Source organism: Pleurodeles waltl, chromosome 12 (genome assembly GCF_031143425.1).
Source record: "Pleurodeles waltl isolate 20211129_DDA chromosome 12, aPleWal1.hap1.20221129, whole genome shotgun sequence".
In the NCBI taxonomy this organism is placed as follows: domain Eukaryota; kingdom Metazoa; phylum Chordata; class Amphibia; order Caudata; family Salamandridae; genus Pleurodeles; species Pleurodeles waltl.
This window is the reverse complement of record NC_090451.1, coordinates 119,019,610-119,091,698: the sequence shown is the minus strand read 5'-3', so window position 1 is coordinate 119,091,698 and position 72,089 is coordinate 119,019,610. Positions and strand designations below refer to the sequence as shown.

The 72,089-nt window shown below is 44.7% G+C and overlaps 4 non-coding genes across 4 annotated transcripts; 1 reads left to right on the top strand and 3 right to left on the bottom strand.

Annotated features, from left to right (window-relative positions):
* Positions 1-7,478: 7,478 nt before the first annotated feature.
* On the bottom strand, positions 7,479-7,550 carry TRNAG-UCC (transfer RNA glycine (anticodon UCC)). The gene has a single exon. It is a non-coding gene; the product is annotated as a tRNA-Gly (tRNA).
* A 556-nt stretch (positions 7,551-8,106) lies between these two features.
* Positions 8,107-8,178, bottom strand: TRNAW-CCA (transfer RNA tryptophan (anticodon CCA)). Its single transcript has one exon. It is a non-coding gene; the product is annotated as a tRNA-Trp (tRNA).
* Positions 8,179-52,109: 43,931 nt separating this feature from the next.
* On the bottom strand, positions 52,110-52,181 carry TRNAH-GUG (transfer RNA histidin (anticodon GUG)). Its single transcript has one exon. It is a non-coding gene; the product is annotated as a tRNA-His (tRNA).
* Positions 52,182-65,533: 13,352 nt separating this feature from the next.
* On the top strand, positions 65,534-65,615 carry TRNAS-GCU (transfer RNA serine (anticodon GCU)). The gene has a single exon. It is a non-coding gene; the product is annotated as a tRNA-Ser (tRNA).
* The last annotated feature ends 6,474 nt before the right edge of the window (positions 65,616-72,089 follow it).

Genomic DNA, 72,089 nt, shown 5'->3' with positions numbered 1-72,089 from the left:
AACTCAGTCTATTCTCTCCAGGAGAGATTTATTTTGCTCATGTGGTATTATAATAACTCCCTTTAAGGAGCCTGGCTACCCTGTGTTACTATCAGAATCTCAATGTTTGATGGCTCCCACAGTTCTGAAACCATTCTCAATCTTGAAAAGTGCCCTGGGTGGCTCCTCCTCTTTTAATGGTATTTCCCACACTGGCTCTGGTTCTTCTGTTTTTTTTAAGCGGGATCAGCTGCCATCCACCGTTTTGTACGGTCATCCCCATTGACCATCACGGGTGGGCGGTTCTGCTCAACCACCTCAATATCTGTCCCTATGCTCATGGAACATCAATGGGGTTGTGCATAAGTTTGCTTCGGCTGACCTTTTAACATTCTTTAACACTCACAATGCAATTGCCCTCCAGGAAACCTGGGCAGAGCACAGCTGTCCACTGCCAGGGTACCTAGAAATATGGAAATCTGCCCATAGAATGAGCAAGAATGGCCGTGCCAAGGGTGGTTTGGCCATTTATGTGACCATCAAATTAGATGGGAGTATACTACCTCTGGTCAGGGAGCATAACTGGATCCAGGGGATTGTTATAAGGAATGGGACTGTGCAGGAGACCCTCATAATAATCAATATTTACATTGCCCCCGAAACTAAGGAAAGAAGGGGCTGGCTGTCTCGACTGATCCAGATTGTAGCCAATTTTAGTTGGGGATTACCCATGTGCTAGCTATTTTATAACTGGTGATTTCAACACGAACCAGTTTCAGGATACAATGGAGGCTCTTGAGGGTCCAGATTGTGGCAACCACCAGCTAATTCCTGAACAATTAAGGCCCCAGGGTTGTCTGCACTGCCCGCTGGTAGAATACTTAGTAATGCATTTTAACAGTATGGGTTTCAAAGTTTTGAATGGTCGCTTCCGTGATGATGCCCTCCCACGGTGGACAAGATCCGATGGTCGATCTCACCCTATTTAGATTACACCATCTGTAATATTGAATTGTTTCCCCTCATTGAAAGGTTTCTGATTTCCCCCCAGAGAGCGACCATTGTCCTCAAATTGTATCTATTAAATCAAGATTTTCTGCTCATGATGTCATGCGGACAGTGGGTGGTGGCGCTTGTTTCAAATCACTAAAGCGCATAAAATGGAATGCTTCTATTAGCGGTGCTGTACTGATTGAATGTATTAACTTTTTTAATTCTGAGGGATTGGGTTGTGTGTCCCCAGTTAAGTCGTGAGTCAAACTTTCTTGCCTTTTATGGTCAAAATTCCATCAATAATCGCGCAATTGTGCCCCATCCCGGTCTTTTGTTGTCTCCAGGGGAACCAAGAACTTAAAGAAAGCACGGAATAGGCTATCAAGGGCAATCAGGAAAAGCCCCGATTCTCAGTGTCTATTCATTGAATATAAACAACTGAGGAAAGATTATAGGAAGGCTGTTAATGATGACTATCAGACCTATCTCAGCCAGTTTTGGGTCAAATTTTTAAGTGCAAGTAGAGATTCAAACTCCACTAAATTTTGGTCTCTTGTCAATAATCTAAACAGTAACCAAAGGGGCTCAGGCATTGTTGACATTTCAGAAGGAGCGTGGGCGGCCTACTTGACCACCCATTTTTCAGATAGCGAACAGGCTGGGGAACCGTTGGATGAGGGGGCCCATAGATCTTTCGTAGTCTCATTTAAAATGTGTCCCCCATTTACAGGGTCTCCAATCTCCCCACAGGGAGTAAGGAAGTCTTTCCAATTATGCCTCCCCCACATCATCTCGAGGGCTAAGCAATTTGGTGCCCCCGGTCACAATGGTCTTCCACAGGCATTATTTAAGCAGGATCCCCTCCTCTGGGCCAACCATTTTGCACATTTGCTTGAACATTGCCTTTTAACTTCAACCATACCTGAGTCCTGGTGTGGTGCCATCCTTCATCCTCTATATAAAAATGGCTCAAGATCAGATCATGCCAATTTCAGTATGATAGCCCTGCTGGACAATGAGGCTAAGTTCTATGCCAGCCTTTTGTTGCAGGATCTTCGTGCTTGGGCTGAATCGAAGATACTAATTCCTATAATCCAAACGGCGTTCTCTGCTGGTTCAGGCACTTCAACTAGTTTATTAGCACTCTCTATCTTGATTGATAGGGCGATCTCGTCAGGCCTGATGCTGAATTGCTGCTTTGTGGACTTCAAGGCAGCATTCGATCAGATCCCCCGGAGTGCCCTATGGGCCAAACTACAAAGCTGGGGCATTCCCCCAGTTCTTTTGGGTGCCATTATAGAACTCCATACTAACACCTGGGTCCGTATTAAGCTTGGTGACGGGCGCTCCTTATCTAGGAAAATTCCCACCACTCGTGGTGTGAAACAGGGTTGTGTACTGGCTCCCCTTCTTTTTAATCTGTTCATTGCAGATATGTCAACACCTCTTGAAGCCATCAACTCTCATCCTCTGAAGATTGGTGGCTTCAGGCTTAGTCACCTGCTTTATGCCGACGACCTTGTTTTGTTTAGTTGCACTAAGATCGGCCTTCAACGGTTGCTCAACCAACTTGCGACGTAGACTGCCGCCAATCAGTTAAAAGTTAACTTGTCTAAAACAAAAGTGGTCCCCTTTGGGAGGAAAAAACATTCAGACTTTAGCTGGTACTATAAAAAACATAAACTTGTTTCCGACCAGTCCTACAAATATCTAGAGGTACATTTTGACTCCAGGGGCAGTTTTGTTAAACATAAGAAGGAAATGGAACGTAAAGCTGTGGCCTTGCAGATGGCCTTTTCCAAATTAGCTAAGGTTTTAAAGGGGCCAACCCTTCTTCCTTTAATGGATGTTATAAGAGCAAAAATTACTCCCTCGTTGGCCTATGGTCAAGAAATTCTGTTGGGCAAAGGCTCTTGCCTATTAAATAGGTTGGTTAATGAAATCTACAAGAGAGTCTTTCATGTTCCACACCTGGCCTCACTCGTGCAGGTACGGCTGGAATTTGGGCTTCCGGATTTTGTGGCAGTTGATGCAGGTGCTTTTTTAAAGTTGTGTTATAAAATGCGTCAGGCCTCGGACATCCACTTGGAGGCAGTCCTGTGGCAAGTAATTAGCTAGCCAAAATCGAAGTGCACCTATTCCCAATTTTTGGTTGAATTCAAACGGCGATTGGTTGCTGGCGATCTTTGGGAAAATATTCCCCCCTATTCCTTGTTTAAATCAGAGATTAAAAGGCTTATCCAACTGTATTCTTTTCATTCAGACTGCTCTCTTTTTGTCCATCTGAAGCATGCCTGGGCAGTTATTGGTTCCTTTAAGCCAGGTATGCCCTCCAGTTTTTTCTCTTGTACATACGGGTTTTGGTTGAAAAAGGCCTTTCTTGCCCTAAGGGTGGGTGACTGGGGTTTTTTAAAACACCGGCCCAAATGGCAGCTACCCCTCGGGGACAGCTTGACATGTAGAGGCTGTAGTGATGCGGACTAAACCATTAACCATGTGGTTTGTCTGTGCCCAACTCTACTAAAGGAGGGTAGACTCTTGCTCCTGAGCAAATGGATCGAATTAGGAGTCCGCTCCTGTCGACAAGCTATTATCCAGTCTCTGGACCCTGACAATCCAATGCTAAATGTGTTACTGACCAAATTTATTAAAATTGCACGATCTAAATTTAATGGCACTGCGAGCAACGAACACGTCTAGTTGGAATCTTTCCACGCTCTTGTCATTTTGCTCACTATTGGTTAGGATGAGGAGCTCCAACGGTATAAGCTGATGCTTAGCACAATTACTAATTCATGCACCATGCACCTTAAGGCTGTGCCTATGTATATTGCCTTGAGTTTTATGTGGGGTTTTCGGTTGGGTGATTTTATTTTATTTATTATTGGGAGAAACGTCTTTTAACATGTTGCATGGGCAACTTATGATGCTTTTAGTTTGAATTCAGTCCAGTATTTATTTTGATTGTCATTGATTGTTTTTTTTTTTTACTCTCCTTGTTCATTTGTATTGGATTGTATTATCTGTACAATAAATTATTACTTACTTTTTCTACTTACTAGCTTTATTTGTTTTAGGCTGTCCAGGTTGATGTTGTCCCTCCACACCAACTACCCTTGTTTTCATCCACAACTGTGCTCCTTTCTGTAAATAGGCCTGTAAATATTGTTCTTATTTTGTCACATTTGTTGTGCATTCAAAGACTGAGGTCAAATGTCAGGCTCTGTTTTCCAAGGGAGCTCAGTGTTTACTTTTCTTTCTCTGACTACAAAGTGAGAGGATTAATGTGACAATCTTGCTGGGTAGTGGGGGTGGAAAAGGGTTTTTACCACATGACAACATTTAAATGAACTGTGCAATTATTTCAGAATATATCAGAATTAGGAACACAAATGAAGTACATTTTTTGTTAATTTTGAAGTGTGTTGGAAACAAATACTTTAATATTATTACAAAAAAACATTACACCGGGTGATGCCATTTCCCCACATTTTAGTTTGTGCACTGTATAGTATTATTCGTAAAACTGTATGTCTGTGCAAATGTATTGCTCATTTCAATTAAGAATTTGTGTTGTCTGTACTGGCAGTGTGCTTCCAGACCATGAATACTCCACTCTACGCTACTCCACTCTACTCTGCACCACACCATGCCACGGAACTCTACTCTGCACCACTCCACTTTACACCACTATATGCCAGTGCATCTGCACCACTGCACTCTACTCCACTCCTCACTAGTCTGCTGTATAGCACTGCACTTCATGCCACTTTACTCTATGCCTCTCTACCCTACTCTGTACCACTCTACTCTATGCCAACGCACTCTAAGTCAATCTACTATACACTGCTGCACTCTTTGCCACTGCACTCTACACCACTCCACTATAGACCACTCCAATGTAGTCTGCACAGCTCCTCTCTACACCTCTCTAATCGACACCACTCAGAAATACTGCACTCTATGCCACTGCATTCCATGACAATACACTCTATGCCAATGGGCTTTCCTCTGTAACACTCAACTCTATGCCCCTGCACTCCACGCCAATCCACTGTACACCACTCTAATCTACTCTACACCACTGCACTCTATGCTACTGCACTCTACTCTACTTTACTCTATGCCAGTGGTTCCCAACCTGTGGTCCGGGGACCCCTGGGGGTCCGCGAAGCCTTCTCAGGGGGTCCGTGAGAGCCTAGAAAATTGAAAAATATTAACAAATATTGACAAATTAGGTCCCCAGCTTCCAGGAATGACTCAGACGGGGGTCCCCGGATTCCCATGATGATTCAGTGGGGGTCCCTGGTTTCCATTAATGTTAAAGTGGGGGTCCACAGAAATCAAAAGGTTAGGAACCACTGCTCTATGCCATTACACTCTATGCTACAGCACTCTACCCTGCACCATTCCACTCTACACCACTTCGCTCTTCCTTGAAACAATCTACACTATGCCACTGCATGTCACTGCACTCTATGCCACTCTACACCACTCCACTCTATGCCACTGCATTCTGCGCCACTCTACTCGAAACCACTGCAATCTATGCCTATGCACTCTACACAACTGCATGCTATGCCACTGCATTTTATGCCACTGCATTCTACCCTGCACCACTGTATTCTATGCTACTGCTCTCTATGCCACTCTATTTCCACCCCTGCACTCTGCAGTGCTCTCTCTGCAACACTGCACTCGTCATCACTGAACTCTATGCAACTCTTCTCTGCACTACTGCACTCTATGCCACTCTATTGTGCATCACTGCACTTTGTGCCACTACACTCTCCATCACTTCACTCTACACCACTGCACTCTACGCCACTACGCTCTGATCCACTGTACATCATTTCATTCACCAGTCTAACATATGCCACTGTATATACTACAACACTGCATTGTATGGCACTGAATTCTATGCCACTGCACTCTACACCAGCCCACTCTACTCTAGCCCACTCTACAACACTGCACTCTACTCTACCCTGCATCACTGCACTCTATGCCATTGCACTCTATACCTCTGCACTCTACTCTACACCACTGTACTCAATGCCATTGCACTATGCGCCACTCTACTCAACACCACTCTTTTCTACTGCACTCTACACCACACTATACCACTGCACTCTACAATACCTTACTCTGCAACACGGTACTATACGCCACTGAACTCTATTCCACTAAACTCTACCCTTCTGCATTCTATGTCAATGCACTGCAGACCACTTCACTCTGTGCCACTCTACTCTGCATCATTCCCCTCTAGCCATTTCACTCTGGAACAGTCCTCTCTACGCCACTGCACTCTATGCCACTGCACTCTACGGCACTGTATTATACTCTGCACCACTTTATGCCGCTCTTCTCTGCACCACTCTATTCCACTGCATTTTGTGCCAGTCTACTCTACTCTGCACCACTGATCTCTGTGGCGCTATACTCTACTCAATTCTACTCTACACCACTCCATTCTCCACCACTGCACCCTATGCCACTGCACTCTACTATGCAACACTCTAATCTACACCACAGCATTCTGTGACGCTGCATTGTACGCCTCTGAATTATTTGATGCTGCACTCTACACCACTGTACTCTGCAACACTCAATGCCAATTAATTCTACACCGGCCCACTCTACACTGCCACTCCACTGTACATGCCTCTACATGATCTACTCTACGCCACTCCAATATATATGACACTCCCAGCCACTCCACTCTTTGCCCTTCCACTCTACAACACTCTCCTCTACGCCCCTAAGTTTTAGCCATGCTGAACGACAGCTAGGCTCGTGAACAACTTGGCTTAAATACATTGGCAAAGCCAATAGCTCTTGCATAGGCAAGACCTATTGGCTTTGTCGATGTTTGTTTAATCTTCTTGCTGCAAAGTGTTGTTATAACACAAAGTATGTTTTTCTTACCTATTGCTCTAAACCCTAGCCTATGCTACTAAATATTATTAGCGCATGGGTGACTGCAGAACAACGCTCCCTTACTCCCCCAAATGAGTACTGTCCCCTAACCTACCTACTATACTTCAGGCGAATAACATTAATACCCGCAGGTCTCGCGCTGGGCGGGGGGTGGAGAGAAGCGAGCCCCTGGAGGCCCCCACCAGCCAGCAGACCGGCATGAGCTCTCCTGACGAGTCCGGGAGGGGCCTCTCTATTTACTTACTTTGCAGCGAAGGCCCCGCCCCCTTCCCCCCCCCCACCTCCCTACCTCCCGATCTCATGTTATATTACGCCACTGCTTTACCCTCTTGGAAACTAAAAACCTCATAATTTTTACTCCACTCAGTCTATTCTGTAACAGGAGAGCTATAGAGGCAGGAGCATTCCTGCATGTTTAACAGACGCTGCTACAGTCTTTCAATCGAGGTTCATGTTAAATACTTGTTTAGAAATTGATTTTATAACGAATAAACAAAGTTATGTAATTGTCAATGACAAGAACAGTCATTATAACTGCAGAATGGAAGAAAAAAATATGGAACTGCGTTGGCCGGGAATCGAACCCGGGTCAACTGCTTGGAAGGCAGCTATGCTCACCACTATACCACCAACGCTTGCCATAGAAACAGAGTATGTTCACAGCTACACATAGGCAGAAAACAGTCCGGCGATCTGTAGTGTATGGAGAGGAAGGAGTTACAGCTGCTTTGACCATTGTAAATCATGCAACGTTTTAATGGCTTTGGGAGTCACTCTCTGCATAAGAAATCTGCAAGTCCTTCTTTGCTTTCCTAAATTCTCTATCAGTTCAAGTTTATACTTGCATTTCCTGCATTCTCTACTGTTGGGTTTCAGTGTTATGGGCTTACAAGCTGACCTTCCAGCAACAGAATACGATATGCCATCGAGCCTCATTCTAATGTTTAATGCATATGCGACTTTATAAAGGCGATCCACAGTGCTTGCTCCCACCGCAAATAAAACTTCTCAGTTAATTCACTATGACATTTACCCGACTCATCCCTCGGTCCTGAACATAAACCATAACTCCTGAATTAACAGAGTTAAAATTACGTAGTATCGTTATGTTTGCTTTTTTCTTCCATATGTAAGTCACATTTTATAACAAGAAATAAATTACAAAAACTGTGCTGATAAAGAAAAATATATTGACCCCGACGTGATTTGAACACGCAACCTTCTGATCTGGAGTCAGACGCGCTACCGTTGCGCCACGAGGTCTCCTACCGGAACATGGCGCAGAAAGACTTACGGCATACATTTTAAAGTGCTGCAATGTGTTATTTGCCTGTAATTATTTTATTGTGCTGAACAGTACAAGACACACATTTTAGGTTCATTGCAACACAGCGTATGGGTGAATTCTGTTCCTGCTTTCCCAACGGGCTGCCTCTCAGTGGTCGTTCAGTTACAGTTCTGCGTCGCTTCTCCCACAATGAATACACCATGAGAGGCTTGCTGTCCCTGGGCTGTGCTTGTTCCTACAATAGCAAGGCTATCATTGGTGGATAAGTTGCATCCATTTGTCAGTGATGATCCCTCACAGCAGCACTCAGTGACCCAGTGGGAGCTGCAGGTTACCATATCCACAACTGTATAGCGCCTTCTACCATTGGTATACCACCGTAGCGCATTTTTGTTCTGGGTTTCTCTTGTACAGTTTTGTGTTGCTTTTTAGTAGGATGTAGTTAGTAATGCATTCTTGCTCATAACTTTCATTTACTATGGGTTTGCATTGGTGAACGTGAAAAGCGAGAAAGAGGCGAAGCATCTCAGCACATCACTGTACTCGCTCTAATTATGCATAAAATAATATAGGGGTCGAAATATGAACTCCCTGCTTGCCCTCAGCATATGCGTAATATTATTGGGAGCTGTTTCTTGGTCTTTTTTTGATCTCGCCGTTTAATATTCAGCACTGCATTAGCAAAGGTCTAGTGCCTGTTATATGTGAGCTCTGTGGCCAGGGGCAACGTCAATCCCCCACGTTAGCAACTACAGCGGGGGTGGGGTTCTTGATAGGCCTGCAAAGCAAACGAAAGGAGGGTGGGTGGGTGGCTAAGTGAAGGGCTAGAAGTATGGATGTGTGAGTGAAAGGGTGAGTTAGGAGATGGATGAATGAATGAGTGAAAGGATAGATTTAAGGATTGATGAGTGAAAGAACGGCTAGATGAGTGAAAGGGAGGATGGACAGATGGATTGATGGACCACCTGAAAAGATGACTGGATTTGAAAAAGATTGGATGGATGGATGAGTTAAAGGATGGATGTCTGAATGGATGAAAGGGAGGATAGAAAATGGATGGGTTGATGGATAGAATGAATGGATGGGTTGATGGATGCAGTGAAAGGGTGGATGAGTGAATGGATGAATGTAAGGATGGATGAGTGAAAGCGTCACTAATGAGTGAAAGGGAGGATGGATGATTGATGAAAGGATGAATGGATGAGTGAAAGAACGGGTGGATTAATAAATTGGATGGTGAATAGACTGACAGAGGAGTGAAAGCGTGGATGGATGGGAGAGTGAAAGGATGGAGAGATGATTGAAAGTTTAAATGGGTGGATGAGTGAAAGGATGCATGAATGAGTGAAAGGTTGGATGGAAGGAAGGACAACTGAAACGATAGACAGCTGAGTGAAAGGGTGGATGGATGAATAAGTGAAAAGAGGATGGATGAGTGAAAGGGTGGATGGGTCGGAGTGGAAAGATGATTAGACGAGTGAACGGGTATATGGAGGAATGGAAGAGTGAAAGGATGTATTTGGAGACAGAAGTTTCCAGAAGGTAAGGAGATCTTTGGTCTGGCGCAGGTGGTTGGGAAGAGGATAAGTGGTTCTTAACCTTATGACTTCTCAGAATCCCCTATGAATTATTACTGGAAGTCAGGGACTCAGTGTCTAATTTGTAAAGTTTGAGTGCCGGTGCCTGAAGCTCTGCTAAGAAGCCTGTGGCTGGTGCAATTACATTTCTGCACTGAATACCAAGGCTGGTGGTCTTGAATCCTCCTTAGACCTCCTTAATCTACTTCCAGACATGCTCTTCCCATATATCTCTCTCATGCACATTCCTGATTTCTCACTTTGTGATGGTTTTTCTGCCTTTCTCATACTCTGTCAATCCAATTTTGTGTGCTTTTCCATCTTGTGCTATCCTAAAAATCTAAATCATAAAAATAAGTGCCAATCACCAAAAATAAGTACCAATGGCCCCCATCGGGAACCCCCAGCTCAAATTAAGCACTACAAGGACCACTGCCTAAACAATTTCTATTATTTGAACCTCACAACATTACAGAAAAAATATAGAAACACGTATACATCAAACATATACACAAATTATTGAATATTTGAGTCACAAACAAAATTACACATTGAGGCCACCAGTCGTCCAGCAAATGAAGATAAGGATTTCAAACTAATTTTTAGATTTCAATTTCAAATTCATGCACATTTATAGAACATTTTCAATGCTTTCAATTTCTTTTATGTATGTGGACTTTTTAATATCAGTCAAACTTCTTCATAAGAAGACTTCCCGCACTCCGAAGTCCAAACACTTGTGTTTTTTATTTTTGAAATGTTTTGGTGCAATCAGCACTTTTGTCAAACAATATCCATACTCTACAGCTGAAAATATATAAATAATTCTAAAAGTAGAAATAACAAAAAGACTTACGTTTCCAAACTTGCAAATATGTTTTCTACAGAGTTCATATGTCCCTCATAAACACAGAAAGAAGACTTATGATTCTGCAGACATATTTGACAAGTCACAAGTAACATCACCACATAAATTTAGCATACAACAAAAACACAAACCCCATGTAAACAAATTCCAGTTCATGACTTTATACACTTCAATTGAAAATCAGTCCTAATTATTGTAAACAAAATAAGTTCCAATAATTGTGCCAGTTTTCGTAAACATGAGTTGTCTGGCCATAATATGGTATGGCGCCTCACATACTGGCATGGAAATATCACCAGGAAATGGGAATTTCAAAGAAATCAGTATATTAAAAAATCGACCATCATTTTTTCAACACACTCATAAAGCCATGGTAGTAAAATCTTTGCATATATAGTTCTGAAATTCATTCACATCTTTGTCCTGTGACCATCATATCTCTTATGAGATTATTTATACATCCCCTTTGGGTATCTCAATTCCATTCATACCTCAGTGGGTTTAAAAGTAATGGCCCTATGTTGATGTTTGTGCAATCCCTGAGTGGAACGAAATACACATACATTTAACTAGTGTATATCCACCACCATGTGATCTGAATTACTGAGGGCTCACCAAAGTCCCTTTATGCCACCATGGGCAATACAGCTGATATAACGTATTTGCAATGCAAAAATTTAAAAATTCAATATGACAACATTTTGCAAAAAAACAGATTTCATTCTCGAAAGCATAAAGTAAGTTCAAAACATAAGTCTATAAGCACGTATTCAATGAATGTAGCTAGTTCCTCCTCCATGTTCAGACCTCCAGGAAATACATACTCCCCAGCTCAATATTTCTGTCTTCCAGCTTTCATAATTTCTTAATTATGTTGCCTCCTCTCTGTGGGGACCCTGCCTACATCAAAACAGAATAAGAGGCCTGTATTATGTGATGCTTATTTCTAAAGTTTCATGCCACAGGGTATGTAGGGTCACAATGTCATATGGCCCTCAAATGTTCCAGTACACTATTTCTAACTAGGAAAGTTGACCTTCCAACACATAGCAAGGGACAAGGGAAACCCAGGACAAACACACAGATGGCAGAAGTACGTGAGGCTTTTAAGTATGGTACAGTCTTCACCAAGTACATTGATGTATTTTTGTACCTTACTACTAGCCCTACAGGCCTCACGTCTCCCACATTTTGTAAATCCTTTGGAAAAATCAAACACTCCTGTACTGAAGGTTTTAGAGCATTGTGCATCAGTAGATCTCTGAGGAATCTCAATTTCCCGTAAGTGATGGATGAATTAGGACTCACCTGGTGTCCCTTCTCGATTTTCCAGTGCTCATACATTACGCTACGTATATTTTCAGATGTACAATCAAAGGTGGTGATAAATCTCACATGATCTATTCTTTCCTTTCTCCTTTTAAGGACCCTTTGTTTTATGAACAGAAGACAATCTTCAGTTTTACCCCTCACTTTTCTTGGTGCTTGCTTCACGATTTTAAGGGGTAGCATCTTCACCTGGAACGATTAAGCATTGCTGCCTCCTCTCTTTCACGAGTATGTTGGGTACTACAGTTATGGTTTGCCCTTCCTAGTTTCCCATAGGGGATGCTCCATTTCAAACCAGTAGGGTGCTGGCTTCGGGCTTGTAACACACTGCTACCAGCTGTCTATTTTCAAAACAATTATGTTTTCAAAATGCCCCCCCCCCCCCCCCCCCTTGAATCCCACCGTATTATTGTCTGGTGTTCACATATAGTGTGAGTTAATCTCAGAAGAAGGTCATTTATCCCCAGGCATCCGATAATTTACTCATCCAGTTCCAATGAGCCATCCCATACGATGAATACGTTGTCTATATACCTGGTCCACAATATAATGTGGCTTGTGTAATGTTCATGAGAGGAAGCAATGATCACCTTTTGTTAATCTGATAATTTTTATTTCATTGTATAATTTGTGATGAACCCTGTGGACTCTCCAAAAAAGGGTCCGCAGACCTCAGGTTACGAACCACTGCTGTAGATGATGAGAGGCCAACATCTGTCTACATTTCACCAAACTAAAGGTTGCAGAAGTGCCCTGGGCAGTCCTGCCAGGCTCCTGGCAGCCACAAATCAATACTTTTGCAAACTTCTATTTACAGTGTGGCTCTGACCTTGTTACAGCCTCAGTAATCTCCATGGAACTGGGCAAAGATCAGACCAGGTCTTGTTGTCACAGGTGCCTCGTGCCACAGTTTTCACGCAGTCTGGCTACTTTTTTTAAATTACAAAGTTACATATAAAGCAATCACCTCCTTTAAGGCTAATTTTTTAGTTTATAATAACTGATGCGTAATCTGCAGTACACTGGCAGCATTTTTATTGCTTTAACGTATTCTTATATGCTGGGATTATAATTGGCGATGCGTTTAGCATGGAAGCCTCCATCTCACTTTTCCCAGACCCACATCAAGCGCCTACACCGGTCCCAGTGGAGTGCCCGATTCAAGGAGCTAGGGCGCACCGTTGCAAAACACTGTTTAAAAAAACTGCTGCCTGTTCCCAGTCTCCTAAATGAATGATCACTTACATCGCAACATCTGGCAAGTCGCAGCTCACTAAAATATAACTTCTATTGTACCACATCCACGTTGTGTATTTTTTAAAATGTCTTTCGTGCAAAAACGCAAGGTGTGTCGCAGTATTTACCTTTCAAGCAGGGAACCCGTTGAGTTATCAGTTTAATCTTCTCTATATGCACCTTAATCGCTGGTGGTCCCCTCACTGAAATGGAGTTCACAGTATTGACCTCTTTGTGGCTAAGAGCTACTAAACTGAGAAGTGGCAGCACCCCCGCCATTTTGTTCATGCCAGTACTCTGGTTTGTTCTTGTTTCTTCATCTGAAGAGGATCTGGGGAGAACTGGCACCTGATTGCCAGTGTAATACCCATCCAACTGGCCAATTTGCTGCTTACTGACACAGCACTGAAAAATTATCTAACAGCAGCAAAGGGACACATTGAGGACCATATTTACTAAGCCCTTGTGTCACGTAAGGCGGTGCAAGGCAACACAATTGCGTAAGCGAGGTTTACTAAGCTACCACGCGTGGCTGTGCATGGCTTATAAATCAAGAGTAACACAAAGCAATGCAAATTGGGGCCTTGCTTTACTCTTTATTGGGAAGGTGTTCCATGGGTGGAGCATGGGTGTTCCATGGGTGGAGCATGAGTGTTCCATGGGTGGAGCATGAGCGTTCCGTGGGTGGAGCACGGGCGTCCCATACATCCCTCCATGCTCGTTGACACAATCCCAGATATACTAATATCAGTAAACCTGGGATTGCGTCAAAACGGTACACCTCAACAGACGCATACGCAGGACAAATATGTTTACTTCTCCTCATTATTTCCTATTTCTGCGTGCGCTGCACTGTACAGCGCACACATAGAAAGAGGAAAGTTACTTTAAGGATTATTTTTGTACAGGAAGGCAGGGCTGGCTTTAGCGCTGGCAGTGCCCTGTGCGACGGTCTTTTTTGGCACCCCACCCCATGATCACCTCCTCAGATTCTCTCATTACCACCCAGCAAATGTGCCCCTCATCTCTCAATAGCCCCCCTTTCACATATTCATTTGTTTTAAAAGGCTGGCTTTACTAATCCACTCAGCTAATCCACTTAGAATATAGTTCTGTTCTTTGCAGCAGGCATGTTAACCCTCTACTCTACTTTATGGCAAGTCGAAGCTGCCACAGCACAAAACTCCCATCTCTCTTGCTAGCAGGAACATCAATCACAAGAGATATCTTGATATTTTAATTGCTTCCTGATGGCTGGACGCACAAGGAACTTTTCAAGAGGTGCTATTAAATCGCAAGCTTCTAAGTTATTGCTAAAGACAGCGCCCCCTGAGGTCAGCATCGGGGGAGGTCGCACCGCTTGAACCGCCCTAAAGCCGGCCCTGCAGGGAGGTGTACCTTCCTGCACAAAAACAATCCTGCCTGTAACGCAGTGAAGAACCAGAACCTTATGGGCCTGGCGGCGCAGGGTACGCCTGAAATCTCCTTGGATTCACCTGCCTCAACTAACAGAGACACGGGACACTCTGTCAGGCGTAAAAGATCAGATTTTATTAGCTGCAGCTAGTACAGTTGTCCAAGAAGTACACAAGGTATGTTCTCAGGAGACTGCCACTTTACTTTGTGGCGCACAATCTTATATACCGTATAAAAACCATTTATTAACTACATACACTCCCAGAACACATAGAAAGGAGCCAGTAAGAATAATGTAAAGATAGAACAAAGCCAATAGAAATGTCGGAAAACAAGACAGCACCAATAGAAGGAATTGGAAAACAAAGTATCAAGTGACTTAAGGTTGCCTCCCCTTCAGCTGTGTTTGTCACCCCTCCCTTGAACTAATTCATTAACCGATCCACAACGAAGTTGCATGTGGTGTGATAAGTTTGTGTGCGTTTGGAGGACAGTTGTGAAATGAGAGAATACTAGCAAAGGACAGCGAAGGCCAGACGATAAGATAAGATCGGCGGAGAATAGTGTGAGCCTACAGATAGTTGAAACAAGGATTAGAAAACCAGACAGGGATTAGTGTACTCGGTCAGACCTTAATACCAGCCTTGTAAAGATAGAGGCAGAAGGCTGTTTTGAACACCATGTTGCAGAATAAGCAGAAAAGGCAGAATGGACTTCGTTCGCTGTGCTGCCTGAGTGAAGGCAACATAAAATGGCGGCGGGCCACAAAATGGCGGGTCGATACGATCGTATTAAAAATCGAATTTCCTCAGACCCTCCTTTTGCCAGAACTCAGGCAAGATACACAAACTCATGTTAATCTGAGTCGATGTCTATGGCCATGAGGTCATCAAGCTGTTGCTGTACCATCATTTTGATATTCTCTGCTCTTTGTGACTTGGGTTTGGGAATACATGCAGTAGCACATAGGTTGCAGATGGCAGGACCGCAGTGCATACAAAGACAACAAGAGAATATAAAAGCTAAAATTACTCCAAAGAATGTCAATACCTTCCAACCCCATTTGGACAGTAATCCCCAAAACCACTCTGAAAAGGACCAATCTCCTTCGTCCTGATGAATCGACTCGGAGATTATGTGTAACTTAGAGATAGCTTGGTATACTGTCGGAGCGTCATTAGGTATGAAAATACAGCAACTTGATCCGATCAATTTGCATACTCCACCACGGTCCGCAAGAACAAAGTCTAAGGCAACACGGTTCTGCAAGGTCATAAGACGATCAGCCTGTAGTTCAGCTGTAATGTTACTTAAAGCTCCTACAGTGATGTCTATGGTGGTTTCTACGACACAAACCAATTGCCTTATATTTCTGCTGTTGGCCATTGGACCCCAGAAGGGAAGAAATCCTTTGAGGAAATCTCCTCCCTCTTGTCCTGCTGTGTCTTTCGAATCCACAATCCCTCTGCCATATCTATTTTTATGATGGTTCGCAGGAGCGGTGTATGTAGGGGGAAGAAGAAAGGCTATATAACAAGTACCAGAGAAATCAGCTGGCAACCATGTATAAGCCCTATCGTGGCAAACGAAGTATGTACCTTGAGATGGTACTAACGGCAGTGAATTCAGGGCTGAATAAACATATGTATGGGAACATAAACTTTCTCTTTGTCCGGTGTTTGGAGTTCTACCATTTATTTGCAGACAGAAATTTCCTTGTTGGGGTATGACCCGTATCGGAGGAGATTTTCCTTGCTCAACCTTATCATTGAGGCTGGAAATGTAATTAGTTATGTTCCAATTGGTATATGCTTTTCTTTCATCTATGGAAGCTTCACTTTTTTCCATGATTTTAGCCATAGCTACCATTCCCTTTATCAATAAACTATGACTGAAATCTGAACCAACACTATGTGAACTGACAGGTTGTTTAATTTTACTTTGATATGCATTATTGAAAATGACAAAATAAGCCCAAGCGGAACCTTCATAGGAGAATGGAAGAACTAAATATGGCATTCCTTTTTCTACCGTATGTGGTATGAGTCCACACACCCAACAGTCAGTTGTATTGATCACTAACTGATGTTGATGTAACAACTGGACGAAGGAATTGTTAAAGTATTCAGTTCTTCTGATGAGTTCATGCTGGGGAAGAGTGTGAAATAGTGCGGAGAGATAGTAGAAGAAGATGTAGAGGTAGGAGAAGAGACAACTTTTTGCTGCAGAGTAATAATGATCCAGTTTACAGATGCCAAAAGAATACACGACAATATAATGACGCATAGAGCAATACTACAACGACTATATATTTCTTTACAATTATTCTTTACATTTTTACTTTCTCTTTTATCTAATGTAGCCTCCATCTTTCTAAGTGGATGCTCACGGCAATCTTCCTCAATCACTGTAGTCACGATTATCTACCGTCCTATGACACTGTGAGGTCCTGCAGGCCTATTGCCACTTACTCAGGTCGTAACTAAGACTCCTACCGTGACCCTGCAACCGGGATAGAGTACTACATAGGAGAGAAATTTACAAGTTCTTTGGTCTTGGTCTCAAATTATAGCGTTCCTGTCCAGAGGCAGTCTGGTTTTGAAACAATGTTCCTGGATTTGTTGTGTTCAAGCGACGATGCGATGGTATTGCTTCTTGAAGGATGTCGTCGTCCTCTTTCTCAGAAAGTGTTCCAATTAGACGCGCATCACTGAATGGTACAAATTGCGGAACTTTCTCACTTTCAGAGTCACTGATGCCTCTACGGACCCACTGATCGAAAGGCAAGGGCAAAGGCACTTTCTTGCAGTGCACGGCAAGCACCCAGTTTTTCTTTCCTTCGACTTTAACTGCTGTTCTTGTGGTCAAAAGAACCAGGCGTGGCTCTCTCCATCTGGGCTCCAAATTTCTCTGTCGTTGGAAATTTTTCGTGCAGACCCAGTCACCTGGTCGGATGGAATGACCTGGGTCTGTGGAAGCCTCTGGTAGAGCACTCTGAACCTGTTGATGAAGAACACGCAATTTAGTTGTAAGGTCATGCAAGTAGTCAATCAACATCGGGTATGGCAAGTCTGAGTATTTCTTAGGGCGAGGAACTCCCCATACATTAGCTGGGCGACCAAATATCACTTCGTAAGGGCTAAGCCCCAAACGAGAGTGTACTGCTGTTCTGGTGGACAGAAGAGCCAATGGTAAAGCATCAGGCCAATTAAGTCCTGTGCTAGCTTGCACCTTAGCAATTTTAAGCTTCAAGGTTCCATTGTAGCATTCTACTAAACCAGCCGACTGTGGGTGATTCGCCGCGTGGAACTTCTGTTTTATGCCAAGACCTGCACAAACTTTTTGCATGACTTGACCCACAAATTCGCTCCCATTGTCACTCCAGACAATGCGCGGCAAACCAAACCTAGGGAAGAATTCTTTCAAAAGTATTTTGGCAGTTGATAAAGCAGTATTGTCCTTCAGAGGGTAGGCTTCTACCCATCTAGAAAAAGCACATACTACCACCAGAACATATTTGAGGTTGTTGCATCGTTCCATGTGAATATAATCGATCTGCAACACCTCAAATGGATATGTTGGCGGAGCAAAATGACCTGCTGGAGTTGGGGTTCCCTTTCCCGGATTGTACATCAAGCAAACAATACAATGTTTTACTACATTATTTGCACACTTTGGGATCCCCTCATTTTGCCACACTGGAGCCAGAAGTTTACATATTCCTTTTGCACTTAGGTGAGCTGGACCATGTGCCATAGTAACTACAGGTAGTACATAAGCATCTGGTAACAGCCAACGTTGATGTTCTGATAATTCAACCCAACATCCCATCTCATCTAACATTCCTGTACTTTCCTTCCACTTTCTCAACTCATTCTCCGTAGCCTCTCCTTGAATTGATTTCACACTCTCTACTGTATCTTCACACATTCCCTTTTCTCTTACGCAGTTTGCGGGACCTGCAACATACATTCGACTTGTGTTGTCTCTGGCTGTCTTTTTCGCTACCTCATCTGCAAATGCATTTCCTCGACCAACATCGTCCACAATCTTTTTGTGTGCACTACACTTCACGATCGCTATCTGAGTAGGCATTGTAAGTGACTCAAGAAGTTCAGTCACTAATTGACCATGTTGTATCTTAGTACCATGGGAAGTAAAGAATCCTCTTTCCTTCCATAAACGCCCAAAGTTAAACGCTACACCAAAAGCGTATTGGCTATCAGTGTACACGTTTACTCTTTTTCCTTTGGATAACACACACGCTCTAGTTAAGGCTATCAATTCAGCTGCCTGAGCTGAATTATGTCTAATGCGTGCTGTCTCCACAATCGTATGCAAAGTAGTAATAGCGTAGGCTGAAACTGTATCTCCATTCGGGAGCTTGAAACAAGAACCATCTACCCATAGTGTTCCATCTGGATTCACTAATGGCGTGTCTTTTAGGTCAATTCTACCCTTAGTCTCTTCTTCAGTACGGAGAAAACAATCATGCTGTTCAGAGACATCTCTCTCTTCTGGAAGAGGCAACAAAGTAGCTGGATTCAGGGTATTACATCGTTTGATGTGTATGTGACTAGCCAAAAGCGTCAGCTCATATCCGGACAACCGAGCACTCGTAAGATGCTGCGTTTTTGTCCTATTTAGTAAAGTATCCACTGCATGTGGCACCATAACAATGAGAGTATTATCTAGCACTACTCCAGCAGACTGTCGAATAGAAATTGCTGCTGCCGCTGTCGCCTTAAGACAACTAGGCAATGCTTTAGCTACTGGATCTAACGTAGCTGAGAAATATGCGCATGGTCGCTGTTGAGCTCCAAAACGCTGCGTTAAGACTGACAATGCACAACCCTCTCTTTCGTGGACATAGAGCGTAAAGGGCTTACTGTAATCAGGAGTACCCAATACAGGAGCAGAACACAAAGCAATACGCAAATCAGTAAAACTCTTCTGACATTCGTCAGTCCACGGAAGAGGCTGAGGCGTATCTTTTAAAGTTAGCGCCAACAGCGGTTTAGCCAATAAAGAGAAACTCAGAATCCACTGTCTACAATAAGAAGTAATGCCCAAAAAGGCACGTACCTCTCTTTGTGTGGATGGCACTGACATTTGTGCAATTGCCTGAATTCGTTCGGGGGTCAATCGCCGTCCCTCCTTTGACAAGAGATGACCCAAATAAGTCACCTCGCGACAGACATATTGTAATTTAGAAGGAGAAACCTTGTGATTCAGATCAAACAAATGACGCAACAGTGCAACGGTCAAGTTTTTGCAAATCTCCTCTGAATCAGCGGCAACTAATAAGTCATCCATGTACTGAATGAGAGCGGCACCGGACGGTAAGGAAAAGGCATCAAGATGACATTTTAGAGCTTGACTGTAAATAGAGGGACTTTCACAATAACCTTGAGGTGCGCGTTTAAACCGGAAGCTTCGGCCTCCGAGGGAAAAACCCAAAATATCTCTACTCTCTTCGGCGATGGGAATACTAAAGAAAGCATTCTTTAGATCAATAACTGAAAACCAAGTCGCTGTAGAAGGTATCATCGTCAACAGAGCAGTGATATCTGGGACTACAGGAAACTGCGGTACGACAATCTTGTTTACCTCCCGAAGATCAATTACAAAACGATAAACAGGAGGCTGAGAAGGATCAGTACGTTTAAGAACCGGAAGAACAGGACTGTTACATGTATTTCCTCTCGTTTCCTCAACCACACCCTTCTGAATCAAATCATGGACAATTTCCAGAAGTGCTTTCTCACCTTCAGTAGAGATTCTGTATTGCGGAATACGTGGCATTTCAGCATTGGGCTTAAGAGTAACAACATAAGGTGGGATCTCAAGACAACCAACGTCATTCGGACCCGTAGCCCAAAGCGTTTCGGGAAGAGAAAGCAATTCAGGTGGGAATTGATCTTTTGATAAGTACATTGGACTAGTCATTTTCTGTCCTAGAGTGAGGTATACACCAGAAGGTGAACAATATATCGTAGCATGCATTCTTTTTAATAGATCTAAACCCAACAGATTTTCACCACAACCATTCGTCAGAAGAAGCGGAGCTTCTAAATCATAAGGGCCTATTGAAACAGGCAAAGGGCAAGAAACTGGATTGCGAACAGGGGCGCCAGAAAATCCTACAGATACATTCGTTAAGCCAGACATAGGTGCGCCAGGGAGTTTAGAATGAATGATAGAGCTTCTCATGGCACCAGTATCTAAAAGAAATGGCTCTGAAACACCCATTGTAGTGACATTAACATAAGGTCCATTCTGATCCACTGGAATTGACGTAACCCCCTTACTTTGTCCATGGCTGTCCTATTCAAAATGAAGACTTTCATTCCCTCCTTCAATATACTGATCCTCACTGTAATACTGTGTAGACCTAACATTTTGCTGGTCAAAGTAATTTCCGGAGTTTGGAGGAACAAAAGAACGCTGCTCTTGGGTTAACACACCTCGACCTCTACCTCTATTTGCTGACTGAGGACCACCACGACCTCGTGAAGCAGATGTTGCTCCATTACGCTGCAACAATGCCGGACAACTGTTCTTAAAATGACCTTCCTCCCTACAATAAGCACATTGATTGGGACCTAGCAAAGGTCTTGGAATGAATGGTTCAGGCTTTTGATACAACCTCTGAAACTGCGGAGGCTGTTGAAACTGAGGCTGAACATAACGAGGAGGATAAGCCTGTTGCAAGAGAACTTTAGTTTTTAATTCTTTCGTCTTTTTCTCTTGTTTTTCCCTTTCTTCTTTGTCTCTATTTTCATAATATTGTGCAGTAGCCAATATCTGGGCGGAAGAAGAAACTGCCCATTAACTCTCGGAGTCTTTTAGCTTGTGTGATAGTTCAGGAAGCAAGTTATATACGAACTTATCCACAAATAATCGCTGTCCCCCTTCTGTAGCCATATCTTGACCACTGTGATCAATGAATGTCTCCTCGAATCGGGTAAAGAAATCGGAAACACTTTCATCTTTCTTTTGTTTACTTGCTGCTAGCTTATCCCAATTAACTCTCAAAGCAGGCATCATTGTTTTCATTAATGTAATAATCCTACCAGGGAGTTCTGAGATCAAAGCGTCGGGCTTTGCACCACCTACTTGACCTCTATCTGCGGCAATAATAGCGTTCCAATCGCCGCCTAATTCTTGAGCGTGATCCTCTCTACGAATTTTAGCCCATATTGTCTGTGGAACTACATTTCCCATCAACATGTCAATATCTGCTAGATTCATAGTACATGCATCAACTGTTTGCGACAACTCTTTATAGTAACCAGCAGGATTTTTGCGTGGATCTGGTAGTGACTGTTTAAGTGCTAAAACTTCAGACCTTTTCCAGGGGACATGTATCCATATGCGCTGAAAATGCGCAGGAATAGCTGGATTAGCACCTGCTGCTGCAACTTCTTCCTTCCATATTGGAGAAACCTCTCTCATGGGATAGTTTTTCAGTGCTGTCCTAACTGAAGGATCAGAATCAGGAAAAGTCTGTGAGAACAATAGGGATCTGAAAGAAATAAGTGTTCTGACAGCGTTTTCAACCTTAGGACCCACAATAAGTCCTTTGTCAAAGTCAGCCTGAACATCTAACAGATCCTGTGGGACCGAACCCAAATTCATATCCTCCCATTCTTTAGCGAGAGTATCGCACATAACTTTAAAAACATATCTCTGCGTAGGTGCATTCCATTGCAGAAAGGTGGACATAATATCAGACGTACTATATTGGGGACCCTTCTTGATCCATCTACAAGCAAGTGAGTCCAATTTTTCTCGCTCTTCGGAGTCTGGGAATTGACTACGAGACTGTCTTCGAGAAAAAGCTGGAGACACGTTTAAAGCTTCAAAGAAAGGTGATAAGAGACCAGAGACAGTATCTGCAAATCGCTTACGCATAGATGGAGAATTTGACATAAGGATAGGGGACAAGGTATTAGGTGAATTAACTAAAGGAGCATTAGGAATTGCCAAAGGAGCAGAAGGCAAAGGAGTTAAAGGCAAAGCTGGCATAGGCAATACTTGAGGAGGCAAATGTGGAAAAGCTGGAGCAGGCGGAAGCACAACTGGCGGCTGAACAGGCTGTAACATCGGGGGTGCATTAGCACCTTGTACATAGGGCGGAGGCAATTTCAATAAGTGGGACATTAAGGAATCTTCCTCAAAATCTTTTCTCTTATCAAGGGAAGAGACAGGCAACGTCGGATAGCATTTATCTATTGCCATTCGATGCTGTCTGTCTGAAATTTCCATTGCATTATCTATTTCATCATCTTTGAATTGCTGAGCAGCCTGTATAATCGTCATTCCCTGTGTTTTCCTATCTCGTTTCGCTTGTTTAATTTCTCTCTGTTTGGCTTCCTTACGCCAAAGGCGAAAAGAGTCAAACATTGCCGGCCGGGCTTTTCTTTTAAATAACGTTGCTTCTAAATTATCTAGCACATCAGTTTCGAAACTACCATTTTCTGGCCATTTTAAAACACCATCTTTCTTTGTATATCGGATCCATGTCTTATTAAAGGCAATAGGACCAACACCATGTTTAGAATAGAGCTCATATGTGGGAGTTCCAACCGAAGGAATCGGACAGGAGTCCTCAAGCTGGGAGTCCCTATTACAACCAAAGCAACAAAGTTTTCCAAACTTAGTCAGACCAGACATCTCACGATTTTTACTGGCTGTTCACAAACATCAAGGGGGTAAAACTTTCAGTTTACACAGCACAAATGCACTTACCCCTCGGCTTTGGCCACTGCAATGGCCAAATCTAAGGACCTAAGGACAAAACAAAGACCAAAATTTGTGGGCGCGACCCACCAAATACTTAACTAAGGATGTCTTCTTACACCAACAGAGGCCCGTCTATCGTCTCGCTTTACCATACATCATCAAAGAAAGGGCCAAGGCAGGGCGGCAGTCAGGGCAGCAGTCGTCAGTAGCCGTCAGGAAGGAGTAACCGCGCTGAAAAAGACCTTCGGACCACTTCGACATACAGGGGTCGCTTGACGTGGCTCGCGATTCCTCCAGAATTTTCTTGCGGGGTTCCTCACGACCTTCAGGCAGAACCGGTACCGCTGAAGCTGCCCCACGTTGGGCGCCAGTTGAAGAACCAGAACCTTATGGGCCTGGCGGCGCAGGGTACACCTGAAATCTCCTTGGATTCACCTGCCTCAACTAACAGAGACACGGGACACTCTGTCAGGCGTAAAAGATCAGATTTTATTAGCTGCAGCTAGTACAGTTGTCCAAGAAGTACACAAGGTATGTTCTCAGGAGACTGCCACTTTACTTTGTGGCGCACAATCTTATATACCGTATAAAAACCATTTATTAACTACATACACTCCCAGAACACATAGAAAGGAGCCAGTAAGAATAATGTAAAGATAGAACAGAGCCAATAGAAATGTCGGAAAACAAGACAGCACCAATAGAAGGAATTGGAAAACAAAGTATCAAGTGACTTAAGGTTGCCTCCCCTTCAGCTGTGTTTGTCACCCCTCCCTTGAACTAATTCATTAACCGATCCACAACGAAGTTGCATGTGGTGTGATAATTTTGTGTGCGTTTGGAGGACAGTTGTGAAATGAGAGAATACTAGCAAAGGACAGCGAAGGCCAGACGATAAGATAAGATCGGCGGAGAATAGTGTGAGCCTACAGATAGTTGAAACAAGGATTAGAAAACCAGACAGGGATTAGTGTACTCGGTCAGACCTTAATACCAGCCTTGTAAAGATAGAGGCAGAAGGCTGTTTTGAACACCATGTTGCAGAATAAGCAGAAAAGGCAGAATGGACTTCGTTCGCTGTGCTGCCTGAGTGAAGGCAACATAAAATGGCGGCGGGCCACAAAATGGCGGGTCGATACGATCGTATTAAAAATCGAATTTCCTCAGCAGGCACGCTTGCAACATGGCACCAGGGTGCCTGCATTGCCGTTAGGAAGCGCTCGGCGCGCCGGCGCAGGGAAAGAGTAGGGATGCGCACATCTTAGTAGATGTGGAGCTTTCCTGCTCTCACACTGTCATGCAGTGCAGCACAAGTTGTCTCTCTGAATTACATTGTGCGACCACTGATAAATCTGTCCCTGAGTTTACTGAAATAGTAGCGGCGCCACCAGCATTCACACAAGATACTGTTGGTTTCAGAAGAACTATAACGTTCCCTGTAAAAAATAAATGGCCACCTCTTTATTAGTATATATATCAATACAACCACAAACATATTCTGTGCATGAAAAAGTAGCATCCTGGAACCTTGCATTAGATTTATATGTTTTCAATCTTCACCACTGAATAAGACCACAATAATAACTTTGTCAAAATACCATTCGAAATACTGGCAATCACCAGACACTTTGCAATGCAGTTTCAGTGCTGTCCATAGGTGAGGTCACCTCATATTATCCCAAGGGAATGGAAAGACTCGGGGAAATTAATTTACCCAGGTACATGCCTCTACCCTTTGTCCGTCAAGAAGTCGCAACTTCCAGATGTTGTTCTTCTTGTCTGTGTCGATGGGCAGCCTGCTAATAAAGGATGCACACACAAGAAAATTGACTCTGCCATAAAAAAGGTGTATTTTGGGTCTCATCTGTCCCTGATGGCTGGAATATATGGGTTGGTTTGATTGGTTTATGGTAGAACAAGCTTCAAAGCACATAACAGGTCTCTCTGGGGCACATCAACTTGTACCAAGGTCCCAGATAAAGAATTAAATCCTTCTTGTTCTATCCCCTAATCACATGACTTGGAAACACCCAGAATTCTGTTCATACGGGCATTACCCAGGGCTTTGAAGGAGACTAGCTTGCTCTGCATCCCCACTCTCATGGGTTCACAGTTCAAGAAATCTACACCCTCACTGCCTGAGTAAAGATGGTGTCAGGAGTGAATGGTGTCCAGGGTGTTGTACATAGACAAATACAAAGAGATTCAACTAGGCACCATTTTTCTAAACCCATGGAGTACAGTTATGGATGAATGAAGCAAGAATAAGAAAGAGGGATTAGCATTATTGCTCACCAGACGGTCACTATCCAAGCAGCCCAAGGCACTGTGTTCAATGGGGCCCCACCAGGAAGAAATGTTGTATAGTTATCACTTAGCAGGCTTACAAGTGAATCTTTGAATGGTTTTCCAAAGTGTACTCCAAGTCACAGACTGAGACTTCTATAAATGAATTCAAAAAGCTCATCACATGTTTATATTTCGTAGACCTGGGAAAGATATTTGATTATGTTGCTCTCAGACGCAGAATTACAGACAATAACAGATTACTCCTCCTGAAGTAAATAAGAGTAACTTGTGGGGAAAATCCTACCCGAGAGAACATTTAGTGACTGTGAGTGGCCTCTCGCGATTAGTGTTCTGCCGGATTTAACACAGTTTCTTAGTACAAAATGCATCCTCATGTCCATTTTGGACACAATGGTGCACTATGTGCTAAGAATGTAGTGCTAATTGGCAGTAGTAATTTTGGGGAAAATCCTACCCCAAGAGCATATTTAGCAAGCACAAGCAGCTGCTTCCACTCCCTATTCATTTTCTGTTGATTTAGCACTATTTCTGAGAGTAAAATGAATGCTTACATCCATTTTGGATGCAAGGGGGCATTTTTGCACTAAGAAACAGCACTAAACGCAGAATTACTCTCATAATTCAAGCTTAATCTCATGGAATTCTTAGGTATTTCTGTGTGATTACACTACATGGATTTACATGACTTATGTGCTGAATCAGACAAAGGGAAGTGTGTGCTCTAGGATTGCAGACCTGCAGCCCAAAGTGAGGAGTGGGTGACCTGGAGAAGGAAAAGTGCCAGAACTGAGATAATGTGCCAATAAAGAGACCATTTGTCAACCCTTATAAAAACCTTGGCATTGAATGTCAAAGGGCTCAATTAATCAGTATTGGTATAGTGCAGCACTGTTACTCCTAGGGGTATCTGGGGAAGGTGGGTGTGACGCATACATCGAAGAGCCAGGTTTTGAGATTATTCCTGAAATCCGCCAGGGAGGGTGCTGTTCGAAGATGGAGGGGTAGGTCATTCCAGATCTTGGCGGCGATGTAGGAGAAGAAGCGACCCCCACTGCAGCTGTGATGGATGTGGGGGGTGTGTGTATGGTCTAGTGAGGAGGGAAGGTGTCTGGTGGGTAGAGGTTCAGTCGATGGTTGATGTAGCCCAGTTATTGATCATGCGGAGCTTTGTAGGCGTGCAGGAAGATCTTGAACTGGCATCTTTTCTGGATGGGAGCCAGTGGAGATTTCTGAGGTGTGGGTGATCTGGGTCCATTTGGGTTGGTCCAGGACGAGTCTGGCTGCAGCATTCTGTATGGTCTGGAGTCCTTAGCAGAGCTGGGAGTGGATCCCGGCATACAGAGCGTTGCTGTAGTCAAGGCGGCCAGTGACAAGGGTCTGGGTGACAGGCTTTCTGGTGCTGACTGGGATCAATCTGAAGAATCTGCAGAGCATGTGAATAGTGTGGAAACAGGAGGAGGTGACTGCTGATTTGTCATTTCATGGTCAGTTCACTGTCGAGGATAATGTCTAGGTTGCATGCATGGTCTGTCGGTGTTTGTTCAAGTTCTGCTGGCCACCAGCTGTGGTCCCATATGGAGGCGTTATTCCTGAAGATCAGTACTTCTTCCTTCTCAGAGTTAAGTTTAAAGCAGTTGTCTCTCAACCAGTTGGCTGCATTGTTCATGGCGTTGCAGAAGTTAATTCTGGTGATGTATGGGTCTTAGGTAAGTGAGAGAATAAGTTGAGTGTCATTGTGCAGGAAGTTATGTTGAGGCCATGGGATCTGATGATGTCTGTGAGGGGGGTCATGTAGGTGTTGAACTAGGTGGGGCTGGGGGATGATCCTTGGGGTACACTGCATAAGATGTTCTTGGGTTTGGAGGTGACGAGAGGCAGCAGGATGTTCTGTGTGCATCCTGTGAGGAAGGAGGTGATCCACTTGAGGGGGTTTTGCTGAATGACAATGTTGTAGAGTCTGTTAATTAAGGTGTGGTGGGAAACGGTGTCGAAAGCAGCAGAGAGATCGAGAAGGATCAGGGCCACCATCTCCCCAAGGTTGAGGAGGGTTCTGATGTAGTCTGTGGCAGAGATCAAGGTGATCTCAGTGCTGTGGTTGGCATGGAATCCTGATTGGGAGGTGCCACCTAGGTGATTTTGTCCTTGAAAGTGGCGGATTGTGTTCTCCGTGGCTGATGGGTTAAATAATTCCTTGACTATTTAGAAGAGTTCTTTCAAGTGGTTGGCTGTTGTATTGATGCAGGCTATGATGGCAGTTTGCTTGTCTTCTTTGATGCGCCAGTGGTAGTTCCTGAGTGCTGCTTTGTGAGCGTCTCTTTCCGAGGAGTTCTTTGTAGCGTGCCATTGATTCTTGAGATGGTAACAGTTGTGCTTGATGATTCTAAGCTCTGGGGTGTATCATCTGGCTTGTTTTGAGGCTTTATTGTTTTTTGCTGGTTTCATTGGGGCAACTCTATTTGCCCATTTGGTAATTAAAGCGAAGAAGTTCTGGATGGCCTGGTTGAGGCCTGATAAAGCTTTGGGTTGGGTGTCACTGAAGGCCTGTGTCCATTGTGTGTCTATTTCCATGCCCAGGCTGCAGTGGGAGGAGCTGTGATGCTTGGGGATGGTGTGCAAAGCATCGGAGATGGTGAATGATGACATGGTCGGTCCAGGTGAGTTTTGTGACGCTGATGAATTTTATTCTGTCGCAGAAGGGAAAAATGGAGTTGAGTGTGTGTCCAACCTTGTGCCTGGGTTTAGTAACCAATTAGGAGAGGCTGATGTTGTTCAGGTTCTCCAGGAGGGAGGTGGAGTTGGCGTCATTGGGGTCATCAATATGAAAATTGAGGTCGCTGAATAGGACCTGGTGGTAAGAGTCTATGGTTAGGGGAGTGATGAGGTTGGAGATGGTGCTGCAAAAATCTGGTTGAGGTCCCAGAGATTTGTAAATGAGGGTGCATCTTATTGTGGTCTTGGTGTCAGTCTGTAGTTGGAAGTTGAGGTGTTCTGTGAGAGGTGTTGGGTCATCGTCGGTGGCAATGTATTGAATGGTTTCCTTGAGGATGATGGTGATGCCCTTGCTGTGTTTGTTGGAGCAGTCATGGTGAATCAACTTGTAGCTATTGGGTGTTGCGCTGGCAATGTCGGGGTTCAACGAGGGGTTAAACCATGTTTTGGTGATGAAGGCAACTTCAGGGGAGAGGGTGGTGATGGTGTCCCAGATTTCCATGGTGTGCTCGTAAAGGGATCTGGCCATGAGTAGGATGCATTGGAGCACTTCCAGGTTGTTTGTGGTCTTCTGGGTGGAAGTGGCAAGGGATCCCATGCGCTCTGACAGCCCTCTGTTGCAGTAGAAGTGGCAATGGTAGCAGGTGAAAGGTCCTTTGGTTGATTGGAGGGAGAAAGTGCAGCAGATGTTGTTGCAGTGTCTGGAGTCCAGAGCCAGGAGCTCCTTGGCCGTGCAGCAGTGGGGGGTGAGAGGGTCAGAGGGGCCTGGCGCTGGGTATGGTCTAAGCGTGTTTGGGCGCAGATGGGCTTGCCTTTGGCATGCAGGCGGTGCACCCACTGCGCACATCCGCTGCATGCTGCAGGCTCCATTAAGTATGTCCTGTGGGGAGGACGTGGCATTGGGTGGCTGGAGGAGGGAAACAGCGGGAAAAGGGAAGAAAGGAGCAGAAAAGGCAAGGTAGAGTTGCAAAAAAGCGGCAGGAAAAGTAGAAAAACAATCAGAAAATGAGCAGAAAAAAGGCAGAAAACGAGCAGAAGTGGAGCAGAAAAGAATGGAAAATTATAAAAAAAATGACCAGAAAAGCCGGAAAAACGAGCAGAAGAGGAGTAGAAGCGAGCAGTCGGGGTGTGAACAGAAGGCAGCAGAGGGTAATGGACTGCAGGGCAGGCAGGACAGGAGAACTGTTGCAAGGGGAGCTAGCACCAGGACAAACCAAACCTATCACTGGATAAAGCATACCTGCAGGAAACACATATCGTTGCAAGACAAATTTGCTTAGACCGTTGGGCTCCTAAGTAATCACAGAAAAATGTCAATCTTTCTCGAACTTCAGATTGCTAATAATTTAAGTAATTGATTAATTCAAATCACAGATTCTAGAGATAATATTTGGAAGAGGCTGGTTATCACAACCCTTCCCACAGTAGAAACAGTATTCATAAACTATACTCACATCATAGCTCAAAGTCGATCACCTTATATAACAACTAGTTCGACCTACCCAGTTGACCACTGGCTATCATTGTTAACAGAGTTTTTAAAAGTATTATTGACTCACCATTCTAAACTACCTACAGCTAGCACAAACCTAGTAGGAACACAATTTGGGAAGGTATTTTTTAATAAAAACTTGACTGTGACAAACTAAAGGAAAGAAAAGGATGTCCCCTCTAAGAGATGTTTGCAGGAAAATAGACAAACATGTGGTATGCAATAATACACTAATAAACGCCTAGAAAGATGAGTAGGTCCCCAAAAATGTACAAGAAGATGACTAGGTCTAAACAGATTCTAGAAACAAGGCTAGGATGACTAACGGAACTAGGGCTAGGAAATTGACTAATACAAGGAAGAGGACGAGGAAGAAAACTAGGATTGGGATTGGGCCAGAATTAGGCCTAGCAAGATTAATGTCCTAATTTGGGTGGCGCTAAAGTGGCTTTTCTGCCACGTCATAGTTACAAACTTTGTAACACCTTGCGCCACATTATGCCTGCGCCAGGCATAATGTATGCAAGGGGGGCGTTCCGGCTCTAGGAAGTGCGCAAAAAATGACGCAGTGAAATTTGAAATATTTCACGGAGCCATTTTTGGCATAATTTTTAACGCCTGCTCAGGGTAGGCATTAAAATGACGCTCTCATAGTAACCTATGGCCTCCTTGCACTTTACTGCACCAGCATCAACATTTTTGACGCTAGTGTAGAAAAGCGCAACACTAGCGTAAAAAATGTTGACGCTATTGTGGTAACAACTGCCATGGTATGCCATATTATAAATACAGCGCAACCATTGTGTCATTAGGTGCCGGTAAGGAGGCGCAAGAAGCGTGGTGCATCATAGCTGATGCACCACTTGTTCTTAAATATGGGCCTATGTCTAAGAAGAGGACTGGGATGAGGACTGAGAAGGGGGAGAAAGAGGACTACATTTGGGACCAGGAACTGTACTAAAATGAGGAATGACAATCACAAGGGCAGAGTAGAGGCAAAACTAGGGCGAGGCTAAGATTGAAAAGAGGACTGAGAAGAGATCTAGGAGAAGGATGTGTGCTTGGACTAGGACCAGGAAGAGGAGTATGAAGAGGACTAGGAAGAACACCAGGGAAAAGACAAAAACTAGGAAGATGCATGGCCAGGTCCCTCATTCAATCCCTGGCATGCAAGCAACCCCAGTCCCTTTCAAGTGTCCTACCCCCCCCCCAATGTGCTCTGTCTTTGGTCGTGCGCAGTGTGGGATTGGGCACAAGGCTTGGCCTGCAACCAAGCCTTGCACCCAATCCCCTACAAGAGTGTTACCTTTAGGAGCACATGGCTTTCTGGCATTCTGGCATGCGCAGCATGTGGTTGGTCTTGCAGGTCCTGAACACACTCAGGCAGACTTGGTCAAACAGTCACAACATTGAAATATAAAAAGTGAGCCTATTGGCTTTATCAAGGGGCGAAATATGAATATGTGTAAAGGAAAAGCTATCCTATTTGTCCAATATTTGTTATCAAATGTACATTTTAATAATTCAAACAATGCAATGTTTAGTAACAGTGATTATTATAAAATGTTTATTAAAGTTAAAAAAAATGAGATAAACATGTTTGTGAGTCTTTCTTTTCACATAGTTTTATGAGTGCATTTTGTGGGCTGAAAAATGTTTAAAAATAGATTGAGACATTTTCTATTTATGTTTTCAAAACCCATGTCTCTCAGTCTTCTCTAACATTTTTCATCCACAAAAAGCATTCATAAAAACAACAAAAAGAGGGCTTTGCACTTCATCTGAAGGGCATGGAGCTCCAGCAAGGAATGATTTTTAAAAAATGGTAAGTTCTCCTGGGGTCATGGATTTAATGACTCACAAGACTTACTATTTTTTTTTTTTTAATGTTGCTGCGGGGGGGGGGGGGGCGGATGCTCCACTCCTTGCACTAGTGGTGGGAGGAATATTTCATTCTGTCTGGGAAATTGGTGGAATTTGGCAACTCCGCGATACTCTTTTAATGTAGACTTCGGGCCAAATTCTGCCTGTCAGTACGTGGTGGAATTTTTCCTCACAAGCGTTCAGAAACGTGAACTCAAGTGAGAGTTGGCATCCACTGGGGACATTTTATAATGCGGGCCATTGTGAGCAGTCCCAGTCAGAGTGCTGCTTCTCAAGTAGGTTTGTGCCCATCGACTACACTTTCTATTCAAGCTGCAGCAAAATCAAATGGAATGGCCGCGTGCTCTTGTGCACCGCTCAGTGTATTCATGCTGATTTCTCAGCACTGCTCACACTTCTTGTGCTAACTTGCAGCACCAGCAGTACAACTCACATATTTCTGCCCATTGGTGGAACTCCACAGAATCTTGTGAAATTATAATGTAACTCAATGGAATTCCACGGAGTGAAAATCCACAAGTTCCGCCCACCCCTACCTGTAGCCCCTCACAACATTAAAAAAATGCTTGGTGGTGCCCATGAACCTTCTAGGGACATCACCAAGCTAAAACAAAAATGTAAATAGCCCTTGGACGGCATTATGGGGCACTCCTTCATGGAGCAGAAAATAATACATGAGCAGAACATGACGTCCATTTATTATTCACTTTTTAATTAAAAAAAAATACATATTGTTCTGGGTGTCCCAATGTCCTGGGACATTCATATGTTTCATATTAATTGGTGGCTGCAGGGATGCTCCATGTCACCTGTGGCCGCCAATGGCTCCCTAGTTGGCATACATCGTGTGTGCTGGTGTGAGCCATCATATTTTTTAATGAGTGGGTGCCCTGATGCTCATCCAGGTCACCCACATTGCATGGATTATGGAGGGCCATGGAGGAGCCCAGGCCCCCGTTGGCCACAACAGGCTCCCCTTGCAGGAGCCGGCCATTTTCTAAATTGCTGGTGGGTGTCCCTGTGCCCACACAGGGCACTCACAATGTAAGGAGACATTAGGGATTGTGGGGGGATCCCCAAGTTCTCCTGCAGCCCAGCCAGCTACCCAGACAGAACCAAACCTGGTGTTGGCGGGAGCCTGCACGTTTTCTTTGCTCACACCTGGCGGGAGCAGCAATTTGTTATTGCTCCTGCTAGGCAAGAGCAAAGTTGAGTTCCCTGCCTGGGAGAGTGCGGGAAGGGTATGCAGCACTCTCCCCGACAGCAAACCACAGTGTCCTGGGGTAGGCTTTCCGAGACAATGTGAAATACCATGCCTCAGGGGATGCGGCCCCCCAGGGAACATACCGACCCCCTCCCCTTTTAAAAGAAAATCACCCTGGGAGATGACCAGTCTCTGTGAGAGAGGACCATGCGCCCCCTTCCCTTTCATTATAATACGGTCCTGGAAAATGGGGTCCACAGGACTTCTAGAGGCCTAGGGGAGGGGGCCATGCACCCTTCTCCACTTTTAAAAACATATGGCCCCTGGGATAGGACCGCTGGGGCCTCTAGAGGATCATGGAGAGCAGTTGCACACCCCTTTTTCCCGTTGTACAAAATTGCAGGTCCTGAGGGATGGGGTCCCTGGGGCCATAATCAGGTAGGGGGACCCCACATATGCGACCGTCCCCAAATAATTATATTTTATGACCTCCAGGCCCAGGCTCATTCCGGGGTTCATATTAATTACATTCAAAATAGTGGCCACGGGATTGTGGAGAAAACTTTTTTTTTTATTTGACCCCGGTGGAAGTCCTTCTGGAACCACCCCATAAGGTCTTAGTGTGGCAGGTTTCCCTACCCTATACCCTTAGATCTTTTTCTTTCACTATTTTCAGGACAGTGAGCTAAGGGTCTGATTTATATGTTGGTGAGGAGAAAACTCGTTGTGGTGTTGACGGAGCTCCCTCACCGCCTACTTACTGGTCTGTCATCCTTATTTAATGTTGGACAGACCATAATTTGGCAATGACAGAGCATTATGCTTTTTGTTTAATAAAAGAAAATCCTGTTTCGGTATTTTCTTTTTGTAAAGCAAAATGAAATACTCTGAGTTACAGGGCTGTGTTCTACTGATGCAGACCTATGGCACAGAGTAGCATGCACTGACAGCAAGCACTGTGACGGCAGTTTCTAGCAAAGCATGAATAAATGACTGCATGCTTCCGGGTCAGTTATCAATTAAGTGGGTAGCCCCTCCATCATGGTGGATGGAGAAGTTTACTGTGCCCCCATGGTGGAACAGCGAGCCCCCTCCATGATTTAAATCACCTCTCTAAGGTCTCCAGTGTCCTGTAATGGCTGCCACAACATTTTTCTCCATGTTGTGACCAGCAAGTCAGAGCACCCACTCCCACAGGAGCCCTCCTGTGGTAATCAGGTGGCCCAAGGTTTAAAAAGCCCCCCTGTCCAATCAGCATGCTCTATTTTTTTAATTTGAGATCATAGGGTTCTTGCGAGAATCCCTCAAACCCAACCATCCAGATATATAAATAATTTTGTACCTTATTTCTCAAAAACTACTGACCAGGTTTCCACCAAATCACCAAAAGCACACTTTCTGGACTAAGATCTAGCTTCCAGACAAATTTGGTTAATTCCATTCAGCAGTTTTAGCAGTAGTGCTGTTTAAAATATTCTATGGGGATTTTGTGTTTTGGAATCCCTTTTTTCTCATCCCTCACTTCATGGATCACCTAGAAACTTTCCATGAAAAAACTAGGCAAAAAAAGCACATTTTTGGAAAGTTTTGTGAAGATTCAACAACAGCGCCAAAGTTATTAGCCAACCAAAAAATGCATTTCCTAGGGTAAACAGACCTAACTATAGCTGCCCAGGGGCAACTGCCACTGCGATATATATATATATATATATATATATATATATATGTACACACATGGAGTGGCTCCTCTGTTACAGTTGAGGAGTGTCGCCCCCACCCCCATCCCCACCAGCAGCGGGAGCTGCAAAATCTTTAAAAGAAAACAATAATAAAGTTAGTTTATTATTGTTTTCTTTTAAAGGGGTGGGACACAGGGGACAAGCAGAGCGCATATGTGTTTGGCCGGCCGTTTCAGGCCAGCCAAACACAGATGCGCAATAGGCTCTCCAGCAGCTGTGTTGCTGGGCTGGAGAGAGCCTGCACAGGCTCCCAATCTGTCTGGTAGCGCCCTGGCTGGGCGCTCCCAGCCAGTCCTGATGCTGCTTTGAGCAGTGTCAGGATTCACCGCAGGGCAGGCTGGGAGTCTGTGCCTGCAGCCAGATGATGCAAAGGAGACAGAGGAGCGGCATGGCCTACGTGCAAGTAAGTTTATTTTTTAAAATGTATTAATATTTCCCCCGTAGCAACCCCCCGTTCCCCCTCGTGCTCTGCCCCACGAGCCACGCCTGTGTATATGTATATGTATATATATATATATATATATATGCCAAGCAATATAGCCTTACAGTGGGGCACTCTTCACTGCTGGTGCAAACGCAGGGTTAAGACCAGAACCCATAAACTTCATCCATCAAAACAAGGCTGCAATCCCGGAGGCTTCATTTCACAGTTTCCTTTTCATTTTTAGATAGCATTTCTCTGCAGGTTACATTTCAGCATCCCTGGAGACACCACTACGCGTTTCAACAACCGTCTTCCTCAGGTGGTTTCCATCTTCGGGAATGCTCTATGTGCAGATTTCAATTTGGCACAGTTCCCGTGAGCCTCCATTTGGAGGCTGGAGGGTTTGTTGTTATACTTTTTAATGAAGATAAACACAGCATGCTTGAAGACTGTGGTGAGTGAAACATTGGTTTAAAAACAAAGGGAACATTAATTCATGTTGGTTCAGATGTTGGAACGATCAGCTTTAAGAGATCTGTGACTTCGCAGAAGCATTTGGAATAATGCCGTTGCGTTACTGAACATAAAGAACCACAAGTTCCAGGATGCCCTTGGGGTTATAAAGTGCAGGTTAACCGAAATGGCGTTCACCTGCCAAGAAATGCTATCTAAAAATTAAAAGAAAACTGTGAAATTAGGCCTCCTGGAGTGCAGTGTTGTTTTGATGAAATATATATATATATATATATATATATATATATATATATATATATACATATATATACATATATATATCAGACATGGGAACTTGGGAGCCCTAGCAGAGCGGGTGTAGTCTAAAGGATTGCAATTGTGAGCCTTAGAAATCCGAGTCACTGAGAAAAAAAAACACAGCACAGCAGCGGTATACTGACTAAAGTGTTTATTTCCTCATCACCATGGCAACCATGTCAATGTGTTCAGCACTTTCATGTTGGTCTCAACATGGACATGTGGCCGCTATGAGCTTCCTTTAAACATGCATAGAAAAGGTGAACGAACACTTTCCATGTTTTAAGCAAATCTGTTGTGGTGAAACGTAGACCAGAATTAATGAACAACCATATTATTATAACATCAAAAATAACAATTCATATCCATCTAGTCAAAAATAATGTGAATCAAACTGTATATCTACAAGTTAATTAACTGAAGGATTTAACATTAAGGGCCTGATTTTGAGTTTGGCGGATGGGGTCACTCCGTCATGAACGTGACCGATATCCCGCCCGCAGTAATATGATTCCATTATATCCTATGGACATCGTAATACGATGGACGGGATATCCACCACATTTCTAACAGAGTAACCCATCCACCAAATTCTAAATCAGGCCCATGGTCCAGCCTCTATTAAATTGGTCAACAATCCTACCCCAGTGTGCTCAATCCTTATGTCGATATTCAAAACTACTAATGGGTCAATTTCAATTTACCCTTTACCCATGCAATCTGTGAATCAAAGAAATAATATAAGGAAGATAACTTAAGTTTTAAGAAAAAATAAAATTCTTAAAATTGATACACTGTTAAAAAGCAGTTTTCCATCATAGGAAATTCGTTATGTCACAGAAAATCATTACTGTTTATTATTATAGATGGAAAGTTAATTCTTCATGAAAATATAAACCATCATGCTCGCAGGCTTCCAAATTATAATGTATTTGGATTCTTTGATCCTCAGAAGTATTCATTTAGAGTTTGGGGGATGGGTAACTCTGCCATAAACATCCTATTACAGGGGCATTATGTCCCATGAAATTTTCCTAGCTTTAGTAAAGGAAAGTCTAGATTTTATTAAAGAAGCGGAGGCGAGTATTATGCTTCCTTTTCTTGCTTTATTTTCAACAGCAGCCAAGACAAAGAACAAAACTACATATCCCATGACACATAGCGAATGATGTAAATGATGAGGTCATAAAGAATAACCAATGGAAAACGTTCAACCACAATAATTATCTTAACTGCGAACAACAAGTCCTCTTTTCTTGCAGGAGCAGATCAAAGTGGACGGAATAAAGGAATAATGATCAAAATAATAGAAAAAGCCATTAATAACGTGAAAAGGTCCTTGGCAAAGTCCAGGGAAGAAGGTGGAGACGACTTCAGATGGACATCAGAACATCCGGAAAGCATAGTCCGCTGATCGTGGGAGCAACCGGAAGATAGATCTTTCTGAGGAAGGGTCTTTGACACAAAAGCAGCATGTTCAAGATGAAGCGGTTGGTGCAGAGGAAACCGGCACTGGAAAAGAAAGGGTGGGTTAATAAAAGCGGTGGGATAATACTCGCCTCCGCTTCTTTAATAAAATCTAGACTTTCCTTTACTAAAGCTAGGAAAATCTGAATTTTATTACAAGAACGGAGGCTCCTATTATGCTTGTTTAAAGCATATTAACAACAGAATCAGCCATCGAAGAAATAGGTTTGCAATAAAACGTCTTAAAAGTGGAAACATTAGACCAATGTGCCGATCTAAGAATGTCCTCTAATCGAGCTTCAGCCAAAAGAGCACCTCTGGTCGAATGTGCTCCAAAAGAAGCAGTGTCAATACCCGCAAGGGCCAGGACCCACCTAACCCAGCGAGCAAGGGTAGGAGAGGAAACAGGTTTATGAGGTTTAGAAAAAGATATTAGCAACTGGGAAAAAGAGGACATTCTTAAATCAGCAGTTCTAGCAATGTAAGCTTTTAAACATTTAGCAACACAGAGCTTAGGATGTGAAGGGAAGTATGGATAATGAATGACAGAAATGTTAGTCTTAGTTCTTCTATGAATCCTAAAAGACACATTAGAAGGAGAAAACTGGACAGAGGAGACATCCAAAGCTCTAACATCAGAAACACGTTTCAAAGAAACTAAACATAACAACATAGTTAACTTTGCAGACAGATACTTCAAAGAAAGCGAATCATTATCAAGCCAAGAATTAAATAAATCCAAAACCAAATTCACATCCCATAAATATGTGTACTTAGACGTCGGAGGATTAGAAAATCTTACTCCCTTCAAAAGCCGACACACCAAAGGATGTTCTCCAACAGGTTTGCCATCTATTCGGATATGTTCGGCAGAAATGGCAGATCTATAAGTATTCACCGTTCTGTATGCTTTCCCTTGGGAGGCTAGAGAGGCTAAAAAGTTAACGATTAAAGTGACATCGGCTGAAAGGGGATCTGAATTCCTGTCCAAACACCAGCCACACCAGGCCAACCAGGCCGACCTGTAAACCTTAGATGTTCCTGGGGCCCAAGACTGGCGGATATACTGGGCAGCTTCTTCCGAAATTCCGGGGGTTCTCCAGGCTGACCCGAAATTTTCCATGCCACAAGGGTTAGAGTTGGGTTGAGAACCATATTGTGAGGACGACCTTCTGGATCGAGGAGAAGCTCTGGAAACGAAGGAATCAGAACCGGGCAATCTATTGATAATTCCAGAACTGAAGGGAACCAAGGCTGTGTCTGCCAAAAGGGGGTCACTAATACCAGGGAGACTCGTTGACGACGAACCTGGGCGAGGACTCTGGCTATCATCGCAAAAGGAGGAAAAGCATAATTTAGATCGGGAGACCAGTCCTGGAGAAAAGCGTCCGTAGCGAGAGCTTGAGGATCCGGTCTCCAGCTGTAAAACTTTGGGAGGTGAGAGTTTAACCGTGAAGCGAACAGGTCTATTGACATGATACCGAACTTTGAAGAAAGATTGCTAAACACTGAAGGATGAAGCTGCCAATCGCTGGAGTCTTTTAGATAGCGTGAACACCAATCTGCTATTGTGCTCATTTTCCCTGGTAGATATTGAGCCGTGACCGACAACTTCCGAGGGAGGCAAAACTCCCAAAAGCTTTTGGCTAGATCCGCAAGGGGCTTGGATTTCGTTCCTCCCAGATGATTGATATACCTTACTGCGGAAATGTTGTCCATCTTTAAGAGAATAGAGCAACTTACCTTGTCCTTTGCGAACGTCTTCAGAGCAAAGGAGCCTGCAAGCATCTCTAAACAATTTATGTGCAAGGCAGACTCCCTCTCTGACCATACGCCTCCAGTCGAGACTTTGCCACATCTTGCGCCCCAACCTGTCCGACTTGCATTGGATTCTAATACTAGATCTGGGGCCGAAGAGAAGATAGCTCTTCCGTTCCAGGCTTCCAAATGATCGAGCCACCACCGTATCTCTGCACGAGAGTCTTGATCCGACAGGACTATATCCGAATACTGAAGACCTTTCCGGAGATGGCGAATCTTTAACCTTTGAAGAGCCCTGTAATGCAACGGACCTGGAAATATAGCCTGAATGGAAGAGGCCAAAAGACCTACAATTCTCGCCAGAGACCGAAGAGAAATATGGGAAAGTCTGAGGGTCTGTTGTAATTCGTGTTTTATTCGCGTCACCTTCTGAAGCGGTAGAGATAGAGATGTAGTTTGAGAGTCTATGAGAAAACCTAGAAACTCTACTTGAGTGGAGGGAACAAGAGAAGATTTCTCCAAGTTTACCAGAAAACCAAGGGACTGTAACAGGTGAAGGGAAATATGTAAGTGTTGCAACAGGGTATCTTTGTTCTGAGCCATTATAAGAAATTTGTCTAGATAGATGATTAATCTTATGCCCTGTGCCCTTAAAAAGGCTACCACCGGTTTCATTACCTTTGTGAAGCACCAAGGAGCCGAAGCGAGCCCGAATGGAAGAGCTTTGAACTGGAAAATCGAACCTTCTCATTGAAACCGAAGGAATTTCCTGTAAAAGGGATGGATCGGGATTGCAAAATAAGCGTCTTGAAGATCCAGGCGGACAAACCAGTCGCCCTCTAACAGAATGTCTCTGAGATGGAGGATAGTCTCCATTTTGAAATGGTTGTAAACTACGTAGTTGTTGAACAGTCTTAGGTTTATAACTGGTCGAAACTTTTTGTTCTTCTTTTGAACCAAAAATATGGTACTGAGAAAACCTGAGGGATGAAAACATGTCTGTTCTATCACATTTTTTTAAATCAAAGTTAAAATTTCCAAATTCATCAGACGGCATTGTTCCTGAGAAAATCTTAGAGGAGGAGGTGGGGAAGCTTGGGAGGGAACCTGATAGAGATCTATGCAATAGCCCTGAATGGTTTGAAGAACCCAAGGATCCGTGGTAATTCGATACCAATTTGAAAGAAAATGGGCTAACCGACCTCCCACCGGAAGATGGCCAAATTTAAAACTCTTACCTGAGACTTGTCCCCCTCTCTGACGGTAACCTCTGGTCCTGAAACCTCTCCCTCTTTGAGGATAGAATTGAGGTTTGAACTCGGGGGAGTAGAAAGAGGAGCCTCTGAAGCTGCCACCACGGTAGGTGAAACGGCCGGTAAAGCGGCTCCTTCCTTTACCGGCCCTGCCAAAAACCCTAGAGTTGAAAATCTTCTTCATCGAGGATTGAGCTTTATCCAGTGTTGTAAACGTAGAAACATATCTACTAAGTTCTTTAATAAACGAGTCTCCAAAAAGAAGACCGTTAGCCTGCAATCCTTCCTCTCTTGACGCCAGACTGCCCAATTTAGGTTCTATTTTGAGCAACAGACTCTTTCGCCTCTCCTGGGACATGGCAGTGTTCGCATTTCCTAATAAACAAATTGCCCGTTGGGCCCAGTTGGACAAAGCATCAGGATCAATTTGTGTACCCTCCAGCCTGGCATCTTCAGCTAAATCGAGAATTCTGGTTAAAGGACCAACCAAATCCAAAAGTTTGTCCTGACACACGGACCACGCACGATCAACCCCTTTTTTCGGATCTTTACCAAATTTTGAGAAGAATAATAGCATATTAGGATCTATCGCAGGAGTGGAAGTTATGTTGTGTGACAGGGAGGGACGGGGACATTCTGATCGCAATTTATTTCTTGTGGCTTTATCCAAAGAATGTCTTAAGTGACATAAAACATACTCCGCCACATGATCAGAAGGAAACCATTCGGTGGAATTTGGGTGGTGTATTAAAGTGGGGTCAAACATTGGTTCCCCCAGAGCATCGAGAACAGTATAATCATAAACACGAGAAGAACTCGAATCAAAAGGAGACATTTTTTGCCTTTTCTCCAAAGGCCCCTGCCAGAGATCGTCAGGATCCTGAGTATCATCAAATTCTGCACCATTATAATCCATATCGTCATCAGTATCCCTCAACTGCGTTATTTCAAGAGGAGAGGGATCCGTTTCCACCGTATTAAGCTCCTTACGGGGGGAAGGACCAGCAGCCTGAGGAGAGTCATCAGCGCTTGACTTCGCCTGAGCTTTTGAAAAGGTGCGTTTTTTGCCCCTGATAGTTTCAGAAACATCAGAATTTTGAGCGGAAATATTTTTAAAAGATGATTCCAATTTTTGGGACATTTGTAACATAGAAGTAGAAACAGCCTGTTGAACCGTGCTCTGAATGAAAGAATTCAAATCTGCACGCAAATTGTCCAAATCCACCTTACTGGAGCTATCCTCTCCTTTTTTAGCCATTATTAGCTAAGAAGATAAATAACTAGTTAATAAATGAAAATGCCAGGCAGAAAATGCACAAATTGAAAAAGAATGCCAAACAAACCAACAGGAGTGCAGTGAGGAAAGGGTTAAGTTTAAAATGATACGAAGGAGTTATTTGTGGGCGTGGAGAGGACGACCTCTCGGAGGAGAAACAAAGAGGCGTGTCCGGCTCTAAATCCCCGAGCCGGAACAGACGGGAAAGGAAACTCCTTGAATTCTTTGGAGACGCGTGTGTCCGACGAGGCAGACAAACTCTCCTATAAAGGGAGAGTTTCCCGAAAAACCCAGCGTGCCGAGCAGCTCCGAGGTAAGCGCTGAAGTAAAAGAACGCTTACCTCAGGAGCGCGAGGCGGGAGAGCCGAACGTTCTTCAGAACGTTCGGCTCAGCCGCGATAGCGCGACGCGAGCGCTAGCAAACGGTATTAAAACGTTAGGAAAAACAAAGTAAATGAGCAAAGCATAAGCATTAACCAAAAGATACTTGAAATAAACAAGTAATGATTCTAAACAATACAAAATAGTAAAAATATAACAACACACGACATATACAAGTGAGGTGAGGTAAAAGGACTTATCTTGACTGCGAGCAGCAAGAAAAGAGGACTTGTTGTTCGCAGTTAAGATAATTATTGTGGTTGAACGTTTTCCATTGGTTATTCTTTATGACCTCATCATTTACATCATTCGCTATGTGTCATGGGATATGTAGTTTTGTTCTTTGTCTTGGCTGCTGTTGAAAATAAAGCAAGAAAAGGAAGCATAATAGGAGCCTCCGTTCTTGTAATAAAACTTGTAATAAGACTAACAGGATATCTGTCATGTTTGTGAGGAGTACCCTCTGCCTTCTTGGAAAGCATTCAATATGTGCTCTAGGCTAAAACTATTTTTTATCACAGTCTGTTTTGTTTCAAAATTCCATGCTACAGGATATGTTTTAATTGTGTTCTTAATGGCCATTAAATATTCCAAGATAAGCTCTTTTTACAGGGAACATAGTCGATTTTATGTCTGTGTTAGAACAAAAGCACCCAATCAAGTAAACTGTAGAGCATGGTGTGTGATTTCTAATTTTGTGTTTCATTCTTCTGAATGGTACGCCACATTAACTTATTTTGTGATTGTGTAGGCACATTTTACATTTACCACATTTACAAAACCTGGGGGATTTCATAATTAAATGTTTTGGTTCTTTGGGTGAAAAACTATTCACTAGCTAGTCCTTCAGAGACTTTGTCCTGCAAAAAGTCGCACAGGGATTTTGCGGCAATGATCTACCAACTCAAAAATACAATTTGAATATTTGCCAATGCTTATGTAGGATGTTCTTTATGTTCATTGTGTGCAAATTGAATTTCATTCCATGTGAGTTGTAAGCTGTGATTACTCTAGTAGTGTCCTTTGTATCGTTTTTCTTGGCAAATATTAATTCTTCTCTCTATGTGTATCAGCTTTATTTTTCAGTGATTGTTACAATTTTGATGGCATAATGTCTGTGTTTAATTCTAGATATTCTATTCTGTGTCTTCTTTGCATAACTGTTTAATACACTACATTTTGGTTCTGCGCACAGCAGTTCTCCATCCGATATGCTGTTGATCAGGTTTCTGCGATAGAGACTAGTGAAGCGCTACTTCCAGCTGTGGGTTTCCTATGTAGTTTGATAGTCACTAAACCATCTGCAACTTAACCCCTTCGCTGCCAGGCCTTTTCCCCCGCCTTTTTTAGCTATTTGGGGCAAGGCGCGCTTAGGCCCTCATAACTTTTTGTCCACATAAGCTAACCAAGCCAAATTTGCGTCCTTTTTTTCCAACATCCTAGGGATTCTAGAGGTACCCACACTTTGTGGGTTCCCCTGAAGGAGGCCAAGAAATTAGCCAAAATACAGTGAAAATTTCGTTTTTTTCAAAAAAATGGGGAAAAGTGGCTGCAGAAGAAGGCTTGTGGTTTTTCCCCTGAAAACGGCATCAACAAAGGGTTTGTGGTGCTAAACTCACCAGCTTCCCAGCTTTCAGGAACAGGCAGACTTGAATCAGAAAACCCAATTTTTCAACCCAATTTTGGCATTTTACTGGGACATACCACATTTTTGTGCTTTCAGCCTCCTTCCAGTCAGTGACAGAAAAGGGCATGAAACCAATGCTGGATCCCAGACACCTAAACATTTCTGAAACGTAGAACAAATTCTGAATTCAGCAAGGGGTCATTTGTGTAGATCCTACAAGGGTTTCCTATAGAAAATAACAACTGAAAAAGAAAAATATTGAAATTGAGGTGAAAAAAACATCAATTTTTCTCTACGTTTTACTCTGTAACTTTTTCCTGCAATGTCAGATTTCCGAAAGCAATATACCGTTATGTCTGCTGGACTCCTCTGGTTCCAGGGATATATAGGGCTTGTAGGTTCATCAAGAGCCCTAGGTACCCAGAGCCAATAAATGAGCTGCACCCTGCAGTGCGTTTTCGTTCTATCCCGGGTATACAGCAATTCATTTGCTGAAATATAAAGAGTAAAAAAATAGCTATCAAGAAAACCTTTGTATTTCCAAAAAGGGCACAAGATAAGGTATTGAGTAGCAGTGGTTATTTGCACATCTCTGATTTCCGGGGTGACCATACTAGCATGTGAATTACAGGGCATTTCTCAAATAGATGTCTTTTTTATACACTCTCCTATATTTGGAAGGACAAAATGTAGAGAAAGACAAGGGGCAATAACACTTGTTTTGCTAATCTATGTTCCCCAAAGTCTCCCGATAAAAATGATACCTCACTTGTGTGGGTAGGCCTAGCGCCCACGACAGGAAACGCCCCAAAACGCAACTTGGACACATCCCATTTATTTTAAAGAAAACAGAGGTGTTTTTTGCAAAGTGCCTACCTGTAGATTTTGGCCTCTAGCTCAGCCGGCACCTAGGGAAACCTACCAAACCTGTGCATTTTTGAAAACTAGAGACCAAGGGGAATCCAAGATGGGGTGACTTGTGGGGCTCTGACCAGGTTCTGTTACCCAGAATCCTTTGCAAACCTCAAAGTTTGGCTAAAAAAACACATGTACCTCACATTTCTGTGGCAGAAAGTTCTGGAATCTGATAGGAGCCACAGATTTCCTTTCACCCAGCGTTCCCCCAAGTCTCCTGATAAAAATGATACCTCACTTGTGTGGGTAGGCCTACCGCCCGCGACAGGAAATGCCCCAAAGCGCAACGTGGACACATCCCATTTTTTTAAAGAAAACAGAGGTGTTTTTTGTAAAGTGCCTACCTGTAGATTTTGGGCTCTAGCTCTGCCGGCACCCAGGGAACCCTACCAAACCTGTGCATTTTTTAAAACTAGAGACCTAGGGGAATCCAAGTTGGGGTGACTTGTGGGGCTCTGACCAGGTTCTATTACCCAGAATCCTTTGCAAACCTCCGAATTTGGCTAAAAAAACACATTTTCCTCACATTATGGTGACAGAAAGTTATGGAATCTGAGAGGAGCCACGTATTTCCTTCCACCCATCGTTCCCCCAAGTCTCCCGATAAAACTGATACCTCACTTGTGTGGGTAGGCCTAGCGCCCGCGACACGAAATGCCCCAAAGCGCAACGTGGACACATCCCATTTTTTGACAGAAAACAGAGCTGTTTTTTGCAAAGTGCCTACCTGTAGATTTTGGCCTCTAGCTCAGCCGGCACCTAGGGAAACCTACCAAACCTGTGCATTTTTGAAAACTAGAGACCTAGGGGAATCCAAGATGGGGTGACTTGTGGGGCTCTGACCAGGTTCTGTTACCCAGATTCCTTTGCAAACCTCAAAATGTGGATAAAAAAACACATGTTCCTCATATTTCTGTGGCAGAAAGTTCTGGAATCTGAGAGGAGCCACAAATTTCCTCCCACCCAGCGTTCCCCCAAGTCTCCCGATAAAAATGATGCCTCACTTGTATGGGTAGGCCTAGCGCCCGCGGCAGGAAATGCCCCAAAGCGCAACATGGACACATCCCATTTTTTGAAAGAAAACAGAGGTGTTTTTTGCAAAGTGCCTACCTGTAGATTTTGGCCTCTAGCTCAGCCGGCACCTAGGGAAACCTACCAAACCTGTGCATTTTTGAAAACTTGAGAGCTAGGGGAATCCAAGATGGGGTGACTTGTGGGGTTCTGACCAGGTTCTGTTACCCAGAATCCTTTGCAAACCTCAAAGTTTGGCTAAAAAAACACATTTTCCTCACATTATGGTGACAGAAAGTTATGGAATCTGAGAGGAGCCACATATTTCCTTCCACCCAGCGTTCCCCCAGGTCTCCCGATAAAAATGATACCTCACTTGTGTGGGTAGGCCTAGCGCCCACGACAGGAAATGCCCCAAAGAGCAACGTGGACACATCCCATTTTTTTAAAGAAAACAGAGGTGTTTTTTGCAAAGTGCCTACCTGTAGATTTTGGGCTCAAGCTCTGCCGGCACCTAGGGAAACCTACCAAACCTGTGCATTTTTGAAAACTAGAGACCTAGGGGAATCCAAGATGGGGTGACTTGTGGGGCTCTGACCAAGTTCTGTTACCCAGAATCCTTTGCAAACCTCAAAATGTGGCTAAAAAAACACATTTTCCTCACATTTCTGTGGAAGAAAGTTCTGGAATCTGAGAGGAGGCACAAATTTCCTTCTACCCAGCGTTCCCCCAAGTCTCCTGATAAAAATGATACCTCACTTATGTGGGTAGGCCTAGTGCCCGCAACAGGAAATGCCCCAAAGCGCAACGTGGACACATCCCATTTTTTTAAAGCAAACAGTGCCTACCTGTGGATTTTGGCCTGTAGCTCAGCCGGCACCTAGGGAAACCTACCAAACCTGTGCATTTATGAAAACTAGAGACCTAGGGGAATCCAAGATGGGGTGACTTGTGGGGCTCTGACCAGGTTCTGTTACCCAGATTCCTTTGCAAACCTCAAAATTTGGCTAAAAAAACACATTTTCCTCTCATTTCGGTGACAGAAAGTTCTGGAATCTGAGAGGAGCCACAAATTTCCTTCCACCCAGCGTTCCCCCAAGTCTCCCAATAAAAATGATACCTCACTTGTGTGGGTGGGCCAGGTGCCTGCAACAGAATAAGGCCCAAAACTTGTAGAGATAGAGGGGATAGCACAGCGAGTTTATAAGGACATATTCTTTGATACATCTTTAGACTGACTCTGCTTTGGGGACCCACATAAGTGAGGTGTCATTTTACTTGGGAGACTGAGGGGAAAACTGGGGAGTAGGAATTTTGTGCTGGAGCGGTGATCCTACTAAGAAAAGTCAGGAAAATATGCTTTTTTAAGCAAATTTTGATGTTTACAGAGGAGTCTGGGTAAGAAAATGTTGGGGGAGCCACGCAAGCCAAACCTCCCTGGACTCCTTGGGGTGTCTAGTTTTAAAAAATGTCTGGGTTTTGTAGGTTTCCCTAGATGAAGGCCGCACCCAGGACCAAAAACATAGGTGGCCCCTCCTCCCCAAACACAGGTATTTTGTAATATATCATTTTGATGTGTGCACATACGTCCGTGATGTGCCAAACACTAAAATTGTGAAAAGAAACACACTTAGGTTATGTGAAAAAGACCCCTCACCCACCAACCAAGTTCAGTGGATCAAATTTTATTAACAAGAGATTTCACAAAAATGAAATGCACTGTTAATAACTGAAAGGCAAAAAACTGAACCAATGACTCACAGCTCGTGAGCTGTAAAGCCGGGACAAGGCACCAACCGCTTTACAGTCCATTCACACACCTTTCATACATGACACGCACAAGACCATTCACACCGCCAGCCACGGGCCCAGCACATTACAACACTCACATCGACTGACCGTGCCACTCAAGGGCCCATCACTTACATACGCCCACATGCCTGATACAAGAATCACACCAGCTGATGGGAGTGTGGACTGGCGTTTGTCTGGCACCGCCAGCCAAGCGCCACCCCAAGCACACCGCCAGCCAAGCCCCACCCCAAGCACACCGCCTTCCAAGCCCCACCCCACGCACACCGCCAGCCAAGCGCCACCCCACGCACACCACCAGCCAAGCACCACCCCACGCACACTGCCAGCCAAGCCCCACCCCACGCACACCGCCAGCCAAGCGCCACCCCACGCACACCGCCTTCCAAGCGCCACCCCACGCACACCGCCAGCCAAGCACCACCCCACGCACACCGCCAGCCAAGCGCCACCCCACGCACACCTCCAGCCAAGCGCCACCCCACACACACTGCCATCACTTTTTTTTTGTTTATTAACAACAAAGAAACCACTAATTATAAAATAAGCACAAAACTACAAACACAAAAGCTCTAACTAAATACATGACAGAGATGCCAACTGTGAAACATATGAAAATATAAAACAGACAGCTTACGCTCACGGTATTTCCCAGAAGTTTTTCTTTGTGTGGTAACTTCTATAACAGCTGGGCACACACAACCCAGGCTTTGAAGGGCATTCGGGGCAGTACATCCGGCTCTCCCTCCGGATTAATCTCCGGGCACATACTCTACATTTCTTTGTGGGCAAGTCTTTTTTGGGAGTGGGAGGAATGTGATCTGGAAAGTGACGATCTTTCAATCTAGCCACATCCTCCACCACTTCTACTCTAGGAACTCTTGCCGGTTCCACCACAATAAGGCTTTCTATCACCGACTCCTGAAATTTAACAAATGTCATCCTTGACTCAGGTGAACAATTCTTGTATACAATAAAGGCATTAAAAGTTGCCAAATGAAATAAATGTAGGGCCAACTTTTTATACCACACGTAAGACTTACGAAGAGCAGTGTAAGGTTCCATCCTCTGATCTACTCTATCAACACCACCCATGTGTCTATTGTAGTCCAAAATGCACGCAGGTTTGCGCACTTCCGCAACCTGACCCCAAACAGTCACTGGGGAAGTACTCTCATCATGGATGGTAGTTAGCATGTACACATCCCTCCTGTCTGAAAATTTCATAGCTAGCAGCTCAATATTCCGCAAGGCACTGCACTGTCCCCTCTCAAGTTTTTTACAGACAAGCTCCTTTGGATAGCCTTTCCGGTTAGAACGGATTGTGCCACAAGCAACAGTGTCTACTCTAAACAACTCCTTGAACAACTGCACTCCAGTGTAGAAATTATCTACGTACAAATGGTGACCTTTGTTAAACAGCCGTCTAGCAAGTTCCCACACAATATTTTCGCTAACTCCAAAAGTGGCCGGACAACCAGGAGGGTCAATACTGGAATCCCTACCAGTGTAGACCCAGAAATTATACACATATCCTGTACTGCTTTCTGACAGCAGATACAATTTAATCCCATACCGTGCCCTCTTACTAGGAATGTACTGCTTAAAAACTAAACGCCCCTTGAAAAGGACCAAAGACTCGTCCACTTATCTCTTTGCCTGGAACATAGACCTCTGAAAAACGATCCACAAAATTATCAAGGACAGGCCTAATCTTAAAAAGACGGTCACAATCAGGGTGATCTCGTGGCAAGGCTAAAGCATTGTCTACAAAATGCAGCATACGAAGAAGAAGCAAATACCGATTACGTGTCATAGTTGCAGGAAATATAGCCGTTGCCATCAAGGGACTAGTAGACCAATAAGAAGCCAGTGACGGCTTCCTGATCAACCCCATCAAAAAAGACAAACCTAAAAACTTTTTCATCTCTTCCAGATATAAGGGAACCCACTGAGTAGCTCTAGACTGAGGCTTAAGTCTGGCAGCGTTGTCCCACAAATATTGCTCTGCATACACATTTGTCTGCTCCACAATCTCTTCCAAAAATACATCGTCCATAAACAAGTGAAAGAAATGGACAGGCAAAAAGTTTTCCGTATTAACTCTACACCCTGGGAGACCAGTAAGTGCAGGTAACTGTGGCTGCTCCATGTTTGGGACAATCCAGGTGTCAGGTCTTCCAATGGGAAACCCTTCAGCCCCAGGCTGCTGCACTCTTGGCACATCAATGTCCTCCTCTAACACAGGCCCTTCATCTGCACTGAGAGTAGCTTTCTCATCAGAAGAATACTCTCGGACAGAAAACTCACTTCCAGAATATCCTGCTTCCTCCTCTACCTCAGATGCAGAGTCAGTGTCGTAATCATGGTCTGAAGACGACTCAAAGAGCATACGAACAGCCTGCTGAGCGGTCATTTTGCGGCTAGCCATGATCCTCACTAACAACAAATGGATTGCCAACACCAACTAGCACTAAAATAAGTAATAAACAAAGTGTAGCTTTATCACAAAGAGTTATGTTCTAAAAAAACTATACCACTCTCTTGCCTGAAAAAGCTACTCACCAAGCAACTACTCTGCACAGACACAGCAATCACCAATGATATCCCACTAAAAAGAAAAAAGAAAAAAGCAAATTAGACATATGACAACACAAATATCATTGTGCTCAAATCTAAGGACAATGTCAAACACACAATACTGCATTTAGTACACCACCTACAAACATGTCATTCATGCATGTCAACAATACTCCTTTGGAGTAAATTGCTTTCACTTACCTAAAACATGCAACTATGCAATCCTCAGGACAACTACTGCCAAAACCGCAAGGATCCACAGAAAAAGCGTTGAACTAGAAGAAAAAGAAGAAACAAATTGTTATAATCACAAATACAAATACTTCGCCAGTTAACAAACACCCCACCACCAAGAACTTAGAAGTTGTCCCTGGTACCTAAGTGGATCCTGCCCCCCTCGGGGGCAGATGGGTGTAAAAAAATTGGCCAATCTGCCCCCAAGGGGGGCAGAAATGGGCAACACCTCCCCTTTAGGGGGCGAGCCTTCCCAAAGGGGGCACCCCCAGCACAAAACAAAAAAAAGGGAACAAAAAAAAAAATCCCTGGCGTATTGGTGGTTTCTGCCCTCCTTGGCGGCAGATGGGCCTACAAAAATAGGCCCATCTGCCCCCAAAGGGGGCAGAGATGGCCAATATGAACTTTCCCCACTTTAGGGGGGCGACCGTTGCCCAAGGGGTGCCCCCAAAAACACACCACACTCACACCAGACAATCCCTGGCGCCAAGTGTGCTTCCACCCCCCGGGGGCCAGATCGTCCAAAAAAATGGCTGGTCTGCCATCGGGGGGCCGAACCAGAAAAAAAAAATAGCCCCCCAGGGGAGCGACCCTTGAGCAAGGGGTTGCCCCCAAAATAAACAATAAAAACAAAATCCCTGGTGTCTAGTGGATTTCGCCCCCCCCCCCCCCTTGGGGGCAGGTCGCCCCCAAAAGAAACTTTTCGTTACAAATAAATCCCTGGTGTCTGGTGGATTTCACCCCCCCTGGGGGCAGATCGGCCGAAAAAAAGGCGATCTGCCCCCAGGGGGGGGGGCGAAACACTAAAAAAAATTGACCCTGGGGGGGTGACCCTTGCCCAAGGGGTCGCCCCCAAAATACATAAACAAAACAAAATCCCTGGTGTCTCGTGGATTTTGACCCCCCACCCCCCGGGGCAGATCCGCCGAAAAATCAGCGGATCTGCCCCCGGGGGGGGTGAAATACTAAAAAAAGGTCACCCCCAAAAGACCTGGAGAAATCCCTGGTGGCTAGTGGAGATTCCTGCTCCACGATCGCGGGCCCTGCCCCCGATCGTGGAGCAGGAATCTAGTGAAAACAGGCACAGGGGGAAAGGAAAAACCCTTTCCTTTCCCCCCGTGTCTGTTTCCCTCCTCCCCAAAACCCCAAAAAAGGAAAGGACTCACCTTTCTGGGTCCTTTCCCCTTGAAGCACTGGAAGCAAATGGCTTCCAGCGCGTCCCGGCAACACTTGATGACGTCGGCGCGCTGTGCGCGCGCTGACGTCATCAGATTGCCGGGGAGGGGTCGGTGGTGGAAGGTCTTCCCCTTCCATCCCCGCCTTGGGGGGAGGGGGATGCACAGGGGGGGCGCGTCAACGCTCCCCCAAGTTCCCATGCCTTGGACGAGGTGACCTCGTCCAAGGCACACGGGAACTGTAGCCTTGGACGAGGTCATCTCGTCCAAGGCGCAGAACAGGTTAATTTGGACTCCTTTTCAGCAACGCCCCCTTAACTACTGCTGCCCCTTCAGATTCAAAGATGGCTTCTCCCAATGTATTTGAGGCTGGCAACATGGGGCTGAACGGAAATCCCTCTGATAACAGCGAGGGATGTCCTGGGCATCCTTGTGGTACCTTAAAGGGGACATCTTCCTGCTAGCATTACTGGCTCTCGATGTGAGGTCCAGAATGCAAGGCTTCTAATGTGCTTTTGTGAAGACACAATTTTGCTTTCAGTTACATTGTCTTGTCACTTTCTAGAGGCAGGTTCTGAGCTGAAGCAATCTAGCGCACTTTTAGAGAAAATAAACATTTTGATACTATTTAATTTGTGAAATCATTATCGCCTTTATGTGTTAAAAGAAAAGGAGACGCCCAACTGCCGTGACATTGCCACCCGCAATGCCGTGACTCGGATTCGAACCGAGGTTGCTGCGGCCACAACGCAGAGTACTAACCACTATACGATCACGGCGAGCTACTTGGGCTCTGACGTAACGTGACGGATTTATGAGCTGTGAAGTGTCAGGGCCGCCCTCAGATTGGAAGTTGTTTTGTACTGTTCGCCTTGTTTATGTGGCGCTGCTGCAAACATTAAGAAGTAGAACCGCGAGTAGTTACTCGTTTTTTCACCACATTACAGACAACTATTGACGTCATGGTTATGCTGTCCCTGGGACACCACATATCTGATTTCGTGACCCCCGCATTTGCCCACATTGCGCCTTCACATACATGAGTCTGGGGAAGGACAGAGTTTATTCCTAGACACCCGCTCGTTTCAGAGCGCGAAGGGACTCACACGTGTGCCCAGCGCCATCCACTCATGCCCACCCCCGCTCACCCCCCAGGTGTCTCTCCACACACAAAGGAGAAACCCTGAGGAGGCCAGGGTGCGCATCCTGCTGCCGGCCAGAGCCCCCCCCCAGCCCCGGGGGCGCTCTCGGCCCTGCACACGTAAGGGGGAGCCTGCGAGGCCCAGGGGGGGTGCGGGGGTGCCACCTGCCAAGCACGCAGGCTGCTTCTGCGCCAGATACACCGTCCTAGTGTCGGAGGGATGGGGGCCTTTGCTACTCCTCTGAGGGGGCTCCTGGGAGGAGTTCCCTCGCCGCCTGGGTGTCAGTGTGTGGATGAAGAGGAGCCTACCTTGGGGGGCGAGTCCCCTTCACACAGACAGGGTCCACCCACACTTCGATGCTGTGCAGGCCGAGTGACTGAAACAGCCACATATTAGAAGAAATAAAATACGCTCGGCTGTGCATTCTGTTTCTTGCGGTGCTTTAGTTATGTAGTATTATTAATAATAACAATATATTTTAAAAACCCATGCATACGGCACTTCTGCCGCTTCTAAGCGCTGTGCATATTAGCTGGCCCGGTAGCGCAGCTGGATGGAGTGTGCTTCTAGCAGGTCAAAGGCCTCCGGAAATTATGGCCAAGATGTTGTTTTTCCACTGCACCCATCGAAGATTCGTCAAGTGACCAAACAGCTCGATTTGCTGGGCGGTCGGATTTTCACCTTTCAGATTTTCAAAAAGGATCGAGTGGACAGAGGGGCGTAGATTGGTCGGTATGAATGGTGGGGGGCGTTTAACAATTCAAACCCCAGGTGACAGGCGCCTCACCATACCCGACTGAAAGCACCTGCTCCCAACTATTTATCACAAACTTTATGTATTAGGGGGGTGTAACACATCCCCCCCCCCCCCAGGAAAGATGTGATGTGCTCCGGAGCTGAGTGGTTTGGCAGCCGCAAGCAGAAACCTCCTTGCCTAACACTGAGAAGATCTTGTGTAAAGGCCGCAGTGGCGCCCTCTACCGCCCTTATTATTTAAATGAAATCCACATATATTTGTACATATGGTGCTCGGGTCTGACGCCCTCGCCTGGGGCACTAGCTGCTCCAATAGAAAACATGAGAACTCTGCTTGGAAGTTTAGAAAGGGACCGGGGTGTTTGTCCCGGGGGGGAAGAGTGAGAAACCTTGTACTGTGGTCGTGGGGGGTGATCGGAAGATAAAGCGACGTTAGAGGTGACAAAGCAACCAGACTTTGTGTAGCACAAGCAAAAGCACATCTGGGGATGAGTCCTTGAATGAGTGGATTGTGCCAAAAGGCGCTCCGTAGAAGGCCGGGGCCAGAGAGGACATCCCGTGAGACTAAGGACTCAGCCACGACTCCTGCCTGCCACCCTTCATTTCTGGTAACGGCGATGCCACGTTAGACCGGCGGCACGAATGTCTGCAGCATTGCCCTGTACTCAGTGCTTGAAATGGGCCGGTCCTGTCCGGTACGGAGTACCGGCACTTTTTTGTTTTGAGAGGGAGAGTACCTGCACTTCTCAAGAAAAACGTGATACTTTTAATTGGAGAGAACCGACACTTCTGCTTTTCCACTTCAAGCACTGCCTGAACTTGTAACAGTGGCGTAACTACCCCCCCAAGTACCTGAAGAGGTGCCCACCTCCCTGAACCCACTCGGGGCTTGGCGCCCGGGCACAGCGCACTGTGCTGAAGGCGGTGCAGTGGAGCTCAGGGCCTTTGTAATGCTTGTAAGCTAAAGTCACACGGTGCAAGATCCCGGAGCTCCTTCGTTAATTCCGCTCGCCCAGGCCGACTGCGAGTTTTGCGGTGCGTTGTGCCTCTTTCTTTAAAGCAGGGGCAACGTTTCCAAGTCGCTTTTATAAATGGCAACATTGTATTCCTTTCACCTTTTTAAACTCGCTGTTACACTGTTCATATGACGTTGCTACATTGTAGCTGCCTCCAGTTCTGCAATCTGAGTGTTTGGGGGAGATGATTTCTTCTTGTCGCTCAAATAAATAGTAAAATGGCGGCACAACTGAAAAAAACATTTGGTTTAAAAAACACACACTTGTAGGACATCTACATTGGCGTATGTTTCTGAAATGTATTTTTTATTGGAAGCATACAGTAGTCCCATTTAAGTGACTGTGTTTTTTTATTTGTTTTGGCATATGTTTGCAAAAAATAAGAAACCATTTCACCAGCATACCCAGGCCAGACGTGCTGGATATGCCAATGCTTCTTCTTCTTGCTTCTGCACTAAGTAAGAATATGTATCAGTTTGTTCCTGGTTAGGAAAAAAAAATGTAAAAAATGAGCAACGTTTGCCCTTCGTGGGTAGGAAATGCCCAGGTGTGGGTCCTGTGCTAGCTGCGCTACTAGATTCACGCTAGCCTGGCTGATGAAGGGGGATACCCTGAAACCGGTCCCAGGATGCCGGTTTCCGCTCCAGGGAGGACCTGGCCTCGCAGTCCGAGCTGGACTGTTCCCATGGGGAACAGGGTCAAGACTGGTTTGCATGTGGCTCGTTCCAAACTGGGGTGACGCTGGGTACAAAATATCAATGAATTAAACCTAAATCTGTGACTCGGGGTGAGTTTTTGAAAAGGTTCAAGACTCTGTCCTTCATTTTATTTTGTGGTGTTGCAAAGTTTGGATATACTCTGCCACCCCTCTGCGAATCACCCGTCCCTATGTATAGTGTATCGAAATTAGTGTAACTTGTGCAAAAGTTGGCTCACATCCGGACACTGTGTGCAGAGTGCATTAGCATGCCTTTGATCCCAAATCCTACTGCAATCATCATCATCACTGATGCATAATTTGTGCCTCCACCTGTCTATCCCGGTCCAGTATTTCAGCATACGTGAACCCTAGCAGTTTCTATAACTATTCCAATTTTGTTGCCAGGGTATCCTACTCACATATTTATTCACAAAAATGCTGCCTCTAGTGAAAGGAATGACTGTGGAGCAGTGCTATATTTGTAAATCAAAACTTGCCGATGCCCAAAGCCCTCCTCTTAAACATTCGGCTGCTGCAATTAAATGTACGACCACAGAATACTGAGGCAGCGTAATCCTGAAGCCATCTTGGGCAGTGCTTGGAGCGGAAACATAGAAATCAGAGTACCTGCTTGTTTCCGGTACTCTCCAATGAAAAGTATTTTGTTTTTCTGGAGAAGTGTATGTACTCTCCCTCGCAAAATAAAAAAGTGCCGGTACTCAGTGCCAGACTGTACCAGCTAATTTAAAGCACTGATCTCGGGCCTCTTCAATCCATTTATAGTCACCCCCTGCCCCTTATCCTCACTCTTGCAGCTTTTTGCTTTCTCCCATTGTGACGCTTTTTCGTTTTTCTCTTCCTCCGTCTTTCACATATGTGTCTTTTGCTTGCAGTACATGCTTAAGACAGAAAAATAAGTGCCGGCCCTCAAAAATACGTGGCGGGTCCCCGCACTGGAAACAACAAGCATAAATTAAGCACTGCTGTGGAGACAATCTCACCAGCCTCAGGGAGTGATTAATGTAAGTATGAACTGTATGAAACATTGTTGACATCCGGAAAGCCATGTCATGAATTAAGAAGTCTCCAGTCATGCCATGTTTCTGAGGTTCATGCATTGAATTCTGGAAAATGTAGCCTTGTTTAGCCAATTATGAAACAGGACTAGAAGTTTTGGAATTAAAAGTAAAAATCATGGACTGGAGCAATACATCATTGAAGGACCTGGTAAGCTTGGCAGCTTTGAGTCTCAAAGATTGTTTTAGGATTTAGACAGCTCGGGTACATTAAGTCACCTGAGGGGCAGAAAAGGATAACATGTCTGGAGTACAGGGCTCTGGTAATTGGGATTACACAAACAGAATACACCAGAACACAATGCTTTTGCATATACTCACGTCATGGGTTACTTTTTGACTTCCAGGTCATTAGAGTAAGAGTCAGTATTTAGGCCTCTGTCAGCAATGGGCAGACATCTGGCAGCATGTTTTGCCTTGTAGCTGTAGTTTCCCGCTTTGCTTGGTTCAACCACCTTTATCATTTTTTCCCTTTATGGTTCCCCTGAAGATAACATTTCCCTTATATTGGAGCTCCTTTACTTGGTCCTCCAATCTTGTTTGTTTATTTTTGTTTATTTTTGCTTATGCTTTATTACTCAGTTGACAACCTGACTGTCTTTTGGTGTCATTACAGTTTGCAAGCCCACATGGACCTGTCTGAAAACCCACTTCAGCATGTGCTTCAAGCCATCAATAAAATTCAGGGTGAATTAGGTACAACCGTTCAAGGATAGGCTTTTCTGTTGACTTGTATGTGTCATGCAGTTGCTTTGCAAACTACAACAAACATCTCGACTACACTAATGATGCTTCCCCTACTGAGTAAAAAAAAAGTACAGGAATCAACTCATGAATAAATCTCAGCCACTGATATTTACTCATGCACATTCCATTCCATTGCTATTTTGCACATTATGCCAGCTCATTTGGGGCCCAGCCATATGCAAATCAGTCTTGACCTTGCTCCAATAGGAACAGACCAGCCTGAACCGCCAGGTCTGTTCTTCTCTGAACTGAACAAAAGCACCTCAACACCAGTTTCACACTTATTGGGGAAGGTTGGTCAGGTACGGCTCGGTTCCAGATGCCCCCCAACAGCAAGTCATGGTCCTCCTAAACAGAAATATATGGAAAGAACATGAATAATAGGAAGTACAGCTCTGGCAAGTTCCTTACCACTAACGGTTCCCAAAAAGTTTGGGGGAGAGCTCCTTATGTTTCAACCCTTTTTGGCACAGTGTCAAATGTATTTCCTAAAATGACCCCCATTTTTTGCTTCAGATACTTTTAAAGTAGCCTTCTTCTCTCATATGTGATTACAGATATCATGACGTGGGCTACTCTTTAATTTTCAATCAGGGTTCTTAGCTTTCTAATTGAAATCAGTTCTTTTATCATCAGTGGGCAACTGATCCACTACATCAACAGCCTTCATACAACTAACACTGCAAAATGATGCCGAACATAAAGTTAGCCGGGAGAGTGGAGAGTTTATTCAAGAAGATCAGGGATATCCCATGTAATCAAAACTGATGAATGTATGTCTTTGCAAGAAGAGCCCAATGTAGATCAGGAGATGAAAGAAGCCTCTTGCCAGGGGAGAGAAGGAAAGGAGAAGAAAGGTGGCATTATTCCTTGGTTGTGGCAAGAAGGGGCATTTTTTGCAAATGTTTCTCAGCTGTCGGGATGTATATTGGCACCTAGAGAGCAATAAGAGGGCACATTTCCATCTTTAAGTATTAATCACAACAACTCGAGGTCCCATTCAGTATTCGCATTAGTGTATTTTGGCGCATTAAGGTGGTTTATTAACAATGCTTTACAGAACAAGATGGAAAAAGTACCCAAAAAGATAGCAGGGATTGATGGTGCAACTGTATTGTTGCAAGGCAGACATTTCCAAAGAAAACTGCTCTGCTTTTATGGCTACCTGAGCAGGACATATTAAACAGAATAAGTGTGTTCTTATAGATTCTCTGCCTTTCCCTATTGTGTTAGACTCAGCTGTTAAGTTACTTTGTCTTACAACAGACTCAGCTATTATTGCAAACCTTGGAGGAATGTGAAGGAGACTCAGGCCATCATTATGACCCTGGCAGTCATGAGACCGCCAGGGCCGCGGCGTAGGTCGGACCACCACCAAAGCTGCGGTCCGGTGTCCACATTAAGACCCTGGCGGAACAGCCACGGTCCGACCTCTGGCACAGCCAGGTTGCCGCCAGTCGAAAGCCTGGCGGTGCTAGCGGTCTTAATCTGCCATTACGAGTCCCCTCTCCGCCGGCTTTTGCATGGTGATCCCACCGCCATGCAAAGGCTGGCGGAGACAGGGTGCCGGGGTACCGGGTAGTGAAAAACTCGACAGGTGCTGCTGCACCTAATGCCCTGCAGCATTGCAACCGGCCCAATTACGAGCTGACGTCAATGTTGTGGTGAATAGTCTGCAGTCCCAGCAGAAAACTCATAATTGGGCGGTCGGGTGGAAAACCGGAGTGGCATACCCGGCGCACTTATGGCGACAAAAGTAAACAAACCCAAATGGTAGATGGAATGCACAACCTGTCAAATCCAGTCGGGCTGGACTGTTCTCATGACTGCTTTGCATATGGTTGAGTCCAAACTGAAATACCATGGCAAGCAAAAAAACTGATGGATTAAACCCAGATCTCTGACTGGGGGTGAATGTTTGATTCGTTCCACATTCCATCCATCCTCTGTTCTTTTTGCATTTGTAGGATTAGGACAGTTTAGTATGCAAAAGCCACTTCCCTTCATGGGAGGAATGTAAAAAAGTGTGCCATAGACTTAACACCTGATTGGCCAGGACTTGGCAGTAACTAGACATAATGTGGCCTTGCTTTCTAGTTCTGTGGAGTTACTGGGAAGCTGGTGAGCCTCATGAACACCCAGGCACTATTTAGGAAGCTTGCGTGCTCTGGACACTCCAGTGACTCTTCATGGTTGAGATCTTTGGCTTGGGAAATGACGACCTTGGTCTCCAGAAACAATGGAAGCGAGAGAGACCTGGTCAGCCTCCACCACCACCTCTGTAAGCCTACAGCAAGAGGAGTGTGGTTCTGTGCACATCAGTACAACATTCTCAGTTTAAGCAAGGAAGAGAAACAGAGAGCATAGAGAAGGTTAGATCAGGAAAGACTCTACCAAAACAGCAGTGGGCAGAGGAAGAGGAGTAAAGATATACACTAACTGGACTAGAACTCGCCCTGCTGAGGAAGGACGTACGCTCCACTCCCTATGTACGATTGGCCCATAGGAGACAACACTATGGCCCAGATTTAAGAAAAGTGGCGCTTCACATAGTGAAGTACCACTTTTCCTGCGCTCCCCCCTTGCCCCACTAACACCACGAAATATGTGCTGTATTTAAGAAACGGCATACCATGGCTGTATTAGGAACAATAGCATCACAATTTTTTAAGCTATTGTGGCACTTTGCTCCACTAGCATCAAAAATTCTGATGCTAGTGGAACACAGTGCAAGGAGGCCCTTTGATTCCACTGGGAGCGTCCTTCTAGAGCCTGCTTTCAGCAGGTGTTAAACATTACGCCCAAAATGGTGCAATTAAATCTTGTAGATTTCATTGCGCCATTTTTGCAGGCCTTCTTGCACCGGAACGCCCCCTTTGCATACTTATAGACGGTGCATGCATAATGTGTCGCAATGCGTGCATTGTGCCACTTTGTAGGTAGGGTGCAGCATTTTTGGCAATCGAGTGCCACATTATCGTGAGGAAAATGACACTAATATGGCGTTAGATGGCACAAGGCCATCCTTTAAATTTGGGCATATGTCTTTCCTCCTCAACATGTTCCCAAAATAGAGATGAAAGGACCTAAGCCAGATTTTTCCCATGCAATGTGTACATGAGACAAAATGGCAAACCGTTTTATCCTTTAACTTCTGAAAAAAAATGTAAAGACATCTTTTTTAATGATCCTTTTACATAGCTCTGTTGGTGTATCGTCAGATGTGGACATCACATTCTTCGTTTGGCTTCCCGGGCAGACCAGTGGTGCCAATAAGACTGATCTTGTAGGCTCTCTGCTGATCATTCTCTTCTCCATTCCCTGAGAGGCTTGAATCCCCTTCGGGGTTTGCTGCATCTCCTATAAATTGCTATTCCTGTGAAAGCCCGCTGACCAGGAAGCAAGCTCATTATTGCACATGGTTTACAGAACACTAGGAGACAGTCTCGACTCAGTACTCGAATTCCTGGAGTCAAGCAATTAAACTTTTCAATCAAGGTTTCCCTTGTGCTGCCCAAAAGCAAGGGATCTTCTACCTGAATAGATCCACTTTTCATCCCGCGCTCCTTGTCTGGAGCAAGGCACTCAAGACGAGACATGGGCAAGTGTTCTTTTACACCACCATAATGTTGCTTCATTTCCAGCATTTTTCATTACTCTTGTTCAGAGAAATACCCCAAATTATTGCATTAAGCCAATTTTGAATCTGTCCAGGTAAACATCCGGTCACAGAAGCAAGAAAACAATGTGGGGGGACAGGAAGTGTGTGCTGTTGTTTATGTCAAAGCAATGTTCTGCTATTTTTGGCACAACATTCATCCTTGTGTCCAGATCCGAATGCAAGCACACATTTTCCACAAATAAACAGGTCTACTTAAGACCCATCTTTTTTTCCTTTCATGTCAGCACTTACCTCTTCTCCCCTTTCTTCACCTGGGACCTGCAGAGGTAAGCCGTGTCTCTTATATATATATATAGGGTTATATGTTTACCTTTTGTATTAATTGTAAAGTCATCCACTTTCTAGTGGTGAAAATCACCAAAGTGGTATAGTGGCAATAAATACTGTTAAAAACAAGCATTTGCAATGCAATGTGTCTTGCATTTGCTTGAGTTAGAGCTATTAGCACTGTAAATTCCTAACTCAACTTTTCTTGCTACATCAATTGAAAATGAAAAGTAAAACAGTTGACATAAGCAAGCCGATTCAAAGCTCCACGGGCAGCATAAGCGCGAAGGAGAGTCACAAAAGGAAAAAGAAGTTTGCTTGCAGTCAAACTTATCTGCAAACATGCAGTTATCCATGTAACAGGGTCGTTGGTCAAGGCGGTAACAAAACTGCCCCAAGGAGGGACAAACGTAAAGCTCTTACCAATGATAAAAAGGATTTTTGAAAGGCAAGCCCATTAATCAGTGATAGTGATGGACATGCGGTAGACATGGTTAAAAGCCCACCAATAGATTACAACATGTCAGAGCGCTTGCGTGTTCGACCCAAATATGTGACCAACTAGACTCATCGCTCACCATGACCCAGCAAGTCAATGCCGTCTCATCTTCCTGCTTCAACACCCTCTGCATGCTCCGCAAGATCTTCAGATGGATCCCCACAGAAACCAGAAGTACGGTCACCCAAGCCCTCGTCAGCAGCAGACTGGACTATGGCAATGCTCTCTGCCCTGGAACCACGGCCAAGCTCCAGAAGAAACTACAACGTATATAGAACGCCTCCGCATGCCTCATCCTCGACATCCCACACCGCAACCACATCTCAGCCCACCTCAGAGACCTACACTGGCTCCCCGTCAACAAGAGGATCACCTTCAAGCTGCTCATCCACGCCCACAAATCTCTCCACAGCGCTGGCCCTGCCTACCTCAACGAGCGACTCACCTTCCACACTCCCATCAGCCAACTCTGCTCCGCCAACCTCGCCCTCGCCACCGTGTTTAGGCTGCGGTATTCCATTGAAGCTGTGGTATTGTGCTTAGGCTGCAGTATTGTGCTTAGGCTATGCTATTCAGTTTAAGCTGCGGTATTGTGCTTAGGCTGCGGTACTGCGCTTAGTCTGCGGAGTTGTGTTTATGCTGCAGTATTCTGTTGAAGCTGTGGTATTGTGCTTAGGCTGCGGTATTCCGTTGAAGCTGTGCTATTGTGCTTAGGCTGTGGTATTCTGTTGAAGCTGAGGTATTGTGTTTAGGCTGCAGTATTCAGTTGAAGCTGTTGTATTGTGCTTAGGCTGCGGTATTCTGTTGAAGCTGAGGTATTGTGTTTAGGGTGCGGTATTCCGTTGAAGCTGTGGTATTGTGTTTAGACTGGGGTATTCCGTTTAAGCTGTGGTATTGTGCTTAGGCTACGGTATTCAGTTTAAGCTGAGGTATTGTGCTTAGGCTGCGGTACTGCGCTTAGCCTGCAGTATTGTGTTTATGCTGCAGTATTCTATTGAAGCTGTGGTATTGTGCTTAGGCTGCGGTATTCCGTTGAAGCTGTGGTATTGCGCTTAGGCTGCGGTATTCTGTTGAAGCCGAGGATTTGTTTTTAGGCTGCTGTATTCCGTTGGAGCTGTGGTATTGCACTTAGGCTGCGGTATTCTGTTGAAGCTGTGGTATTGTGTTTAGGCTGTGGTATTCCGTTGAAGCTGTGGTATTGTGCTTAGGCTGTGGTATTGTGCATATGCTGCGGTATTGTGTTTAAGCTGAGGTATTGTGCTTAGGCTGCAGTACTGTGCTTAGCCTGCGGTATTGTGCTTAGGCTGCAGTACTGTGCTTAGCCTGCGGTACTATGCTTAGGCTGCAGTATTGTGTTTAGGCTTCGGTATTGTGCTCAGGCTCCGGTATTGTGTTGAAGTTTAGGTATTGTGTTTAGGCTGCGGGAATGTGTTTAATTGGGGTACTGTCTTTAGGCTGCGGTATTGTGTTTAGGCTGTGTTATCCTGTTGAAGCTGCTGTACTGTGTTTAGGCTGCGGTACTGTGTTTAAGCTGCGATACTGTGCTTAGGCTGCGGCATTATGTTTAGGCTGCGGTATTCAGTTGAAGCTGTGGTATTGTGCTTAGGCTATGGTATTCTGTTGAAGCTGAGGTATTATGTTTAGGGTGCGGTATTCCGTTGAAGCTGTGGTATTGTGTTTAGGCTGCGGTATTCCATTGAAGCTGTGGTATTGTGCTTAGGCTGCGGTATTGTGTTTAGGCTATGGTATTCAGTTTAAGCTGAGGTATTGTGCTTAGGCTGCGGTACTGCACTTAGGCTGCAGTATTGTGTTTATGCTGCAGTATTCTATTGAAGCTGTGGTATTGTGCTTAGGCTGCGGTATTCCGTTGAAGCTGTGGTATTGTGCTTAGGCTGCGGTATTCTGTTGAAGCTGAGGATTTGTGTTTAGACTGCAGTATTCCTTCGGAGCTGTGGTATTGCGCTTAGTCTGCAATATTCTGTTGAAGCTGAGGTATTGTGTTTAGGCTGCGGTATTCCGTTGAAGCTGTGGTATTGTGCTTAGGCTGCAGTATTCTGTTTAAGCTGAGGTATTGTGCTTAGGCTGCGGTACTGTGCTTAGCCTGCAGTACTATGCTTAGGCTTCGGTATTGTGTTTAGGCTCCTGTATTGTGTTTAGGCTGCAGTACTATGTTTAAATGGGGTACTGTCTTTAGGCTGCAGTATTGTGTTTAGGCTGTGGTACTGTGTTTAAGCTGCGGTACTGTGCTTAGGCTGCAGTATTGTGTTTAGGCTGCGGTATTCCGTTGAAGCTGTGGTATTGTGTTTAGGCTGCAGCATTCTGTTTAAGCTGAGGTATTGTGCTTAGGCTGCAGTACTGCACTTAAGCTGCGGTATTCTGTTGAAGCTGTGGTATTGCACTTAGGCTGCAGTATTCTTTTGAAGCTGAGATATTGTTCTTAGGCTGCGGTACTGCGCTTAGGCTGCGGTATTGAATTTAGCCTGGGGTATTCCGTTGAAGCTGTGGTATTTTGCTTAGGCTGCGGAATTGTGCTTAGGCTGCAGTACTGAGTTTAGGCTGCAGTACTGCGGTTAGGCTGCAGTATTGTGTTTAGGCTTCGGTATTCTGTTGAAGCTGAGGTATTGTACTTTGGCTGCGGTATTATGTTGAAGCGGAGGTATTGTGCTTAGGCTGCGGTACTGCGCTTAGGTTGTGATATTGTGTTTAGGCTGCGGTATTGTACTTAGGCTGCGGTTCTGCGTTTAGGCTGCGGTATTGTGCTTTGGCTGCGGTATTATGTTGAAGCGGAGGTATTGTACTTAGGCTGCGGTATTGAGTTTAGGCTGCGGTATTGTACTTAGGCTGCGGTATTGTGTTTACGCTGCGGTATTATGTTGAAGCTGAGGTATTGTGCTTAGGCTGAAGTATTGAGTTTAGGCTGGGGTATTCCGTTGAAGCTGTGATATTGTGCTTAAGCTGCGGTATTGTGCTTAGGCTGCAATACTGCAGTTAGGCTGCAGTATTGTGTTTAGGCTGCGGTATTATGTTGAAGCTGAGGTATTGTACTTAGGCTGCTGTATTATGTTGAAGCTGAGGTATTGTACTTAGGCTGCGGTATTATGTTGAAGCGGAGGTATTGTGTTTAGGCTGCGGTACTGCGCTTAGGTTGTGATATTGTTTTTAGGCTGCAGTATTGTACTTAGGCTGCAGTTCTGCGGTTAGGCTGCAGTATTGTGTTTAGGCTTTGGTATTCTGTTGAAGCTGAGGTATTGTACTTAGGCTGTGGTATTGTGTTTAGGCTGCGGTATTATGTTGAAGCTGAGGTATTGTGCTTAAGCTGCAATACTGCGGTTAGGCTGCAGTATTGTGTTTAGGCTGCGGTATTGTGCTTAGGCTGCGGTACTGCACTTAGGCTTGCGGTACTGCGCTTAGGCTGCGGTATTGCGTTTAGACTGCGGTATTGTGCTTAGGCTGCGGTATTCTGTTGAAACTGACTACTGAACAGAGCATCTTATGACTCGTACCGCCCCGCTCCGTGTTATAGCCTCTCGACTGAGGCTTGGCCCAGGGTGGCGGCTGAACATGCCAGTGCGCCCGGTGCTTCCCAGTGGCGGCCCCGGTACAGGAAGTCAGGCTCATGCGCCGCCTTGCTGCAGTCAGAGCAGAACTCTCAACACGGCAGCGCTTAATAAGGAAGTTAGCGTCATGGCGCCATATCAAATGTCAAGCCATCAGTGCACGGCCCATATTCTGGTAGAAGGAAGTTCTCTTATCAAGGAACAACTATATCTGAACTAGGTTTCTTGGCGCTTTACATGTAGAAGAGAACAGAGAACAGAGGACTTAACCCAGAATAGTGGGGGCTGTATTCACCAAATCAAAAAAATGGTGGTGTTCCATTGCTCTGATTTGTAGATGTATTTATGTAGTGCCTCGTAACCCTAAATACGCGCTGAAGCGGGTGAGCGTTTTGAGAGACTAGGCGCCTTTCAATTTGTGAAAATGTTTATCAGTAGAAATGGCGGGTGTGTACACTGAGGCGGAAAGAGGAGTTACAGGAGCAGTGTAGAGAGACCTGTTGCAAGTGTGATCGTTCACATAGATGATGCAAACAGCGAGCAATGCTAGCAGCACTGGGGAATTCTGGTTTAAGTAAGTACTCTGTTCGATCTTAATACTGGAGAAAAGATTATTAGAACAAAACAGTGGATCACGCTGCTGTTCGATAACATTGTCATTTTAGAGTCTGTGGAGCGCAACTATAGAGGACGAGGTGGCCGAGTGGTTAAGGCGATGGACTGCTAATCCATTGTGCTCTGCACGCATGGGTTCGAATCCCATTCTCGTCGGGAGTGTTTTTTGGTAAATCTTGACTTAATTCAGCTAAATTTCATGTTGGTTATTCTAATTAAAAAAGTAGGACGTTTTAGATTAAAATGATCTCTGATGTTCCAGAAAAGAGGCAAGCCTTTCCCTGGAAGCACTACATACTGTCTTGGAGTAGCCCAGGTTGCACGGAATTTGCTGACACGAGCAGGAGCGGCCCAAACAGGAATTACTGCAAACAGACTTTGGGCGTGACTGACAGTTTGGTGGAGTGGTGCTCCTCACAAACTTGACCGATATCCTGTCTGCCTTATTACAAAGTTTCATGGAACATAATGCAAGTGTAATAAGATGTTTGTGACAGAGAAACTCAACTGGCAAGCTCTAAATCAGGCCCAGAGTGCAAGGGGAACTCTTCCATTTGAGCAGAGGAGCATCTTCCCACTAAAATGCCCCCGCAAATGCCCCAGAGATGGAAAATAAAATAATAATGAAGTTAATTTATTACCAGTGTATTTTTCGTCAACCCATCCTGAACCAAGTGTCAGGACGGGACGGGGCCTGCTGGGTGGCAGCAGCGGTGGGCTGCCTGTGCACTAGTTTATAGTGCGCTTGTCACGTTGGCCAGCCGTCTTGCGACAGCCAGCCTTAAATGCACACTATAAACCCCTCAACCCAGTTGCCTTAGACAGCTGGGTTGAGAGCCTGCAGTAAGCTACAGTGCCCTCGGAAGTGCCAAGAGAGACCGCTCCCTTCAAACCTGCCACTTGTCTCATGCCAGTTAACAGTATGAGAGCAGCACCAGGATTGGTTAAGCAGGTTAGCTGGAGCTCTGGACATGACATCAGGAAAAGAAGAAGACCATAGTGAGGGGGACGTAGGACGTGTCTGCGCAAGCAGGTAAGTGACTTTATTTCTTTTTCTTTTTTTTAAACTATTTATTTTACGCATCCACCTTGTAAACCCTTTGCGCCACATCATGCATAATATATGCATGATGTATGCAAAGGGGGCGTTCCCTCATTAGAGGGTCGCTAAAAATGGTGAAATGGAATCTACAAGATTTCATTGCGACATTTCTAGCGTCATTTTTAACGCCTGCTTGAAGCAGGAGTTAGAATGAGGTTCCCATTGATTTCAATGGGACTGTTAACACTGTACTGGATCAGGGAATTGTTTTTATGCTAATCTAGTATAGCATTTCCATAGCTTAAAAAAGTGACACTATTGCCCCTAAATTCTGCAATGGTGCACCTTATTGTAAATACGGCACTACCATGGTGGCGTGAGGGAACGCAAGGGGGCTGCAAAAAAAGTGTCGCATCACTAGTGAGGCAGCACTTTCTTGTAAATGTGGCCCAAAGTCTTACATACACGGCCACACTGCCCATTTATTCCACCCAACATTTCTTCAGCAGGATGGAGCCTTTGGCAGCTGTTTTTTTTAAGCCAGGAGCTACTGTTGGTCTCCATGGCGTAGCTTCTGGGCGGGGTGGTGTTTGGGGTGTTACACCCCCTAATCAATGTATTTGCTTTTGAATAGTTGGGTACAGGTGCTTTCAGTTGAGTACTGTGAGATATCATTCGGATTTCAGCAGGTATTTTTACATACACACAGACAAAAAACGCACACACACTGTGAAAGTTCTCAAAAGTATTGGGTATTTTACAGAGTATTGTGACTTCTCTTTTAGTACTCCTACCAAACCACACTCCTCTCCCTTTCTGCTGTTCCTTGGTCCCTTCTCGTGTGCCCTGCTTGGCATATAGTGTATTTTACCATTGTATGCCAGCCTGATTGTCTGAAAATCTGAAGCTGACACCCCCAGTCTTACTGACCAAGCTACGCCCCTGTTGATTACTCAGTCATTTTCTCCAGCTTCCTCAGAGAGAAGGAGAGAGAGAAAGAGAGCGAGAGAGAGATGGAGAGCGAGGAAGAAGGGAGCAGGGTTGGTTTGAACATTTTTGCCAGGGCTACTTTTGGTTCCCATTAGGGCCCAGCTTCTAAATGAAAGTTATAGCCAGTGACATATCTAGGAAGCTTACATTTCAAGAAGCTGAGAGATGTGCCATAAACAGAACTGCCCAAAATGCACACATCTTAAACGGTATTCCTTTGGATAGGGAGCCAGTGCATTACAGGGTGAATGACATCCACGAGTCAAATATTTGGATGCCTTATAAATCAATCTGCGAACACAGAGGCAGGATGTTTTAGGTCTCACCAACAGACAGCTGTTGACAATACCAAAACTCACAGTGGACTTTCGGCGAAGGACTGGCAGATAATTGGTTGGCTTCCTTACCAATCTCATGTGCTTGCTTCTTCAGTGGCTTTCCTTCATCTCCTTGGGTTTGTCCTGCAGCATAGCTTATTTACCATCCTTTTCATTGGAAGATTTGTATGCTTGCGCTCATGGAACTTCCTGTTGATCTTAGCATTTCACAGGAGTGTATGTGCTTTCTCGTTTTCTCTCCCTTGCTTACTGCGTCCCCTTCACACACACACTTCCTCTTTTATTGTATGAGGAGCTGTGAAGAAAGTGTGAAACATTTTGTCGATGTCCTTAATGTCAACAGCTCTAATTTAGGAATCTCTTCTGCAGTCAGTAAACAAATGTGTAGAATTTCTTGATGTTGAATCTGCTCCGTCAATGTGAGCTGCAGAGTGCACAGCGCCACCAGAGTGTCACAAAAAGTGATGCTCCAGTCGGGCTTTGCCCCTAAATTTCTTGAAAAAAAGAAGCAGGAATGTCTGGGAAGAAGAAGCCAGGAGCAATGCATTTCAATCAGCAAATACTCGTCAGTCAGTGATCCTTACACGTACACAGTTAAACATTTTTCATTTGGAAATCATTGCTACTTTGACAAAGAAAGAAAGATAATTTAATAGTCAAATCATACAGCTGGGATTAAAAACTTCCTACTGCAAATATGGTGGCTTTTATAGTCTCTTAAAGAGCATTCAAATGCATCAGTAATTGTGAAGCATCAGAAACCAGAGAAGACAAGAAAGACTCAGTTGAAATAGCGCCCCATGCGCCAGGATGTGTTAAAACGTGTATCAATCTTGGGATCGGTCGAAGAGAAGTCTGAAAACGTTTCTTAAAAGTCTACGTAGGTTTTACATTTACTCGTATCTTTACCTGTAAACTGTACCGTGGGATCAAAATAAGTGATGAAGTTGGACTCTGGTGGTCGCCTTCCTCATCCAGATGAAGTTGCGTGAACAGAATTCTAATTAGACGTCCTTTTCTGGCTGATTAAAGAGGCTCCTGCCTCACAGCACATGGGGCGGAGAGTGTATGATGTTAATGAACGAGACACAGCCGCGTTTTACATTTGTTCGATATGTTTATCTATGGTAATCGAATAAACTCAAAAAGAAAAATGCGTTTTTTTAGAAAAGAATGCAATAGTGTACCACTTCATCATGACAACAGTGGCCTTCGGGCTCATAGATCTATTATACCTGATGAAACACTCATCCCCCAGCAGGTGTCTGTGGCCCAGTGGTTAAGGTGCTGGACTAGAAAGCCATTGGGTTCTCCCCGCGCAGGTTCAAATCCTGCTGATTATGGTGGGACTTTTGACACATTAGGCCTTTGCTGTTCACCATCTATCATTTAAAGCTGTTTTCTCGAAGCTCCGTCCATTTTCCCACCTCAGCTCTTAAGATTTGTCTTCCACCCTTTTACACCAACTTTTGCTTTTCTTCTGTCAAGTTGGAAATAACACTTATCTCCTTGCGTTGGATCCAGAAGTACCTCTACCATTTCTCCGCTGCTCATCTACTTCGCTTACCTTGTTCTCCAGCTCCAGCTTTGTCTGCTCTTGTGTTTCTCTTGAGTTTTCCCGCAAACACCCCACTCCCCTTTCTCCCTTCTACTGGTCCTGATGCAAATGTAACAGAAGAAGTTCTTCCAATTGACAGACTGCGCCTACTTATACTTTAGTCAGAGAGGAGGTGAGAAAAACCCACTGCACGTGCTTAATTAGTCAGGGTGGGTAACCGAGGAAGGTGTCACGTGAGTGTGAGCATCTGTGAAAGAAGTAAAACTATTGGTGAGATGCTATTTTCAATTGCCTTTGATGTTCTCCACACGCCTGGGAGAGAGAAGCCCATACCAATGGGGGGAAGAAATGAAAGGCGTCAGCCCATCTCTGGAAGAGATGAGGTTGCTTGACTGAAAGCTGAAGGAGGCACATTCAGCATTTGTCAGAGAGCCCAAGTAGCTCGCTGTCATCGTATAGTGGTTAGTACTCTGCGTTGTGGCCGCAGCAACCTTGGTTTGAATCTGAGTCACGGCATTGCAGGTGGCAATGTCACAGCAGTTGGGCTGTACTTTTGCAATCATTATTTAGAACTCAGTAAGTGGTATGGCGTTTACAGACAGAAAACTTAACTTCTATGCACGTTTTATGATACGAGTTCACAACGCCATGCTGTGGTACTAAGCTGATTATAACCCTGTAACTAACGTGAAAATGTAAATAAAGAGACAAACTTATTAATGTTTTTTTTCTTTTTGCATTTAGGTTACGTGCCTCTTTCGGAATAGAAACAATATTTATTTTTTTCAAATTGACGGTGGCACCATGAGAACGGCAGCCATGTACAGCATTTAACTTTAAGGGGGTGCTGCAGTACTAAGCGCTAACAATAGTTCAAGCTAGAGCTGCTTCTGGGACTCATTTTCAGTGCATCAGAACTTTCATACATACAAATCTTTTCTGACTCAGTCGTATATTGTCAAATCGGTACAGAAATGTTGAGTAAAACACACTTTCATCTCATGAGTCGTACATTGTTGTATTGGTACAGGAATTTCGAGTGAAGCACACTTTTATGTGATCAGTAAAATGTACCCAGACTTTGAGCCTTTCAGGCGGTGTGTTTTTGTTGACTATAAGTCCTATTATACTTTACGTGTGATGCTCAGACTCAAATCCTCCTTGTTTCTACCTTTAACATCTGTCTAAGCAGTTATATTGAAGGGTAGAAGTCAGTCTCTGCTCGTGCTAATTGAAAGGTGCATGGTAGCGTGCGGATGCGAGTGGGAAGAGTTAAATTAAATACAAAATAATAAATTTAAAAAACACTTGTCTCTACTCCCATGCCGCACCTCTGCCTCCTCCAGTCTCGCTGCAGGCAGGCACGGGCTCTCAGCCTGCCTTGCGCCAATCCTGACGCTGCTTAGAGCAGCGTCAGGATTGGCTGGGAGCACCCAGCCAGCGCGCTCCCAGGCAGACTGGAGGCCTGTGCAGGCTCTCTCCAGCCAGGCAACTGTGCTGCTGGGCTGGAGAGAGCCCTGTGCACATGAGTGTTTGGATGGCTGTAGACGGGCGACCAAACACACATGTGCTCTGCACTCCCCCTCAGTGCACGTCACCGCCTGGCCCGCCCCTTTTCCCAAAAAACAATCATAAACACAGTTTACAAATGTTTTTTGGGAAAAGGTTTGCAGCTGCCGCAGCTGGCTGGGAGGCGATGCTCCTCCGCCTCTATGTAGGAGCCGCCCCTGGTAGAAGTGATGTTGAGTGAAACATTCTTCATCCAGTGCTTAATTTGAGCCTTTGGTTTCTGGTTCTCACCACCTGCACCTAATTGTCAACCCCAGGGAGTAATGACAGACGGCCACACGGTGGCGCTGTTTGTCACTACAGAAGAGCACAACAATAGTTGTTTATTAATTCATTATACATTAAAAATGACTGATACCTGCCTCTCAAGCCACTCTTATAGCTTTGGGGCCGTGAACAATCTGAATTGTCACACTTGTAGGGTGTGATGGATAGTAGTTGTTTTGGTACCAACACCAGCAGCACTGGCAGGGGCACTAGGTGCTGCAAGATGCAGTGGTCTCCTGACGAGGGCCCCGGCACTTACTTTGCTACAAATTAAGCATTGACTTCATCAAACTACCTCTTGGAATTACTGAAAGCCACAGTTTGCAGATTTTTATGTCTTGACCACATACAGCTTTAGAGATTTGGAAAGACCTATTGCTTCCAGTTTGCAGATTGGGCTTTGGGTCAACCCCTTGTTTATGGATGAATGGTCGTGCTGTCTTACTCACTTCCTTCCTCCTGATTCTGTCTTTCCTCTCTGTTCTTGTGCTTGTCCCACCCAGGAGCATTTCCATCTCACAGAGTTCTCAGTGGTTAACTTGTATCCTTTCACTGCTGATGGAGCTTTCATTTAGGAAACTGCTTTTTAATTTAACTTTTAGCTCTCAATGCGAGTGCATGTCTTTTTTTGCTCCCACTCTAATGTACTTCTTATTTATTCGTGACTCCTTTACCCTTTGTGTTAGTTCCCTCTTTACCTCCTACAGCTTGTCCATTGCTTCCCTGCTCTGTCTTGCTCATTTTTTTAAAGAATCTCCCTACTCCTTCATTATTTTCTTTCTCATTCGTGTCCTGCTCAACTGTTTTTTAAATACCTCTTTCATATTTGCTCCGCTTCTCCTTGCATGTCATCTCCTCCACATGTG